This window comes from Telmatherina bonti (genome assembly GCF_933228915.1).
Source record: "Telmatherina bonti genome assembly, chromosome: 8".
Taxonomy (NCBI): domain Eukaryota; kingdom Metazoa; phylum Chordata; class Actinopteri; order Atheriniformes; family Telmatherinidae; genus Telmatherina; species Telmatherina bonti.
In genome coordinates, this window is record NC_136626.1 from 33,771,038 (window position 1) to 33,843,126 (window position 72,089).

Consider the following 72,089-nt stretch of genomic DNA (forward strand, 5'->3'; position numbering starts at 1 on the left):
ACGGGAGATTCTCATCATGATGTGGTGGAACGGGAGATTCTCATCATGATGAGGTGGAACGGGAGATTCTCATCATGATGTGGTGGAACGGGAGATTCTCATCATGATGAGGTGGAACGGGAGATTCTCATCACAATGAGGTGGAACGGGAGATTCTCATCATGATGAGGTGGAACGGGAGATTCTCATCATGATGAGGTGGAACGGGAGATTCTCATCATGATGAGGTGGAACGGGAGATTCTCATCACAATGAGGTGGAACGGGAGATTCTCATCACAATGAGGTGGAACGGGAGATTCTCATCATGATGTGGAGGAACGGGAGATTCTCATCATGATGAGGTGGAACGGGAGATTCTCATCATGATGAGGTGGAACGGGAGATTCTCATCACAATGAGGTGGAACGGGAGATTCTCATCATGATGTGGAGGAACGGGAGATTCTCATCATGATGTGGTGGAACGGGAGATTCTCATCATGATGAGGTGGAACGGGAGATTCTCATCACAATGAGGTGGAACAGGAGATTCTCATCACAATGAGGTGGAACGGGAGATTCTCATCATGATGTGGTGGAACGGGAGATTCTCATGGTGATGAGGTGGAACGGGAGATTCTCATCACGATGAGGTGGAACGGGAGATTCTCATCATGATGTGGTGGAACGGGAGATTCTTATGGTGATGAGGTGGAACGGGAGATTCTCATCATGATGAGGTGGAACGGGAGATTCTCATCATGATGAGGTGGAACGGGAGATTCTCATGGTGATGTGGTGGAACGGGAGATTCTCATCATGATGAGGTGGAACGGGAGATTCTCATCATGATGAGGTGGAACGGGAGATTCTCATCATGATGTGGTGGAACGGGAGATTCTCGTCATGATGAGGTGGAACGGGAGATTCTCATCATGATGAGGTGGAACGGGAGATTCTCATCATGATGTGGAGGAACGGGAGATTCTCATCATGATGAGGTGGAACGGGAGATTCTCATCATGATGTGGTGGAACGGGAGATTCTCATGGTGATGAGGTGGAACGGGAGATTCTCATCACAATGAGGTGGAACGGGAGATTCTCATCATGATGTGGAGGAACGGGAGATTCTCATCATGATGAGGTGGAACGGGAGATTCTTATCAGGATGAGGTGGAACGGGAGATTCTCATGGTGATGAGGTGGAACGGGAGATTCTCATCACACTGAGGTGGAATGGGAAATTCTCATCACGATGAGGTGGAACGGGAGATTCTCATCATGATGAGGTGGAACGGGAGATTCTCATCATGATGAGGTGGAACGGGAGATTCTCATCATGATGTGGTGGAACGGGAGATTCTCATCATGATGAGGTGGAACGGGAGATTCTCATCACAATGAGGTGGAACGGGAGATTCTCATCATGATGAGGTGGAACGGGAGATTCTCATCATGATGAGGTGGAACGGGAGATTCTCATCATGATGAGGTGGAACGGGAGATTCTCATCACAATGAGGTGGAACGGGAGATTCTCATCACAATGAGGTGGAACGGGAGATTCTCATCATGATGTGGAGGAACGGGAGATTCTCATCATGATGAGGTGGAACGGGAGATTCTCATCATGATGAGGTGGAACGGGAGATTCTCATCACAATGAGGTGGAACGGGAGATTCTCATCATGATGTGGAGGAACGGGAGATTCTCATCATGATGTGGTGGAACGGGAGATTCTCATCATGATGAGGTGGAACGGGAGATTCTCATCAGGATGAGGTGGAACGGGAGATTCTCATGGTGATGAGGTGGAACGGGAGATTCTCATCACACTGAGGTGGAATGGGAAATTCTCATCACGATGAGGTGGAACGGGAGATTCTCATCATGATGAGGTGGAACGGGAGATTCTCATCATGATGTGGTGGAACGGGAGATTCTCATCATGATGAGGTGGAACGGGAGATTCTCATCATGATGTGGTGGAACGGGAGATTCTCATCATGATGAGGTGGAACGGGAGATTCTCATCACAATGAGGTGGAACGGGAGATTCTCATCATGATGAGGTGGAACGGGAGATTCTCATCACAATGAGGTGAAACGGGAGATTCTCATCACAATGAGGTGGAACGGGAGATTCTCATCATGATGTGGAGGAACGGGAGATTCTCATCATGATGAGGTGGAACGGGAGATTCTCATCATGATGAGGTGGAACGGGAGATTCTCATCACAATGAGGTGGAACGGGAGATTCTCATCATGATGTGGAGGAACGGGAGATTCTCATCATGATGTGGTGGAACGGGAGATTCTCATCATGATGAGGTGGAACGGGAGATTCTCATCACAATGAGGTGGAACGGGAGATTCTCATCACAATGAGGTGGAACGGGAGATTCTCATCATGATGTGGTGGAACGGGAGATTCTCATGGTGATGAGGTGGAACGGGAGATTCTCATCACGATGAGGTGGAACGGGAGATTCTCATCATGATGTGGTGGAACGGGAGATTCTTATGGTGATGAGGTGGAACGGGAGATTCTCATCATGATGAGGTGGAACGGGAGATTCTCATCATGATGAGGTGGAACGGGAGATTCTCATGGTGATGTGGTGGAACGGGAGATTCTCATCATGATGAGGTGGAACGGGAGATTCTCATCATGATGAGGTGGAACGGGAGATTCTCATCATGATGTGGTGGAACGGGAGATTCTCATCACGATGAGGTGGAACGGGAGATTCTCATGGTGATGTGGTGGAACGGGAGATTCTCATCATGATGAGGTGGAACGGGAGATTCTCATCACGATGAGGTGGAACGGGAGATTCTCATCACGATGAGGTGGAACGGGAGATTCTCATCATGATGAGGTGGAACGGGAGATTCTCATCATGATGTGGTGGAACGGGAGATTGTCATCATGATGAGGTGGAACGGGAGATTCTCATGGTGATGTGGTGGAACGGGAGATTCTCATCATGATGAGGTGGAACGGGAGATTCTCATCATGATGAGGTGGAACGGGAGATTCTCATCATGATGTGGTGGAACGGGAGATTGTCATCACGATGAGGTGGAACGGGAGATTCTCATGGTGATGTGGTGGAACGGGAGATTCTCATCACGATGAGGTGGAACGGGAGATTCTCATCACGATGAGGTGGAACGGGAGGTGGAACGGGAGATTCTCATCATGATGAGGTGGAACGGGAGATTCTCATCATGATGTGGTGGAACGGGAGATTCTCATCACGATGAGGTGGAACGGGAGATTCTCATCACGATGAGGTGGAACGGGAGATTCTCATCACGATGAGGTGGAACGGGAGATTCTCATCACGATGAGGTGGAACGGGAGATTCTCATCATGATGAGGTGGAACGGGAGATTCTCATTGGGGATATGCAACACTTGTGTGATGGTTCATGTCAATACTGAGCAAAAGTGTAGAATATTTCTAACACCTTGGGGAAAACAGCGTTAACAGAGCTAAAATAATTCTGGAGAGAAATGGAGGACCAACCTGGTATTAGGATGTTGGACCTGACAAAGTGGAAAGTATGTGTAATTATTTCATTTTGTTGACTCTTTTATGTGTTCCTAATTATTTTGTGCTGATTCAGCTCACCTTAGTGACCATTTTGAACGTTCTGTGATCTTGTATTTTTCCAGGAATTCTTAACCTCTTTCTGGTTTTTTTGCAACATTTATTTATTGTGCATTTCCATGTACTCCCTCAACGTTTACATTATTTCTACTGTTATTTTAGTCTCCATGGCATCAGAATTAACATGCAAACCTGAAAGAAAATCAGAATAATTGTTTTACCCTGAAGGCTGAGCTTAATGATTGGAAAAAACTAAAAAAAATGCAAAGATCGTTTGAGGACATAAAAGAATCCTTCCCAGCACACCCTTTCACCCCATGCATGCAAATCACCAACGGCTTATATCTGTCTAAAATCTTAGTGTTAAAAAGCGAGTGGAATTTTCCCCGGTTGGGGGACCAGGAACTCAAATGGGAAACTCCTCAGGGAGTCGAGGATCTTTCTGAACGCTTCGTTAATCCTGTTTTCTGAACATCTTTTACAAGTTTAAGAGCAGAAATATGAGTGAGCTGCTTCCCTCCAGGCCAGAGCAGAGCTCGATCGAGGATAAGAGACACGTCCTCATTCTGGGAGGAAACATGTTAACCCCTCCAGACCCTCAGGTCATGATACATGAAACCAAAGGTGCTGAAGTCAGCCATATAATTTACCTCACAGAATTACAGCTGTATGTATTCCTGAGTCACTCGCTACTTAACCTTGTCTCCCTGTGAGAACGCCTCAGAATAAATACAGCTGCGTTCATTTGTCTGCATTCTCTCATTTAATCCCTGCAGAGAAACTAACTCATCATGCATTCAATTCAGTTCAATAAATCTTTATTTGCACAGTAACAACGTTACAACAAGGCATTTTTCATAGTAATGTAATTATACTCTGATTAAAACTAATCAGTTATCCACATCAGTCTAACTTTTAATAACTTTGTTCATATAAATAAGATTTTTTTCTCTTTGATTCAATCCTCCATCTTGAATTGCATGAGGAGACAGTGGGGAGGAAAACCGCCACCAGAACCAGGAAAGACAGCTGTTTGTCTGGACTGGATGGAGGTGGAGAGAACTGGAAAGAGGTGTCAACGGACACAATGAACATAATGAAAAAAAGTGATCTAGGAGATTCTGTAGGAAACTAAACTGCTCAAAAGTACTTTTCATCAGCAGATCAAGGCTCCAAACTCAGCGACTGCTGCATGTTTTGTTGCTGCTCTGGAGAAACTCAGCTGTTTATGTAGACTATGTGAAAGAATCCTTCATTATAACATCTTGAAGCTGAGTAAAATTAGAGAAGAGAGCAACACATCTCGATTCAGCAAACTGATGCAGACTCAACAGTTTATGATGTTGTGGATGTTGAGCAGACGGTGATCTTATGTAGGAACGTGAACACAGCCTTTTTTTTCATGATTTTTTCTATACTGTAAGTTTTATAGAAAAGTCAGATATTTTTGGTGGCTCTGAACACATTTCTTTTTGTGGGACGGCAGTAAAAACGGCTCTTTTATTAGTAAATGTTGCAGACCCTGCATCAAGGAACAAGTCTTTAATTTCACTTCAGCTCGAGGATAAAAGCTGTAATATTATAATTTCACAGTGTGAGCTGCATGAATGGTGGTGTTGCCATCCTGGAACATGTGGGATCAGGGAAGATGGAACAAGCTGCTCATTCAGTCAACAAATCTGAGGCATGTTGCTGAACTTCTCACCCTGAAAAACAGGACGGATGTAGACTCATCAGACCTTTTCCAGCTCCAGAGTCCAGTCCTCATGCTCCCTAACACTCGGGTTGCAGCCTTGCAGGATCTCAATGTTTCCCTGCTCCAATGATGAAGTTATTGTGCAGAACTTTATAGGCTGTTGAATGCAGTAAATTAGAGTCAGGTGTGTTGGAGCAGGGATACAATAAAAACCGGCAGGGCTGCAGCCTTCAACTGATCATCCCTGTCACAGAGAACGCTGCTGAAGTCAAACGATGGTCGAATAACATGTAAGAGTGAGTTTTGTTTTGGACGGGCAGCGTTTTCAAGTTTATAGAAAAAGTCTGAAAACTAAATTGGGGAAAAGAAATAAAGAGATGAGTCTGGACCAGAAGAAACATCATCAGGTCAGCGCTCAGAGAAAGCAACCGCCTGACAGACGGACGCTGAGCAAGCCTTCATGCTCCCAGCAGTAAATAAGTCATCAGCTCGTTGGTTCTGTGGTTGTTTGCTTCTCAGGAATTATCATGAACAGAATATAATCATCATCATTCCTCTCTGCTCTGTAGGCTGAAGATCAGACTGCAGCTGAGGTTCCTTCCTGTATTCATGTCTACATGCTCCATATTCAGTATCACAACGTATGAAGTTACAAGGAAAACTGCGGTTCAGGTGCCTCATCACGCCTTTAACCACACCTCCAATCACACGGTGAGCCGCCTTCCTCAGCTGTGTTAGTCTCGCTCTCCCTGCCCCGCCCTCACCCATCGCTGCTCTCATCCATCATCCATTCAGCCTTAACTTAACTTCATGTATCCATCACATCCCTCCTCCTCATCATCCAACCTCCCCGTCTGCCCGTCTGTCTTTAACCCTCACATTAACCCACCCGTCCCTCCGAGACAGACTCCAGATGTCCTGAGACGGTTAACCTCATCCAACCTTAAAACTTCATGAAATCCCTGAACTTCCGTTGCTGCGGCGTGGTCCTTGCTTGTGAACATCTTCAGCCTTGTTTATGTTATTCTCATCATGATTGTCTGTCCTCGCAGTCTCAGTCCAAGTATATACAAAATAGCTGCTCATGTGATAATCTGGTGGGGGGAGTCACTATTTAATGGATGCATCTCAATGCAACACAAGCCAATTAAATTACAATTAATAAATGTTCAAGACAAAAATAAAAAGCATTTACAACTTGCAAAGTCTGAACGTTCAGTAAATACAAAGTTAGATGAACAATAAAAGTAGAAAATGACACAGAGTTGCCATGGCGACAAACATTTATTTACCAAAAGCAAAGTCAAAATGCAAAACTAAGTGGCTGCTGCAGCCGATCACATGAACTTTATCATCAAGCTTGATGTGAGATCTCACGTCTGACAGTTTGGCTGAAACCTGCTGATGAAACAGTAAAATTATAGTCTAAAGAAAAGTAGTTTAAATTCCTCAACAGGAGTGTGAATCAGTGAAAGTATGAGAGAATCCTCATGTTGTTGCCACTAAATGTTGCTCTGCAAGCTAAAACATAGAAAACCAGCAAAGTTTGGAAAAAACAGGACAGTATAAATACAGAGCAGCGTCATCGAGTCTGTAACACCTTCGCTTTTCTTTTTTACTGGATGAGGCGCACACAGTTTTCACACACTGCGTTTGGGTTCAGTCTTTTTGTTTGACACGGCGTAATGTCACATGTTTGCACTGCAAGAAGTTCCTCAGATATTCCTCTGTTGTATGTTTTCAGCAGATACTTCCTGTCGAGTCAAACTAAACAGACGACGGCTAATTCAGCAGAACTAAACACTCGTCTTTCACGTCGAGGTGGATTGTAAAGGGAAAAAAAAGGAAAAGTCAAAACATAAAATCACGTATCTTTGTGTCTATTACAGGCTCATGAGAGCTCCATGTGGTATGTACATAAATCACGGGGAAATTCCACCACTGTATGCACTGTAAAAATACACTGAATGATAAAACTAAGCTGACAAATGCGCCCCTATGCTCCAGTGAGTTTCTAAGGGGCTGAATGGCATGGGAATGAGCTTTTAACAGAGATACCGGGGGAGGAAGAAAGGAGTCCCGTTGCGAAAGAGTTGAATTACCATATCACTGCAAATACAAAGCTCCATGGGAGCAGCGGGGGATCTGTCATCCAGTGAAGAGCGGTGTTGAAATGTGGATATTTCTGAGCACTCAAACACCGCTCTGGTAACGAGCACTGGGAGCTATCACACAGATGTTTCCACCTCAAACAAGAAGGAACAAAAAAAAAACTGCACAAGAGACACATCTGTGTCCAGCTGTTGTGGAACTTTTATTAAATCTCTGTAAACAAATCTGAACAGAATTAAAGACTTGCAAAACAAGAGTGCAAACAGAAATAACAGGAAGAGTGTTTAAAAGGTTAGAAGCCGATGCTCCCTCGAGCCATGCAGTAGCCCAGTTTGTTCTGGTTTCCGAGGAAAGACATGGCGCCCACGTAGGCCTCGATGTGGATGAATTGCTTAAGGAGCATGACGCCGTTGGCTTTCCCAGGAACCGGCTTGGTGATGTGGGCTTTCTGCGCTGCCTCTCTGAGCTGCTCGCAGAACTTGTCAATCTGTGGAAAAGAAGATGACAAATTCAGCTGTTGAGATCACTGATTAGAGAGGATAAAATAAACTTTATTTATACAGAGCTTTTTATAGACACAAGGTCGCAACGTGCTTTGCAACAATAAAAACATAGAAAACCTGCAACGTCTGGAAAAAACAGTATAAATACACAGATGTGTCTTCGAGTCTGTAAAATCTTTGCTTTATGCATCACGTTTTTTTAATCAAGCTAGAAATACATCAAATACATAAAAAAGTATTTCTCTTTCCCTATCCTTTAGCAGTGTTTAGTCCTATACATACATGGATACAACATGACCACAAAACTGGAGATATGCTTCTTGAAGAGATGTCATTGCAAAGATATAGTCCTTTTCTCATTAATCTTTATGCTGTTCATGAGATCTTTTGCATCACTTCATGGTAAAATCTTTGCTCGAAATCTTGTTTAACACAATCCGATACTTGTCTTCTGCCCCCTAGTGGACACCTTCTTGCACTATAACAAGTCTGACATCTTTCTTTTAAAATCTTCTTTTAACATCTTTCTATCATCTCCAACCAGTCTGTCCATTCTCCTCTGACCTCTTACAGAGATGGTTGTGTGTGAAAATCCCAGTAAACACTCAGACCAACAACCATGCTGCGTTCAAAGTCACGTAAATCTCCTTTCTTCCTCATTCTGATGCTCAGTTTGACCTTCAGCAGGTCGTCTTCATCATGTCTACATGATTGGCTGTTTAGATATTTGTGTTCACAAACAACCAAAGAAGTGTGTCTCATTAAGTTACCAGAGAGTGTTGTTAATGTTCAGCCTAAAGAATCAAGAATATTATTGCCTGTATCCCATTCAAGATCCTGTAACACCATAAAACTTAAAGTGTTTAAACATTTAAATAAATGTATGTAAATGTAAAACATTTTTCCGTCACAGGCAGAGGAGAATATCAACATGAACCCTTTGCACCAAACTGGAGCCAGACTCTCAGCATGAGTGGGGACCTTGTTTGCAAAGGGAACAATTTCAGGTGTGAAGAAAATCTGTTGCAAAGGTTGGGTCTAATTCCTGGTTGTGACTGCTTTGATGACACCTGCCCAGAAGGATGAGTACCGATGTGTGACTAATGCAAATTCCACACCCTGTGGTTTAAAGAAGGACGAGCTTATTCACAGTTTTTTTTTTTCCTAAAACCTTTATTCAAGCCAGAATCTCTCACTGAGATGAAACCAGGAAACAACAACAAGCATCCTAAACAGCCAGATTATAGACGGAGTCAACAGATAACATGTGAAAGTGTAATAACATAAGAAGGGCTTGTGTGAAAACATGTATTCCTGGTTTGTGTACTGACTTTTCCAGATATAATTTTCTGATGTTTTAATGTATATAAATGGCACCTCCCTCGGTTGCCACCTGGTGGAGGGTTCTGTATGTCCCTATGATGTCTGGGGCTTTCTGCTCCTGGTGGGGTCCCCCTTGGCAGGTCTCTAGATCAGGGACCAGACGATGTTTGGCTCAGCAGACCCCCATGATGAAAAACAATGTTAGAGCCAAGTCCCCCCCCCCCAGACCTGGGTCACCAGGGTCTCCTCTGGAGCCAGACCTTTGCGACAGGGCCCGGTCAGGCAAAGCCTCAAAGGTTTGAACACAAGCTGTGTTTTGTTATCGGACCTCTGTGCACGTCACGGATTGTCTGTAACACACACCGTGTCGAGCTTTTAGTGGTTCTGCGGACAGATCCAACAGGCTTACCAGCTCCTCCAGGGTTACCTCTGGTCTCTCTGATTGATGCTCTCCTTCCCTGGTCTGGGACTTTTGGTCCTATCAGGCAGGTTGTACCTTCTGTAGAGCTGGTCTTTATGGAAGATTTTACAGAAAAAGGCACGGCTTCGATGAGGGGTGTGTGTGGCAGAAGGTCCTCTGGTCACATGGAGTTGCCTTTCAGTGGAGCAACTCCTGAATGGGAGAAGGTCCAGCACTTCTGGAGGAGGTTCCAATGCCAAAGCTGTGTGCCACTATTGACCTTTGGTAGATTTTCACACCGAGGTGTCCCCGACCCACGACTAATTCAGCATCCGTCTTCATCCGGTCTCGTTTCTTATTGAGAAGTTTAAATGCATGAAAATACTCATGGATGCATGACTTTCCTTTTTCATTTCCCTTCACCATTTGGATTATTTTTGTACATTTTTTTGCATAAAATATCTAAAAAATATTTAAATAAAAGGTTGGAATAAAAAAAGATGAGGAAGAACGTCGAAAGGGTTGCAAGCCACTATGTCTCATACATGAATCCAGGTGTGTGTATCAGTTCTGAGTGTCGCAATGATCATAGATGCTATCTGATGCTAAATTCCAGTTAATCCTTTCTCTGTGACGACTCGGCTAGCAACAACATGCATCTCAAAACACTTGGTTTTTAATTGAACACTGCTTAGGAAAGCATACACGCCTGGATTAGAGAAAGGAGGTTTAAATAAAGCATTTAAAGCAGAACACACTCAACGTTCCTGTTCTCCAAAGTGAAAAAGCAAACTCTGCATTCACGTGATTAATAATAGAGCTTACATCACAGAGGGCAGCAAAGGTGTCGCTGATGTTCCTCACAGGGTGGTGCGTGAAGGTGATGAAGGGAAAGTTGGTAGTGAAGGGGTTCCACCTGGAGATAAAGGAAGGCTCTCTCAGACGGTCCCAGAAGACACGAATCCCTTCTCCTTCTCTCCTGAAAGGAAACAAGATTTACAAGATTCAGAACGTCATGACTCATCTGCCAAAGTCCCAGATTAATTACATCCCTCACCAGTTTCCACAACCAATAGCCTGTTCTGCTGTCCTTTATCAAAAGTTTTCTCTGACTATCCAGTTGTTTATACAGCAGGTAACGAGGAACTGAAGTTTTGTTTTTTTATCTGCTGGTTTTATTCTGGATCAGGACAGGAATGACTCAGTGTAAAACAAGCAAACAGTGCAGTACGAGGGTTTGACTCAGTAACCTGAAGAACTAAAACAATCATTGCACTTCACAAAGTCAAAGTAAAAACACTGACAAATGAATAATGAACATCAACTCAGGAGGCGTTCACAGCAGAAGTCTTTTGATTTAAATAGTTCATTTGCAGGGAGAGTCTGGTTCTTTTGGGGAGGTGTGAATGCACAACTGAACTCTGATCCAGAGCCAAGACGTAAACGCTAGTGTACTTGTGTAATAAAGTGACTCCCAGAGTGCCATTGCGCATTGAAACCCCCCCAAAGAACCAGATCATCCCAGCAAATGAACTAAGATTAAAATCCAAAGTGTACTGCTGTCAGTGCCTCCTGAATTGATGTGTATTGTTTATTCGACTGGTTTTGCTCCGGCTTTGTGAACAAAGTGTAATGATTGGATTGCACAGTTGCAAACTTGGCAACTTTATCGCTAAATCTGGCGACTTTACAAACTCCTTTGGCAACTTTTTTTTTTGTAAAAAGCAACTAGCGACAAATCTAGCAATTTTTACTACTGGAGACAATTTTGGTGTTTCGGTGAGTGACTAGAAAGCACATTTTGTTCTGCTGTTACTGTCACGGACGAGCAGCGGGAGCCTCTCCCTGTCATAAAGTACTCACAGGCAGCTCCGGCTGCAGGAGCAGTAAGTAAAAAAAAAAAAAAAAACTAAAAGTAAGAAAACTACAAAAAAAAAAAAAAAAAAACAAACAAAAAGAAAAAGAAAAAAACAAAACAACTAAATAACTTTCCCAAAGTGTCTCTTTTGGGTCACTTTGCTGGTCCCAAGCTCAGATAACAAATTTCGCACCACACAACAGTCCTTTGGTTAAATTTCATATTCTAACATTTACCAATGGGGGACAAAATTGATTTATGCAATTTGCTTCTAAATGCAATGTGGGTCTAATTTTCAAAATGATAGCCTATCTCAATGGCAAAATAAAATAAAATAAAACAAAAAAATCTACCTAATTGGGGTGGGAAATTGACAATATATACATATATATATATATATATATATATATATATATATATATATATATATATATATATATATATATATATATATATATATATATATATAATATATATATATATATATATATATATATATATATATATATATATATATATATATATAGATGTATATATATATATATATATATATATATATATATATATATTTTTTTTTTTTTTTTCTTCACAATTTTAAAATAGAATTTTTTCTTTTAATTTCATTTTCAAATTAACACAAATGATCAATTATAAATTTTTGTGTCATTTATTATTGTTTTTATTGATCTTTTTACTTGTCTTCTTTGGCAGTATAGCAGCAGGATGATGGTCTGACTACTGTGTTGTTTTTTCCTAATTGAAATAAAAAAAAAAACGATGAGCAAAAAAAGGCTTTGTACATTTTTGTTTTGTTTTTAATTCCTAAAAGAAATCAGCGATATTGAAAAATGTAATCAAATTTAAATCAAATTGGCACTTAAAGAAACTGAATTGAATCAATTTGGACATAAGCATATCATCACAGCCTTAATAATCAAAAGAAAAGACTTGATTCATAGTACTAAACATATTTAGGGTGGTTTTGACTCACCTTTTGTTTCTCCCACATCTTTATTACCCTGTCCTACAACGTCCATCACATTACACGCAAGCGGCAATTTATGCAAATTAGCTGATTTAGTGACTTCTAGAGACTTCTAGAACAAACAACAGCCACTTTCTTCGCTGACGAGTTGGCAACAGTCTTGGTTTAGATCTTGAGATTCAGAGTCAGGATTACAGAAGGAGGGATGTAACAGTAAACCAAAATTCAGGTTTGATGGTTACCTTGGTTTTAATGTCATGGATGCAAATACAAAACATAAAACTAATTAACTTTGATGTAAAGTTTAAAGTTTAATGACATTAAAAATTAAACAATAACAAACAAACAAACAAAAAACTGCTTGCAATTAATATTCCCATAAAATATTCTTAAATAAATAAAAGAAATGGCATAACTAGTGATATGCCTCCTCTATTTTAATGGACAGTATCTGCACATACATGTTATAAGTACATGTATGTGCAGATACTGAATGTACACACATAAAATCTTTTACAAATAAATCTTTAATTGCATGTAGGCTGAAGACGATAAAATAACATGATAAGCTGAAGACGATGATGTTTGTTTGATAAAGATTTTTTAAATGAGCTCACTTTCAAAGTAAAAACCCTTTAACCATTTAACACGTTTTATTTACATTACAGTATTTATTATAGTTAAAGACAAAAGTTCTCAGAAAATATAAACATAACTTCTTTTTATGGCTTTTTAAAAACTTTTAGAATAATTTAGAAATAATTTAAACACTGTGGGAAGAAGAAAAAAAGCTTTTACGCTTTCTGTAGTAATTTTATGGTTTGAGTACAGTTCATCCAGAACCAGTTTTTAGTTAAAGTACTTTTTGTCGCCACCCCCTATAGCCCCACCCCCATATGAAGGGGGTGGGGCTATAGGGGGTGGGGCTTTGGGGGAACAGACCTTGAATAGAGTTTTTAAACAAAGCTTACTCGTTTTCCCAGTTGTCTTAGTGTATTTATGTGCTTCACTAGGAAGCCAAAGTGTTCCCCAACGGGAGATTTTAACAACGGAGGTTTCCTCTAAATCTGTTGCTAGCAGTAGCGCAAGCGCACCATAAAGCCTGCCAGCAAGAGGCCATACAGTGCAAGACATTTACTCTTTTTTGTGGAAAATTGGTATGTCTCTCTTCCATCCCGAAAGCTCAGTATGGAAAAATCAGAATACAGATACATGTACTGTTACACACTACCAGGAAGTGTTTATACATTTATATGCATATAAAATCTTTTCTACATTTTCATGCATCATTTTATTTCATTTCAGTTTTCATTTAGGAGACAACGAGACCTGTTGGCTCCACAGAGACACTGTTCTAGTAATACATAAAAAAAGACACTAATCTGTCCTCGGGGTAAAAAGTTAATGTAGGGCAATCTCGTGTTTACCAGGCTTAGAGGTAATCTACAGCATGCTGATCATATTCTCTTTCTTCTGCTGTTCTTTCTTTAGTTTTAAAGTAAATACAGTAGGTTTTAATGAAAAATCCCCCAGGCCATATTTTTTTCTCATCCTAATGAAACCTCAGAAGACTGAGTGCAAACATCCCTTAAAACATTCCAAGATCTCATCTTTGAAATGATGCTGGTGATGATCTGCATCTCGTTAAGATCTTCACAAACCTCTATGTAGTGTATGCCTCTCAGATCTATTCCATGACTCTGATGTCTGAAAGTGTGATATCCAACAGTTGTCACTGCTGATAGGGGTCTTAGAGGGGCCCCAACGCCATCCTCTGCATCATGTTCAAAAGAAATGCCACCTTTCTGAGGACCAGTCATGTAAAACCTAACAAGCATGTATAAGTCACTAGAAATACTTCCAACGATGAGAAAAATGCTGTTTCTAGGATTTCTAAGAGCTTTTGTAGTGCATTCATCCAGCATTACCACAGAAAGAAATCCTGAGCTGATTTTGTTTCTTCCATTCTGTTAAATCCAGAATCGACATGAAAATCTGTCCTGCATACAAAGTTCTTACTGACCAAACTCCACTGGGTCTTAAAGATCTCTGTTCCAGTCATTCACTCTCAGAGCGCATTCACACTGCCTGATTCACTTCCACAGACAGTTTGGTTCATTTAGAGCAGTGTGACACTTATCCTCATTATGATGCAGACCACTGAAACAAACTCTGGTCTGCTTGAAAGCCCAGGATCTAGGTTCACCTTCAAGTGAACCCTGGTGCAATTCTCTAAGAGTATGAAAGCAAAAAGACCTTCCAGTGAACCGAGAGGAAGTGACGTAGAACACCATTTTGGAAAACTTGCTGGCTTTCCTGCAACTCATATTTCATGGCAAACACACTTCTAGTTTAGTTAATTTTCCTTCTAAATTAACACGACAACATTAGTGACCAATGTACTTTTTAATTAAACTAAAATCAATCGGATTCCTTCTGATCTTTTGGTTTTGGCTCAAAATAGCAAAAAAATTGAGGAAAGGAGAAATCATCACAACTTAATATAAGACACAATCATTTTCCCAGATATGTTCATCATACGAGCATTTGACCCTCTACACTAAGGATGGTACAATTACAGTTTTTCTTGGTAACATTACTGTCAGAAATAATCACAATTTTACAATTATCACAATTTTTTGTGAGGGATAAAGCCCAGAAAGGTGTCCATTATCAGGACAATACAAAGGCATGAACTGTCCAATGCAGTCCATTAACTTCTAATAATGGACACCTCGAAGGGCATTATCACGCTTACAGCATGGCCACCTACGAAAGAAATATTAAATCTATTATTAATACATTAATACCCCCCACCCCACAGTTGTCTTGAAGGTAAACCCGACCTATTAAACCTAAAATGATTTTTGTACCAGGCTGTAAACATGTTTATTTCTGCTGTAAACATGTTTAGTTCTGCTGTAAACATGTTTATTTCAGCTGTAAACATGCTTAGTTCTGCTGTAAACATGTTTATTTCTGCTGTAAACATGTTTAGTTCTGCTGTAAACATGTTTATTTCTGCTGTAAACATGTTTAGTTCTGCTGTAAACATGTTTATTTCTGCTGTAAACGTTTATTTCTGCTGTGAAGTTGGCCTTTTTAACATGGGAGTCTATGGTGATTTGCTCTGTTTTGGAGCCCCTGGTGGATGAGGGGGGAACTGCAGGTTTTGACTTCAGCATAGGCTTTGCTTTTAACTGCTGGAGGTTGCTGCTTGGTTCAAACAGTCTTTTATTTAAAGTAATGATATTCAGAAATCTTTACACTTAATTTATTGTTGTATTTAATACTGCAATTAATTGTGAAGGTATGTAACTCCGACTTCTACACACAGTTAAAGCACAAAATGTAGACTCACGTTAAACCCACACACCAGTCTTTGCTGCTCATGGGTGTGCCGATGTACAAAAACTTGTGTTTGTTTACTGTTCAACACTGTGAGGAGACGCTGAAGCAAAGCCACTTCCAAAAGACACATTACACCATCTGATGAGCCAAGATTCTGCAAGCAGTGGTGAAAAATTCTGCTTCTGATAAATCTTATGATTCTGTCAACAGCTGTAACTTGTGATGGTGGAGGTTGCGGTTCGGCTGATCAGCAGTGTAAAGTACCAGCAGGTTTTCAGAGCGTAAACGTTGACAAAAGACGACAAACAAATTAGGATGCAGGCGATTTCCCAACCCTGCTCTGATTCTCTTAATGACCTGTCATGGTGATGTGCTCATTTTTCCACACACTTGTGCAACAGAAGACTTCCTGCCAACCAGAATTAAACACCTGAGGCTAAACAATAACAGTGTAGATGTTGATATGTCACGGTCCCAGGGAGGGGCAGCACCATAATGCAATCACCATGCCCTGTTTACAAGTGCTTTCAGAATGACAATGCTGAACATTTTGTGCCCCCACCAGAGCAAACGTAGTGCAGGGAGAATAAGAGGGAAGAAAGAAAAAACCTGTAAAAAAAAATAAAAAGAAAGAAAGAAAAAACTGATAGAAAAGCAAATCCCAGCCTAAAAGACTGATTATATTTCAGCAAAAGCCGGTGAGGATGGTGGAGTTACGTTTGTACACACTGTCTTTTGTGAGAGCACACAGCTATTGGCCTTGAATAAATGAGGATATTAAAAAAGAAAAAAAAAAGAAAAAGCTTTGGTGAATTCCTCAGGTAAGCTATCACTCAGAGAGGACCAGTCCAAACAGGCAGAACAGGGCTGGGCTTTCCAGCCAGAGGCTTCGGTAGTTTTCACTGTGTTTATGTGGCAGAGATGGGGTTTGGACTTTCACTGCGCCTCACTATGATGCACCAAAACCAAGCAGGTTCCAAGGCATGTATCCATGCTTGCATCAAGTGAAAGTCAAGAGTTAAAACTGGTGAAGCACACTCTGCTGACCTATCCACAATTGTTCCCCTTGGAAATGCACACATGCATAAGAAAAACACTGCATTTCAGTCCAAGTTTACAAGCGCTTTTAGATTAATAAGTCAACATATGAGATAAATATCAAGCCAAGGTTTAGTTGTCATGGCAAGCGTCCCACATTGTCTCTGCGCACACAAACAACTGGTTTGATTGCTTCATAGAGCCTGCAGGGATGTCAGCCATCCATATATAACCTTCCGACATGCAACATGCAACATGCCATGGGTTTACAGTCTGAAAGAAGAAAAAAGACTGAGCTTAGAAGGTGCACGCAACTTAATTATGTTATTCTTAATGCTGCTTCTGCAACCTGTGAAGCTTGTGACACCACAGTAAAGAGCTGAGATATTATAGCTGCAGGCAGTTGGCAGACGTGTTCACCTCAGACAGCAGAGTGCACAAGCTGGAAGGCTTCCAAACATGTATGAACTGCTGCTGATGTGAATTGATACTGTATGTTGAACAGGAGCAGCCTGTGTGCAGAATTCACTCCTGGTCAATGCATTTTTTGGTGGACTTGTTTACATTTGTTTCTCATGGATTTACAGACTCGTGCTGCAGGTAAAACAACAATGCCTGGCAAAAAAAAAGGTGTTTTTTCTCATCTCTGCTGCAATTTGTTCCTCTTGAGCAGTTGCTGTCAAGCGTTTTAAACCATGACCTCCAAGACAACATACATTAGGGTGTGCATGGAGTTTGTTTTAAGATGCATAATCAGGTGAAACCCAGCCCCACCTCAGTGTTAGCAAATGAGACATGAGCCAAACTACTAGAATAAATAAATAAATGGAGATAAAATCTAAGTACATTCCAAGTACTGATGAGGATTCTGTCAGTATGTGAGAGAAGGATTAATAGCTGCTTTTCCATTACACCAAGAATTGCGCAAAAACTAAATTTTGCAATAAAAAAACCACTAATGGAAATACCTACATTTTGAAAAAAAACTGAAGTATCGCTAAAAAATTTTTTTTACACACTCATGAGGTGTTGTTTTACACATTTTGATTTGGAAACAGGGCTGCACGGTGGCAGTCTCTGTGTGTTGTCTCTGTGTGTCCCTGCGATGGACTGGCAAGCAGTCCAGTCTTTCGCCCAAAGACTGCTGGATTAAGCGGTTAGGAAAATGAATGATATGGAAATATATTGCAACAGTAATATTTTCTTTGCCTTTACGTGTCCCTGGACATGACATTTGGGTTCCGCATCCGGTTTGTTCCCAGTAAAGATGTCACGGTGTGGAACAAAAAACAGCAAATTTCTCTAGTTTTCTCAAGAGTTTTAGAAAAGAAAATGGAGAAGAAAAGCTTCAGAGAGCCGTAGCAAATAGAAAACCCCCAAATAACTCGAAGTAGCTACCTTGCCCAAACCGTTATTCTCTGTAAATCTCAATAGCTGGACAACATTTGACGAGAACTGAGGCTTATGTGCTAAACACTGTTCAATGGAAACAGCCGCATATGGTGATTGTTGTTTGTTGAAATTTAGATGTATCGCTTTTACTTTAGTGAAATAATAACTGACCCAAAAGGTAAATCTGTCTATTGACTGGTTAATCTATGTTCCCACCCCCCCAATCAGAAGTCAGCATTCTGACTGAAAGCCTAAATAGTGAGAAGAATGTCAGGTCTTCTAAGCTATCAGGTTGATCTGTTCACACAGATAAAACGTGGACAGTTGGAGGACGGATTGTCGACAATGTGAAGCGCATGTGCAAGTGACACAACAACAAGGTGGTGTGCAGTTTGCATGTTCTCAGTGTGCATGCATTGGTTCTCTCTAGGCCCCCCCACTAGCAAACAATCCTGAATGTTGGGTTAACTGGTGGAGTGAGCAAGAGTGGTTGTTTGCCTTTCACTGTGGGTCCTGTGATGGACTTGGTGTCCAGGGTCAACCCCCTCTATCTGATCACAGCTGAGACAGGCTCCAGCCTCCCTCCCCCAGCAAACCTGCATTGGAATAAGTGGGTACACACAATGGATTGATCGGAGGCAGTGTAGTGGTTTCAGCACCTTGCCTTACAACAAGGTTCCCAGAGCCAATGTAAGGAGGTGTTTGTCCATTAAAGTAGCTCAAGAAAGACAGACCCAGCTGAAAGAGTATCTCACAAAACGACAATATTTTTCTCCATTTTGGCCTGTTATCCACACGAAAACACAGATTTATGTAATGATTCTTTAAAAAAACCTGAAAATGCGTCAATACTCCGTTGCACGTCTACATGTGGACATGTGTAACTGTAGGTTTTAAAACGTCACCGTCTGCAAAAAAAACAGTAGCATGACCTCAGATGTCAATCTTTGTTACCAACAACATGGACGTCCTCAGAACTGTGTTGGCGCTCTGTGTGTGTTTTTACTATAGACCGTATATGAAAGATGGACAGAGCCTTCGGCTGTTAAAAGTGAAGCCTATGCAGAAGTGCATAAAATTGCAGTCCCCCCTTCATCCACTAGGGGCTGCAAAACAGAGCGAATCCCCATAGACTCCCATGTTAAAAAGACCAACTTCACAGCAGAAATAAACATGTTCACAGTCTGGTTCAAAAATCTATTTTAGGTTTAATAGGTCAGGTTTATCTTCATGACAACTATGGGGGAAGTGAATGTTTTTCTAACTCGCCCGTTTAAAAGTAATTTAATCTCGAAGTTCGGCATATTTAGGGGCGTGTCCTTTTGATTGACAAGTACCCGATCTCCCGCTTCAAGTAAGAAGAACATAGAACAACCGTGGTTTTTAGCCGGTTAACAACGTGACTTAGCTTTAGCCCGCTTACCTCCGTTAGCTGGTTAGCTCCGATTATCTCCGGGTTAGCTCAGTTAGCTCTTAGCTACAGAAAGCTCGGAGTTCGCTTAATGTCAATCACCCACCATGATGCTCACAGCCCCCCTCTCAGCTCCACCTCTTTGCCCATATTTGTATTTTCCGGTAGAGGCATTACACATGCCCCTGCCAAGATGGTGATGGTAGGAACCGGCCACCGAGCTTCAATTCAGCTCTTCAGAAACCTACGGGTGACGTCATGGAGGCTACGTCCATCTCTTATATACAGTATATGGTTTTCACACTGCTGCCAGTACCACTCCGTATAGATGACCGAAGGTGAAGGACGAGATTAAGGACAGTTTTTTTCCACCACCTACCCATGTCACGTTAGAGGCATGTTTTGTGTTTTGTGTTTGGTGAAAGCGACGCTGTGACATGGACGGTTCTTCTGATTGGAAAGGATTAGAGGTGCTACTGCTACCTAAAGGTTTGATATGCTTATAAATATGCTTATTTAAGCAATTATGCAGATATGTGTGTGGATGGTTTGTTTTTGGAAAATGAGGTCGTGTGGACTTTTCTTTTTTTTTTTTTTTTTTTTTTTACTGGTTCAAAGTTTCCCTGCTGCAACACACCTGACTCATTTAAATTTAGCAGAATAGTGCAGAGTTTGATGGAAAACTCTGTAGAAGTCTGTTATTTAGTTCTGATGGGTGTGTGTGTGTGTGTGTGTGTGTGTGTGTGTGTGTGTGTGTGTGTGTGTGTGTGTGTGTGTGCATATGAACACACAAACTGTTGTAATTTCTGAGATTATGACTCCTGGCATGTATAAATACATCCTTCAGCTGCGAGTCGATCAGATGAATAAGTCGTCAGGTTGCTGCGGGTGTGTTGACAGACAGGATGGGTCAACACTTCCATCTAGAGGATTACACCTGTAATGTCTCGCTGTGTAATTATCATTCAAGTGATTTACTGCTGATCAAGCTATGTGAATACTATGACATCCAGAACAAATACACACCCGACAATACGCAGCATTTCTAGCATAGAGGTCCACATGGCTTATATTTACTTACAGTAAAGTGTGAATTTTTACACATTAGAAAAGGCATGAAAATGTTAATTAATAACAGCATTAATGACCTTAAACATTATTATAGGATTCTGGCTGTTATTGGATTTCAGCTGTGAGAATAAACGGATCTATTGATCTATAACTGCTTTTTGTTGCATTGAGATTTGATTCTTTCCTCCGATCTGCAAGCTGTCATGTTAAAACAGCTCAAATATGATCATTGATCCACGGATTTTATTAGATTTTTTATTACTGGTGCTAAATGGGCACAGTGGTTAAGGATGGAATGACACTGGTCATTTAACTGGAACAAACTGGTTTTAAGGACGTAGAAAAAAAAGCTTTCAGAGCTTAAAGCTGAGTCTGGTTCTGGGGTGGAATCAGTGGAAAGTTCATGTGAACTAATCACATCTTGAACAGGAGTGTGACGCCGTGTCCCTCGGTCACGGCTGACTAAACAAAACGCTGTATGTTGATCTTCTGATGAAGATGAACACCAACGTTAGTACCTGAGAAACCTGTTGATAAACCTGAAACACACTGAACGCAGCCTCCCTGGTGGACGGATAACATAACAGCTGTCTGTTAGCATCTTCATGCAGACTACTGCAGAGTGGATTCTTGTGATTTTTTTTCTCAGAATGAAAGTAATAACTTACTTTCCATTAAACTCTGGGGTGATCTGGAAGGAACTCAGAACGTATTTTTTTAACTAGATTCTTCACAATGTGGGTGGAAATGAGCCGCTTGGTGGAGGTCTGCGCCCTCCAAGAGCTTTTCTAGTTAATAAATGTGGATTTTTTTTTAAAGCTAAATGTCAACAATGAGCCTGTAACGGCTGCTGCTCTGACTCTAGATAAATCAAACTGCTCATTCTGTGGATGAAATGGCTGGTAATCGTACAGCAGCCAGTTTGTTGCTGTTCTCTGCTGTCTGAATGCTGCTTCAGCAGCATGACAACCTGCCTACAATAAACCAACCATGAGAAGCTTTTAAACAGCTGTTAACGAACAGCTGACCAAGCAAGTCCATCTTCCTCTGAGGTTTTACTCTGAGAACAAACCTGAAGAACGCAGAGAAGCACGTGTTGGATCGTTTCCAGTAAATATACAAACATATAAACATTTTTACTGCTGTTGCTGAAAAGACCTTCCACACCCAGCTCAGACTGAAAAAAGGAAAAAAAAAACATGATTTGCTTGGTAATTATATTGTCTAGACAGTTTTGAAAGAAGGCAATTAAAACACATCTTTCCCCACATGCTAAATATGCTGCATTTCTCTTCTTCATGGACACACCTGCAAAATGTGCAGTTCAATAAAATGAAAAAAAAAAAAGCCACAATCAGACATTTTCCAAAGGATTTTAATGGCATTGAAGAAGATTTTTGGAGGAAGAAAGCAGCCGAAGCACAACAACATCGCAAGTGTGCTGATGACAAGTTTAGCAGAGTTTGGTTGGGTTTAATTTGTGCAGAAGAAGACGACGTAAAAAGATTCTCCAACCCAAAAACAGCGGCAAAAATGGAGACTAAATAAATATCCACTGGAAAACGACACATGTCCACCTCTCAAAGCAAATGTTAAATAACAAAACAAAACAAAAAGCTGTGAACATGCAGGATTTCAGCTCTGAAACTTTATGCATTCCTCACGGACGACACGAACAAGAGAAGTGATGAGGTGTTCTCTGGACTTCAGCCTTCTCTGGGAAGGGTGCACACTGACATCAAGTGGTCAAATGACAACTGTCAGCTGCCTTCACTTCTCAGAGACACAAGAACCAAAGGAAAACTCACCTGAGTGGGTGTGTTAGTCAGCTGACTGCTGGGAAAATAAACCAACAGCTCCGTGTCTGCATGACTTTCTCATATCTACATGTAGAAAAGCTTTCAAAATAGGAAAAAGCAAAGTGTGTCATTCACAACACAAGTTTATAAAAGTGTTGCGTGGATGTAATCGAGGTTTGAAAAAGTTAGAAAATGATCATAAATGAGTTTGAACTGCACAAAAGAACGACATGAGACACAAAAGTCAAGGCAGAGGTGTGTAATAAGTGTCCCAGTACATTTCTCAGCTGCTTCTAAGTTGTTTAAAGTTTGGTTCAATATCAAGACCTGGTGCATCATCCTGCTGGAAGTTTCCATCAGAAGATGCTACACTGTGCTCAGAAAGGGATGGACATGGTCAGCAGCAGGACTCAGGTAGGCTGTGGAGGTTAAACCAGGTCATGTTGGTACTAAGGGGACCAAAGTGGGACCAGAAAACCTCCCCCCACCATTCCACCAGCAGCAGCCTGAAGCGTTGATCCTGACGGCAGGATGGATCCATGTTGTCATGATGTTTCCAGCAGATTCTGATCCTACCATGTGGATGTGGAGCTGAACTGGAGACTCATCAGACCAGCAACGTTTCTCCATCTTCTATTGTCCAGTTCTGGTGAGTCTGTGTGAATTGTAGCCTCAGTTTCCTGTTCTTACTGACAGGAGGGAACCCGCTGTGGTCTTCTGCTGCTGGAGACCATCTGCTTCCAGGCTGGACGTGTTGTGTGTTCAGAGATGATGTTCTGCAGATCTTGGTTGGAACCAGTTCTTACTGGACTTCCTGTTGTCTTTCCATCATCTCCAACCAGTCTGTCCATTCTCCTCTGACCTCTGACCCCGAGGCAGGTCCAGACAACTGCTTCAAAGTCACTAAAATCTCCTTTCTTCCTCATTCTGAGGCTCAGTTTGAACTTGACCTGATAAAGTGAGTCCATTATTTCTGAATAATAATTGTAAATCTAAGGCACTGAATTCAGTCTAATGGCTCAATAATGACACTGAAATGAAATAGCAGTTGACATGTGAGCTACTCAGAAATTAAGCTAAAAGATGAAAAATAAAAAAGCCATTTGTAATTTTAATTTCATCAACAAGTAGAAAGTATCAGTTCTGTGCAGCCGGAAACGCAGCGACTCGCCCTCCATCTCTATACTGGCTCCATCAGTGCATCATATATTATATACAGAATTTCTCCCTATAAACGTAGCCAGATTATTTAGGCACACTCAGATTTTTTTTGCCTCATCTCTAACTGTGCCACTGTGCCTGTGATGGGCCCAGGCCAGTGAAGCTGCCATCAGACCGCTGGAGAAAGACTGGCAATGCTTTTCCTTTAAAAAGTATTTTTCATTTCATTTCATGAAAATCGTTGATAAAAAGCCATTCCAGTAACATCTTTGCAAGGTTTTCCAGTAACATACAGACGTCCTGGCGCCTGCATGCTTACTGCTCGTTTCACAGGATCCGCCAGAAAAGCTTCCATCTATAACTTAAAGCGATTTCACCGCGGATTTCACTGACAGATGATATAAGAGCTGCAGATCCATAAGCTGCTTTAAAGCTCAACTCAATCTGTTTTAAAAAACCACCCAAACCTGTAAATACTGACTTATGTATGTCGCTCTCTGTCCCAAAACGCAAAATCGAAACAAAAACCACAGATTTAAACCCACCTGGACTGATAAGTATTTGTTTATTTTGCCGTCACATTCGAGCACCAAACCGATGTGTTTAATACGCAATGTGTGGTGTGATATTTCCATTATTTTATTTTGTGCATTTGCCCTTGTCATGTGGGACTACATGTAAAATAGAAAAATTAATAAACTACTTATTTTTCAAAATGTACATGTGTCTTTTTTATAAAAAAAATATTTATTTATTTTTACTGATTTATTTTCCCTTACTTTATTTACTGGCCCTCATAATTTTTTTCATTTGAAAATCAGGCCCACCTGAATATCTAACTGAGTAGCCATGATCTACATGATCTCTTACAAATAAATAAAGTTAAAAGAGTGGAACGTACATGATTATCAAGTTTCTATATATCACATTAAAAATAAACCAAAAGTCGGCCAAAGTGTGGAAGTGCTACTAAATAAGATGAAACCAAACTACTAACAAGTGAAAAAGTAAGAATAAAACCTGGGAAGGCTAGTGAAGGGATGCCTATACCAGAGTTTCCTGTATGCACCTAGGCTTTTTCATACCGGTTAAAAGAAGAGTTCCAGCATTCGAAACAATCTGTGAACAATACAGACACAACTTATCCAAACCAGTTCACTGTGCTTCACAGAAATACAGTCAAGAGATCATTAAAGCATGAAAAACTTGAGTTACGGCTTCACCTTAACAACCCTGAAACTGTTCTTTACATCTGTATTCATCTGCTCATCCTTCTGAAAGGAACTGTGCTTAATCACACCCGGATTTCTGACAGCAAGGCGACTGTTTTGAAGCCGAAGGCCACTGTCGAGTCCAGATAAAGCCGAACGCAGCGACACCACCACCTGCAGCGCCACCTTACGCTTCATTTATGCTCAAGTTACATGTTTTTATAGGAACATCCAAGTTAAGCACCGTCAAACGTCTCCCGTAAAAATGATGTTAACATAGTTGTTAGGTGGCACATCCACTAGGGGGCAGTGGAGAGTTCACAGTTCACGTCTGACTTCTGACCAAGCGGCAACCTCCGGCGGTTAAAAGTGAAGCCTATGCAGAAGTGCCAAAAACTGCAGTTCCCTCTTAATCCACTAGGGGCTCCAAAACAGAGCAAATCCCCATAGACTCCCATGTTAAAAAGACCAACTTCACAGCAGAAATAAACATGTTTACAGCAGAAATAAACATGTTTACAGGCTGGTTCAAAAATCCATTTTAGGTTTAATAGGTCAGGTTTACCTTCATGAAAACTGTGAGGGGACTCGCCCGTTTAAAGGCAAGGCAAGGCAAGTTTATTTGTATAGCACCTTTCATGTACAAGACAATTCTTTACATGTCAAGTGCTTTACATGAAACAATAAAAGCATTACAGAAAAAAGCATAAAGGAAAATACAAATAACAAAATCATAATAAAATCATAAATTATATTAAAATAATTAAAAGCAGAATTAAAGTGGAACTATTATGTGCATTTTAGGCTAATTTATTTTTATTTCTGAGACCAGAAGTGCTGGGATTGATCGAGTTATTGTCACAAATGGCTTTATTTACTTCAGACCGACCCTCTCCGTAGGCTGTCAGATCAGCCTGTGGGCAAAACGAGTGGATTGAGACTCTTCCGCATTAAGCCCTGCCTCCCGCCACTGCACTACATCGGGAGCGCGCACCGCACCTGCTTTCACCGTCATTGTAACATCTCATAAACAGAAGGATTAGGCTGATATGAACTCAATAAAAAAAAAAAAAAAACAATGTCAACACATAGCATACAGCCCTACATGTTGGAACCTGAATCAGAGCCTGAAAACGAAGTGGAAAACAGCAACCCACAGCAACGAATGCAGCAGGATGTCTCTCTTTGGTAAACTCACCAGCCATCGTTGGAAATAACTTTATCCCACGTTTTCCACCCGCCTGATGTATTTGTACATGCCCTTGTTAACCAGTAGAAGGTAACCAATCACCGAACCTTATCCCCCGGGACGTCACAAGGATTTCCAAGTAGAAAAAACTCTCTAAAATGACGCGTTTTTCGTTGCCATGGAAACAGAACGGAGCGCGTGCTGGAACTCAAACTCAAACTCAAACATGGGTTTAGGTGATAAAAAAACAGTGCCGTTCACATGTCTGATGAGGATTCAACACTGTAACACTGTAGAAAGCTCAGAAAACTTGAAATACTAGAATAGCACCCCTTTAAGTAAAAGTTACTGTGCAGATGTCGTGCATAGGCGCATGAGAAAAGAAATGTTTTTAACCTGGATTTAAAAGTTTCTACATTTGGTGAAGGTTTAATCTCCACTGGCAGATTATTCCACTTGTTTGCAGCGTAACAGCAAAATGCTGCTTCTCCATGTTTAGTCTGGACCCTGGTCTGGACTAGTGGACCAGAGTCTTTGGATCGAAGAGCTCTGCTTGGTTTATATTCTCTGAATATATCACAGATGTATTCTGGTCCTAAACCATTCTGGGATTTGTAAACGATCAGCAGGGTTTTGAAATCTATTCTGTGATTGACTGGAAGCCAGTGTAAAGATTTAAAAGTAAATTAATCTCCAAATCTGGCCTATTTAGGGGCGTGTCCCTTTGATTGACACATACCCGATCTCTCGCTTCAAGTACGTAGAACAACCGCGGTTTTTAGCCGCTTAACAACATGACTTAGCTTTAGCCCGCTTACCTCCGTTAGCTGGTTAGCTCCAGGTTAGCTTGGTTAGCTCTTACCTACATGCAGCTCACAGTTTGCGCAATGCGCCGTAAGGTGAAACTGACTCAGGCAAACGTGTTTGCTAGCAGTACCAACAACAAGAAAACAGGCAAAAGGTTGGTGGAGAAAACCAACACCATCACAACACACACAGTTCTGATAAGCTCTGAGGAGAAAGATGGACTCAGGGCTTGTTGATTAGGACACTGTGGACGTCAACATGTTTTTTTATTTTTATTTTTTTGGTTCTGTCCAACAGACCGTTGCTACTTGGTTTGGTCCTATGAAGGCCGTAATTCTGCAGGTTTTCAGTGTTTCCCTGCTCAGACACATCTGTCTCAAATGGATGAGTCATTGTGCAGAACTTTGTAAGCTACTGGGTCCATTTGATTAAAAAAAACACCATGAGATGTCTGGTCATACCTTCCAGCTCTACAATTTTAGACTTAGATCCGGAACATATAGCCGTTTAGTAGTTCAAGCATTTCCAACATTTTCAGCTTATTCTGTCAAAAATCTGCAGTCAGTCAGTCTCTTTAAATTAACCCCAGCAGATGTCTCTACACAGGACACTACAAAACACCATCTCTTTCTCCACTATCAGTGTTGTTATACTGCAATTTGTGCAGCTTGAACACACACAGACCAAACCAATCACAGAAAACCTGTAAAGCAGAGTGAAATCCAGTGTTGCATCTTTGTGCACCCTAACGTCTCTCTGCGAGACTTAATATGATGCAGATTTGAATAAAAACCTCCACAAGCTCATGCTTTTGTATGATGTTTGCAGCTGTTTGTGCAGATTCTTTCCTAGGAAACAGGAGCGCGACAAAAAAAAAAAAAAGAATAAATGTAGAATTAAAAAAATAATCTCATCTCCTCAGCCAAGCTCTCACAGAGATTCTGTGATGTGGAAGGAAAGTTTTGCAGCGTTCGAACAGTGGGAGAGAACTCGTTTCTGCATAAACGAACGTTGTTGCCAATCAATTTCTGCCAAAAATAAGACAAAACGACCTCCACAAAAAAAGAAGACACTTCCTGAGGGAAAGAGGAGGAGTGTGAGGAAAGTGCGGGATCTGAAGATGAAGACAGAAAGAGGAAACGTTTGACGCTCCAGTCTTTTCTATTTGAAACTGTCTTTTTACTGCTGGACTCCCGGGTGGCTTTCACAAATGTTTCATGTATAATTTAATGCAATGCGCAGAGATAAAACCTCCAATAAAGGCTGCGCTCTCTAAGCTCTTCACAGCGCATTACATTTTATTCATCAAATTAGTTTTAGTTGGTTTGGTATCCCCGGAGCCGTCTTTAAAAGGTTTACATGAAGGGACTACATTAATTTTGCCACTAATCAGTTCAGTGACAGCTCCAAGTGACAGCTTTGCTCTCCTCAAAAGAGACTCTCCCCCTTCATCAGTTTCAGCTCTCCCGGTCCTGTTTGGCCTTCCGTACAACACACATCTTACATTTTTCATTGCATCCTCAAACCTTTCTTTAAATTTGACAACATGTTTCTACTGAGCAACATGAAAACAGGACGTGAAACTAGGATATCCAGGCCAAAACACACCATTAGGCAAGTCAAGCCAGAACTTTTCTCACAGGAAATTTAGCTTTTGTGAAACAAATTAGAGCACGGTGCAGATAATTAGGGTTAATATTTGTAATCCTCCGAGCTGAGTTTTTAGTTTTTTAATTACCAACTAAACCCAAAAACAGAGCAATTAGGATGTGTCAGAGTCTGAGTTTCCTCATTACGAAACAAATTCAGCTACATTTTCTAAGTTTAGAGCTGCAGGTTGGATGGACGGTAACGAGACAGAACTTACTGAAGCAGGGAGTGCTTTGGGAAGCTGAAGGGTCCCTGAGAGATGCGGTCCACGAAGTTCAGCGGGATCCTCTGAATCTGCTCCGTGGACAGCATCATGAAGTCGTACTTGCAGACCAGGAGAGAGTTGTCTGTGATGACAACCAGGCGTTCCTTTTCATTGTTCCAGTGATCAACCCTGAAACAAGCAGATAGTTAGTGAGACTGTGGTCCCTTTACTGGTGGAAAGGTGGGAAACTCGGCAGTGTCTCTGCAGTCTAACGCAGCACATGCCACTGTGAACTTATAGAAAAAGGGATTATAAGATCAATACATCAAGCTTTGATCAGTTATAAAACAGAGATTTAACAACTATTTCACAGATACAGGATTAACTCAATGAAAAACATGAGACTCCTTGCATCAACAGACCAGCTAGAGGAAGGCCACATAAAGCCTAAGAGAGAAAAGATGGATGATGTGGTGACAAAAATGACATCACATCATGTGAAGAATATAACAACACAGACACTTGTCTTTCCAAACACACCCGAACCAGTGTGTCTCATGAAGCACCGAGGCTTCAAAGCTTCAAGGCTTCAGTGATGTCTAGTGGACAAATGAATCACAGCAACTTCTGAAGAGCGCGCATGAAGTGGTAGCATATGTGGTGAAAAATAACCAGAGACAGACCTCAGTTTATGTGCAAGAATAAGCCTTAATCATGGCCAGCATATTTTACATTTGTTTAAAAGGTCGTTGGCGAAGGTACGTTGTCAAGTGGCAATATGTGAGTGACCAGCAGGGGGCAGTGTAAGGAACTGTTTAGCCCGAGGTAAGGTCAAAAGGTTGACTGAAGTAAAAATTCCGGTAATTTTTGAGGACAAGTTTGCTGATCAAGCCTAAAGTTTCCGGCTTTATTTCGATGTATCATAGCTGCTACATAGTGATAAAGATGCTTGTTGCCATAGCAGGAAACCTGATCTGTAATATCCTACCAGCTGTCACAAGCAACTTCTGGTTTTTGATTTGTTTTTCTTTTTGCATGATCTCAAAATCTATAAAATAAACACCAACCTCCTCTATTGTTGCCATACTTTGTTTGCATCCAGTAACATTTGGTCCGAGTGTGACCGGAGTGGAGTCCCCTGGTAACAAGCAGGAACGTGAATATTTACACTCTGACTTTAGTTGGGTGGATTGATCCAAACATCACTGCCAACAATTTAGACTTTTGCAAAGCTTTGAAGAAAATATGGCTGCAATGGGACAGGTTTGTGTTTTTAAGGGGTGCAAAAGTAACACTGGACTTTATTCTTTACCAGCTGATCCTAATGTGGCGACAGACAGCAGATCAGAACACAACAGTCACACGTCTGACAGCTGCATCAACCTGCGACGCGTCACCACAGCCTGCTGAAGCGTTTCGGTTCAGGACCACTGTATTATGCAGCTGATGGAGGGGAAATGAACAATTACACTGTTTGACTGACTGTCAAGTTGAGCTAACTTTACATACAGATGCACATGTAACTGCTAGAATGTTTACACTTTCTGTTTGCACACTATACCAACCACTTTGCACAGTGTTTGTAATTCTGATAGTTTAACATCAAACCAAGATTGCACATATCTGCAAATATGTACATAAAATGTACTTTTTTCTTCAGCGTGTATCTTCTTAAAGATTGTTTATTTCTGTTCTATCTTGCATGGTTCTCTTTACCTTAATATCATTTATCTAATTTATACTTTGACTTTATATCTCTGATTCTAGACACTTTCGGCATCCAGTGCAGGCAACAAAGAAAGAATTTCATCATACAAAGAAACATGTTTCTAACTGAGTGTATGACAATAAAAGTTTTGAATTGTTGCATCTTGAAGCGTCTTCAACCTCGAAGATGCGAACAGTCTGCGGTGTAGCTGCTTCATGAATCTTTATTTATCTTCCACCTTGCCTGAGCAGCTGTCTGCCATTCAAGATCCTCAATCTACCCCCCGATCGCCCCCCAGACCTCGCACCGCCACATCTTTAGTCTGGTATTTTTTTTAAAAAATTGACAACAGGTGGAGTTGAGCAAAACGTAGGGGGTGTAGTTCATCATGTTAGTAAACATGGAGGTAGGAATAGTTGGAGGCAAAACTGGACATTAATGCTGTGAGAAAGTTTTCTACTTTGTGGTGCAGTTTTGGGGGTAAAATTCTGCCAGGGGTTATTGAAAGTTCACACACACACACACACACACACAAAGACACACACAAAAACATGGATTGCAAAGCTGCTCAATTATGTACAGTAAAAGTTTCACAATTTCCAAAAGTGCCCATGGCAAGGATCATACAATATACATGTAAGCTTTCAAAATCACTAAAAATTTCTCTGAAAAAAGTTTAAAAAAAAAAAGAAAAGAAATAATAACAGAAACACCTTTGAATGCAACTTTGCCATATCTGCTTCCTCATCTGATCCTAAAATATGTTAATACATTTCTGCTGTAATAATTAAAATCACTAAAAAGCATAATTTGCCTTTTTCACACACACAGACACACACTCCGCCCGAGACGCTGCTAATTCACGGTGGCCTGGATTCTCTGCAAGTGGCCTTCTTTCTTCCGGCCTGCTGAGCCGGCTGCACGTGGCCGTCTCCCACTGAAACACTCCTGATTGCAGCTGACAGCGATCGGCCAAAAGAGGACAGTTCACTGAACAGCCAAGGCATCGTGGAGGTGTGGGTGAGAAGCTTCGACTGGACTAATGAAATGAGTTAACCTTGGCTGAGCACGATGCTGTAGAGAAAACAGAGGTGTTGCAGGAATCCAGGATCAGAGTGTGGGTGGGCTGACACAACAATGCAGCACTCGCTGGAAAAAAGATAATAACTGAAAGAAAATACCTTTCTGCAAGACACGTTTGAGGATTCCCACCTCATGATGACACAAATAACACGGTCTGGTGAACTCACTCTGCCATCAGCCAGATGCTGTGAATGCTGCCATCCTCTTCCTTATTCACCAGAGCTTTGGTATCTTTGATGGCCTGATCCAGAGTGCCAGGCTGCGGAGACACAAATGCACGGGTGTCACTTTCTAATTTTCCATTGTGACAATCATAACGTGTGCACACAAAGCTTAAAGGGTAATCTCTGGGGCGGACATGTAGCCGTGACAAGGAAAATGTCAAAGTGTCTGTGTTAAAAAAAAAAAAAAAAAAAAAGAAATATCTCACTAAACCACAATATGATGTGTAGACATGCGAAAAAGAAGAAAGCCGACGACGTCAAAGCTGAGTAACACACGGAGGGAAGCTTTGGTGCACAAATCTGTGCACCTCACATGTAGACTGTCAGCTACACGCGTTCATTCTGTCCTTCTGCTTTGTTTCATTACATCAACGGCAAGTTTGAGAACTTGAAAAAGATCATGAGTTCATACTGAGAGCTTGCAGCTGTAAAACTCACGTTCACATCAGCCTTTTTGGTCGAATCCGAGTCCGTTTGCTGGGAAAGGCGGCTTTGTTTGGGGAAATGTGAACGCACCAAATGAATTCTGACTCAGATCGAAGAAGCAGACTCGGCCCGCCTACAAACCTAGATACAGGAAGCGGACTACAAAAATAGTAACGCCTCATTGGGCGCTGGAGAGTGAACCCGCGTCGCCGCCATATGGGATGGGTCTCGCTTTTCGAGTTTTGCTGCAGAATCAACGCAGTTTCCCTACATAGGCTACGTTCAGACTGCAGGGCTCGCTGCTCATATCGGATGTTTTTGTGAAATCCAAATTTTTTCCGATCAAATGTGACTTGTATGTGATCTCCTGTATGAACCTCGTGCGCACCAGAAGCGTCCCGCATGCGTAGAAGACACGGCGACGTGCAGTGAGCTGTGATGTCTTTGTGTTTGCGGAAGTAAATATGGACGGCAGCAGAGCATTTAAACGTTTTGTCCAACCGTAGCCACAACGTTGGGAATGGGTTTGTTTTAAGGAGACGTTGACGGAAGAGGAAAGTAAAAGTTTTGGTCGAGGCCTTTTGTGGAGCTGTGGCAGCAACAACTGTAGAGAGAAACGTTTGGGTACGGAGTCGCAGTCAGGATTGGTGGGAGAGTGATGTGAGCGCATTGAAGAGTTCGTAAACAACAAACGCTGAATAATGACGTTTGTCGTGTGTTAATGACGCGTCGGTCGGATTAATGCAACCTGACCGTTCAGACTGAAGTCACATGGCAAAAGACCGGATACATATCGGATTTAGGACCACATATCCAAGCGGCCTGGGTCGCATTCGAAAGTATCAGATCTTTGTCGTTCAGACTGTTAAGAAAAGATCGGTTACAGGTCGCATAGGGACAAAAACATCTGATTTAAGTCACTTCAGCCTGTAGTGTGAACGTAGCCATAGATGTTTTCTGTGGGACAACAAAACACTTTTTTACATTTATAAATAATGTTTACACAGAGTAATCTACTAAATGCAAATGATAAATTTTACTCCTATTTGGTGTTTATGGAAAAATATGATATTGATGTTTCACAAAGAGTTTTACATGGTAGCATGATTACCTCCGCCAAGGAGGTTATGTTTTTACCGGCTTTATCTGTTTATCTGTTTGTGTTCAAGATAACTTAAAAAGTTTATTAAATTTTCAGGACTTGTTGGAAATGTAAAAAAGGAAGAACTGATTTATTTTTGGTGGTGGTCCAGATCATCGTTTGGATCCAGGAACTTTTTAAAGGCCTTGGCGGAGGTTTACGTTCTTCGAGTGTTTTTCTGGGTAACTTCTGAATTACACAGTTTTTATACAATACTTTATTGTCAGACTTGGTACAACTGTATCTCTGTATTGATAAATGAATAAATGTAAAGAAAAGAGTCAACCGTAGTCAAGAGAAAGCAGCAACTATTCCAGTAAACCTGCTGTTTTCTTTTCATCTTTTAGCCACCCGCGTACATCACTTTTGTGCAAATCATGTTGTCAGTGACGAAAGCTGAGAATAGTTTATGTTTAACTGATGTTCAAACTGTATTGTTTTTTGCACATATTAATTTTAGATTTGGTGCCAGCAGCTCTTTCCTTGGGCTCCTTTCTTAGAGCCCATGACACGGTAGCCTGCACATCTGTGAAGACTACATTCATCCTGAAGGTGCATACAGGTTTTGGAGCAGCATGCTGCCTTTTAGGGACATCCTTGCTTATTTCAGTAAGACAATGCTGATGCAGATGTTACATGAGCACGGCTTCGTAACAAGCGAGTACAGGTACTAGACTGACCCGCCTGAAGTCCAGACCTGTCTCCCATTGAAAATGTGCGTCGGGTTATAAAGTGCAAAATATGACGATGGAGACACAGGACTGTAGAGCAACTTAATCGCTTCAATGATTCAACAATTCAAACACTTGTAGCGTGAGATTGACAGGCAGATCATTGGGGCGTCTCCAGTAATGTGGACTCCGCATCGATCTGTTTTGGTGAAGAAAACTCTCAGTTTACTGGTAAATCTACATTCCTTCACCTGTGGTCATCAGCTGACCGACCGAAAGAATGCGATCGCTAAAACAAGCAGCTGAAATTCCTCCGCAGGGTGGCCGGGCTCTCCCTTAGAGATAAGGTCAGTCGGTCATCTGGTAGGGGCTCAGAGTAGAGCCGCTCCTCCTGCACAGTGAGGTGTTCTGAACACGTCCCTCTAGGACAGGGGTGTCCAAAAACGGTCCTCAAGGGCCGCCGTCCTGCCAGTTTTCCAGGTATCCCTGTTCCAACAAACCTCCAACAGCCAATGAAGTTCTGCACAATGACTGCTTAATTTGAGTCAGGTGTGTTGGAGCAGGTATACATGGAAAACTGCAGGATTGTGGCCCTCAAGGACCGGAGAATGACACCACTGCTCTAAGTAGAGGAGACCCCGGGAAAGACCAAAAACACGCTGGGCAGGCTGGGCCTGAGAACGCCCCAAAGTTCCCCCAGAACAAGCTGGCGAATGAGGCTTATGAGAGAAAAGTCTGGGCTTCCCTGCAGCTGTCCACCCCAACCCAATCTCAGATAAGCCTGTCCCACCTGGTGGAAGCTCCATGGAAGATCTGGAACACGCAGGCTGGACAATGTCGCTCAGCAAATCTGGGAATCCTGGGAATGTTTTGGGAACTGAAAGAACCGACTGCAGTCTGGATTTATCTGCGTAATCTGCTGCCTCCCCATCCTGACCTGGGATGGAGGGATGGATGGATGGATGGATGGATGGACGGACGGATGGAAATAAAGATACCTTTTTAATCACAGAGAAATTCATATTGTAGGCTTTAAAAAGCCTCACACTAACACTCTGATGTTTCTTCACATTGTGTAGAAGATGTGAAGAAACATCATTTATCTTTGACGGCTTGTGCAGCATCTTTCCTGGACAATCAGCTCCTGGAGTTCCACAGTTAATCCCAGCACAGAACAGCTTTCTTGCTGCCCCAATAGATGCTGATGGCGCTTTTCACAAGACCTATAGAAGATATGCAAAACTTTGGAGCAAGCGCTTAACAATGTCAGCTTCCTTAAGAAGTACAGTCCACTCTGTCACTTCTTGTAGATGCCTCCATGTTCCGGTCTAGTCTAGTCTAGTCTGTTTAGCTGAACTCCAAGGTTCTTGTATTTTTCCACTACATCCACCTCTTCTCCCAAGATGTAGACTGTGTTATGTTTATTCCTGTTCCTCTTAAAAGCAGCATTCTCTACTTCTGTTGGTGTTCAAGACACGGTAAGAATTTCCACACCAGCTCATAAAGTGCCGGACCAGTTCTCCAGCTTCTTGTCCATCACTGAAAACCCTACAAAGGCTATCATTTAATGAGTTCCTGTTGCAGCTTACTGTCGCATAGTGCATGTGCAAAGTTTTTGCACTGCAAAGCACTCCACAATCATTCAGTTTCACTAACGTAGGAAGTCAACGACAACGTGACTTTAAACTATTTTGTAGTTGAAGAAGCATGTTTTGCAGTACTTAAACACCTTGTGCATCACATATAATTCAGACATTTTCTAATACATATTTTATCACTTTATAGTGAAATCTTTGTTTAAAACCCTGTTGTATACAATCTAATACTTGTATTTTGCCCCCTAGTGGATAACTTTAGCACAACATCAACTGTGGCACATTACATGGTAATAAATCGCCCCTATATGTGGGAATTATTTTTGTTTCTTTTAAAAAATACATTTAGTTGAAGGGAATTTTACTTATCTATTTATTAGCTTTTTTTTTTTTTTTTTTTTTTACTATAACAGCCTGGCTCTTCTTTAGGATACATGTTATGAACACACAAGTTGTTGACATGCTTTACAGTCTCTCAGAGTATCTTTGTTTACAGCTTTACATATTTACATTTTATAATTGCCTGTCTTTAAGCCAACAGGTGAACTTTGGCCATCTTAAACAAATAATAGTAAAATCGTTCAGATGGCTGCACATTTACTTGAAACAAAGTTTTTAAAAAGAAATCACATTGCTCATAATTTGTTAAAAGTTGGAAAAACAATAACACATTAGTTAATGTGTTTTTTGTTTGGAAGTCCATTTCCACCTCTTGTAAATTAAAAATATTTAAATTTTGTCATTTGTATTTTAAATATCACAACTTTTAATCTCGCGCTGTTATGGACCGGCAACCTGTCCAGGGTGTACCTACCTCTTGCCCAATGACTGCTGGGATATGCTCCAGCTTTCCTTATGGGGACTAAGCGATTCGGAAAATGACGGACTGACTGACTTTCAATCAAATTGTGATTTTTTTTTTTTTTTTTTAATCTCATCCTTAGTTTTTATTTCAAACTTTAACTCAATTTTAATAAATAAAATAAATGAGAATTATGACATTTTTTCATTTTATCTCCTAACAACTTTTCAGCTTAATATTGTAATTTTTCTATCCATAATAATTTAAACATATAATTAGGACTTTGAATTAAAATAATAACTTTGAGTCACATAACTAGGACCTTAAATCTTATAATAAGGAGATATTTGTGAAGAAAAAAAAATCATGTTAGTGAAAAGTGACGGGAATGGGCTTCCATAGGGTTTGGGTCTGGGTACCACATCAACATTTTTCTTGTTGTGGCCCTGCCTCTCTGCAATCCAACCACATGTTAATGAGGTCCAAAATTAAAGTGTTTTCAGTTAATAAGCAAATTAAATCTCAGAGAATGAAGTTGTGTCTCATCTGGGGATCCCTTCTGCTAAACATCAGCTTCATGTGGGCCTCGGGTCGCCACCTTTCAGAAATTAAAATAAGGGACGTCCATGCAGGCAAGTGGGGCGTCCACAGCAGCGGTATGATTTGTACTCCTGTCTTAAGTAGACTAAAGGTGTGATTAAGTAATCAATTAATCAAATTTAAAGACTGAAATGCCTTATACATTTCCTGTTGTGAAACATTGTTGGAGTTTTACTAATTAGGAGACATAAAGCTGTAATTACATGGATCTCTACTTTGTGTGTAGTGTGCAACATTGAACAGTAACACCTGTGTGGTTTCACTTGCAGTTTGACTTATAAGCGTCTCTTCCCTCTCACGTCTGTTTTGTTGCATTTTTTTTATTTTGAGGACGTAGAGAAATAACCAGGTAGGCTACAGGAGACATGGTCTTCTGAGGAGCGTGCGTGAGTCATGTCTGTCTCTAGCCAACCGTGACTGTCCAACATACAGACACAGAGGAGGCTGGACCTGCACGAAAAGACAGTTTTGCTGGATTTTCTGTCTTTTATTTTGTTAATTATTCTTAGATTGAGTGTTGATATGTGTGACCGACATGTGTAGGCTGTTGGAAAGTTATGAGAAACGGAACAAAGTGCGTCCCGTTTCGGTTCAATCCAGGACACAACGTTTGTCTGTCAATTAAAGGACGATTCCGTAATTTGGCAACCTTTCTGTGGGGCACGGGTTGCCAAATCTGGGCCACAAGTCATCAAAACTACAACCTGCATTTAACTGGCGTGTTTTCCTGGTCCAGTCTAAATACAATCCAAATGTTTTGTTTACTGAAGCAGGAAAACCGATCCCATAAATCTAATATTTTCTAATAAAATATTCCCTTTTAACAACAGTAAAAGCTCATATAAAATGCTGCTGGCTGTAAAACCTGCTGTATGTTCAGAGTTTAAATGCTTGTGGGTTTTTTTTTTTTTACCCGTAAAACGAAGAACTTCCTGAGTTTGAACTGCGCCAGACATGAATCCACGACGGGGCCCCCGCGCTGGGAGCCGGGCCCTCCGTGCGCCACCTGCGGGCCCTCCGCGTCCTCCTGGCGGGCAGCAGCTGGCGGAGAGTCCGCTGGTCCGCTGGAGGAGGAGGCTTGGAGCTGATCCTGCCGCTCAGTCTGCGCTCCTTCCTTCATGTCCGCCATGGAGCCAGCGGGACAACACGGCTGAACTTTCTGCTTCTGAAAAGTAAAAGTTTCCCTCTCGCGACTTTCTGACTTCCTCCGTATCGAAACTTAACTGCAGCTGCAGAAAACAATAAAAGCAGATTAGTCCCAGAACATGAGGCAGGTATGAAGCTGGAGAATGAGACGGCAGCAGGTGCACTTCCTTCTTCCGTGTCCTGCATGTGTTTAGGAAGACAAACCTGCAGCTTTAACCCTGATCCTGCATCCTCTGCAGTCCTGAACTAAACAGCTGGTCTGGAGGAAATCAGGACAAGCTCAAGTTGGCATTTAAGATCCTTGTAAGACAGATGGAACCACAGAGCAATGACTGCAGGTTATACTTGTAGTAATCAGTTAATTTCCCCCTAAAAGCAACTTTATTTTAATTTTTATTCTATTTTAAAGACATTGTACATGTCCCACCTGTCTGCCTCCCCATCCTCCCCACCCTGACCTAAACCCACCCACTCCTGCCTTCAAATAAATTCTCCCAGGTTTGTTGTGGTTGTGGACCCAGTTGGACCAAGGTCCAGCTGCAGGCTGCTGAGGCAGAACGCAGACTGGTGCAGGACTTTGGTTTTGATGCCAAAAATAAACGGAGAACGTCACAGAAACATGACAAAATGTGAAATGAAAATAAACTGACACAAGAAAAATTAAAATAAAAAAGGGGGGTATACACTCACACACACACACACACACACACACACACACACACACACACACACACACACACACACAGGTATAACTAAATGGAGCAGGTGAACCGAGCAACTCTAACAACCTGTAATGATGAACAAGAAGCAGAAAGAAAAATATACATAAAGTAAAAAACTACAACATAAAACAGGAAACCTTTAAGATTTTTAATGACAAAACTAATAAACCCAGACCAGCAGGTTTTCTATGTTTCCCTGCTCCAACACAGCTGACTCAAATGAAGGAGTTGTTGAGCAGAACCTGCTAGTCTGTTAGATCCACGTAATTTGATTCAAATATGTTGGAGCAGGGGTACATGGAAAACCTGTTGGATTGCATCCCGAGGACTGAATTTAGTCCTGGCCTAAACCAAAACCCAGATGAGTTTAATAGAGGTGGGAAAATTGAATAGAAAAATATGGACTTTTTTTTTGCTTCACAATTTTAAAACCGATTTTTTTTGTTAAAAAATTGATTTTTTTCCCAACTAAATAAAAATAATCCATTATAAAATATTTGTCATTTTTATTGTTTTTATTGTTCTTTTTGCTTGTCTTCTTCAGCATTGTAGTGGGAGAATGATGGTCTGGCTACTGGGTTTTTTTTTTTCCTCATTGAAATCAAGAAAAATGATGAGAAAAAAAGTTTTAATCATTTATTTTGTTTTTAATCTACAAAAATCAGCAATATTGAAAAATTGTGAGATTCGCAATTTAAATCGAATCGTCACCCAAAAAATCGGAATCGAATCGGGACAAAAGCCTGTCGTCAGCCCTAGAGTTTAATCATCTCTGAATCAGGTGCGCCAGTCCAGTCCTTGAGATCTACAATCCTGTAACTTTTGCATCCAACACATGAATCAAACGGCTGAAGTCTCTTCTGCACGTCTTTCAGCGCTGCAGACAAATACAGGTGTGTTTGAGAAACGCTGCACCTTTCATTACTGAGGCTTTCCAAGCACAGAAAACAGATTACCACATATGTGATTGTCATAAAGTCTTGTGATGTTTGTTTTAAAGCAGGAACTGATATGATGACGATGAAAGTCTGAAAATACGTCAGCCGTTTTTGTCTTTTTATTATTTTATTGTCTTCTTTAGTAGCTCAGCTTAAATTTGTTCTACAGGTGACTGATAAACAGACCGACTGTTGCTCTGACATCCTGCCGTGTTTACATAGAAACCAGCTTTGCCTGTTTTGCTGGTTAGTAGTTCCCTCCTGGTTATTTGCAACTTCATTTGCACAGAGGTGGGTGGAGCCGTCCAACAGGTGGTGCCTGTTGTAGTTAGTTAGTTGTCCACATTTTCTGAAGATGAATAAAGACAAATAAATGGAAATCCAGACTTTCTGTCCACCCTTTACCATGACATGTTTAGCTGTCTTTATGCTTACACACACACACACACACACACTGTTAAACTCCTTCTTAACACAAATATTGAGTCAGCCAATCACATGGCAGCATGTTGGCACACCAAGTCATGCAGACATGATGAAGACAATCTGCTGATGTTCAAACTGATCATCAGAATGAGGTAGAAAGGAGATTTTAGCAGTTGTCTGGACCAGAATGTCTGGTTGATGTCAGAGGTCAGAGGAGAATGGACAGACTGGTTGGAGATGATGGAAAGACAACAGGAAGTCCAGTAAGCACTGGTTCCAACCAAGATCTGCAGAACATCATCTCTGAACACACAACACGTCCAGCCTGGAAGCAGATGGTCTCCAGCAGCAGAAGACCACAGCGGGTTTCCTCCTGTCAGTAAGAACAGGAAACTGAGGCTACAATTCACACAGACTCACCAGAACTGGACAATAGAAGATGGAGAAACGTTGCTGGTCTGATGAGTCTCCAGTTCAGCTCCACATTCACATGGTAGGATCAGAATCTGCTGGAAACATCATGACAACATGGATCCATCCTGCCGTCAGGATCAACGCTTCAGGCTGCTGCTGGTTGAATGGTGGTGGGAGGTTTTCTGGTCCCACTTTGGTCCCCTTAGTACCAACATGACCTGGTTTAACCTCCACAGCCTACCTGAGTCCTGCTGCTGACCATGTCCATCCCTTTCTGAGCACAGTGTAGCATCTTCTGATGGAAACTTCCAGCAGGATGATGCACCATGTCACAAAGCTCACATCATCTCCACCATGACGATGAGTTCACTGTCCTCCAACGGCTCCACAGTCACCAGATCTACATCCAGCAGAGCAGCTTTGGGACGTGGTGGAACGGGAGATTCTCATCATGATGAGGTGGAACGGGAGATTCTCATCATGATGAGGTGGAACGGGAGATTCTCATGGTGATGTGGTGGAACGGGAGATTCTCATCATGATGAGGTGGAACGGGAGATTCTCATCATGATGAGGTGGAACGGGAGATTCTCATGGTGATGAGGTGGAACGGGAGATTCTCATCATGATGAGGTGGAACGGGAGATTCTCATCATGATGTGGTGGAACGGGAGATTCTCATCATGATGAGGTGGAACGGGAGATTCTCATCATGATGTGGTGGAACGGGAGATTCTCATGGTGATGAGGTGGAACGGGAGATTCTCATGGTGATGTGGTGGAACGGGAGATTCTCATCATGATGAGGTGGAACGGGAGATTCTCATCATGATGTGGTGGAACGGGACATTCTCATCATGATGTGGTGGAACGGGAGATTCTCATGGTGATGAGGTGGAACGGGAGATTCTCATCATGATGTGGTGGAACGCGAGATTCTCATCATGATGTGGTGGAACGGGAGATTCTCATCGTGATGAGGTGGAACGGGAGATTCTCGTCATGATGAGGTGGAACGGGAGATTCTCGTCATGATGAGGTGGAACGGGAGATTCTCGTCATGATGAGGTGGAACGGGAGATTCTCATCATGATGTGGTGGAACGGGAGATTGTCGTCATGATGAGGTGGAACGGGAGATTGTCGTCATGATGAGGTGGAACGGGAGATTCTCATCATGATGAGGTGGAACGGGAGATTCTCGTCATGATGAGGTGGAACGGGAGATTCTCGTCATGATGAGGTGGAATGGGAGATTCTCATCATGATGAGGTGGAACGGGAGATTCTCATCATGATGTGGTGGAACGGGAGATTCTCGTCATGATGAGGTGGAACGGGAGATTCTCATGGTGATGAGGTGGAACGGGAGATTCTCGTCATGATGAGGTGGAACGGGAGATTCTCATGGTGATGAGGTGGAACGGGAGATTCTCATGGTGATGAGGTGGTGTGGTGGAAAATACTCTGGTCTTGAGAAGTTGTAATACATCTAAGAGTCAACTGTCTTCTTACAATGAACATTTTATTATAAACTAATACAAGCACACGCTGGAGCTTGGAGAGAGAACCCTCTCTGCAGATGCTGAAGTAACACCCGATTATAAACCATGCTTAACTCCTCCTAGTTGCTGGGCACACCACAGAAAACAATCATTCTCTTCCTGACCTTTAACCTTAAGCAACTGGTCAACCAAGCAGTTGACAAAAACAGATGCCCTGCAGGAAACTCTTCCTGTCTCAGACTTTGTCTGCACATTCCAGACAAGGATCATATAACTTAAAGAAAGCTTTGTGCATAGACACAAAACATAGCAGGATCACAGCAAATCAATGCATATATGTCTAATACTTAATACAAACCAAACTCATAACAATTTTCCCCAACACTCTCCCTCCTCTTGGTCCTACAGGACCAACAATAAGAAGAGAAATTGTTATCAGAACGCAAAAATACATACAGAAGACAACATTCTCAAAACATCAGGAGCCTCATGCCTATCAGGTTTTAAAAGAATCTTTCAGAAATTACAATAGTGAGGAGCCATTTACTTCAGCTTCAAAATCTCAGTCTAAGGATAAATGTAAGAAAAGTGGAAACAAATCATTCGTCTTAGGGGGTGACAGAGGTGTAGTGAAGACACTGTCGGCGTTCTGGTGGGACTTGGCATGTCACAGTCGCAGTGGAGCGCTTCTTTCACCTCTCACTGATCTTGCTTGAGAGCGAAGGCTGGTCTTCAGGCGTGAGAGTAGACTATCTCACTTACCCACGCAACCACAGGGATTTATTGGGTGGTGCGTTATTCTTCTGTAATTTCAGACTGAAGAGCTTCAGGAGGTTCAAGCAATCTGTAGTGCCAAGCAGCTCACTCTGCGACTTTTACCGCTGTCTGGGTCGTCAGGAAAACCTGAAATGGCCTAAACCATCAATGTTGGTTCCAGCGCTGATGTTTAAAGCTTCTTATCAGGACAAAATCTCCAGGCTGAAGTGAATAGAGCTGCGTAGATGCTGATTCATGAAGGCTAGCTTTCACCTGTGTGCAAATGCCTGAAAAGGGTTCTTATGAGGTTAGGACAATATGTTAAAACATTACTTTCACACAGAGCTGTGTCTGAACAGGCAGTCTTGGAAGGAACCATGCCCACTTGGGTGAGGGTCCTGCAAAAAGAATCACAAAAAAGCCCATGTTTCCATGTTACGCATGCGCATGTACATCAGAACCAGAGAAAGTACTTTTGGTCCAAGGAAGACCTGAAAAGAGAGCCAGAAGGAAATTTCCCCGTCTGCAACTTGTGGGAGGAAAACATTCAGGAAAATGGCATCCAGAAAGTCATTCATAAGAGAGCGCCAAAACATGGACTTGTTTTCAGCTAAAGAGTAAGCTCAAGTAACGAGAACTGAGACGGGAGAGCTGCAGCCTCCACCGTCACAGCAGTGTCACAGTCAGAGCAAACAGCATCAAAAGGAAAATCAAGTCAGGGTCAACTAGAGGTCGGTCAGGGGCCAGGCCTGGGGGGTGCAGAAGATAGTCAGTTTCAGCTAAACAGTCAAAGAGTAAAACATGAACAATACAAAGCAACAGTTAGGGCCACTCGTTTATCTGGTAGGTAATCATTCAAAGTAACCAAATTCATTTAATTAATTATTGCAAAGTTCCTATCAGGTAGTCTCATCTTAACCAACAACCAGAAAAATCCTCGAGCACTGCATAGCAGGACATGTGTCAAACTGGACTCCCAGCAGTCTGACCAACACTTATCCATGCTGGAATTTCCTTTCTGATTTACTGCTCGTGTTGTTTATGTCATGTCTGCTAAATGATAGAAGCAGAACCAAACTGAAGAATCTCTGCATATATTAAATAAAGCTCATTCAGAACTGTTGATTTAATCAGTAATGTAGTCCAGTTTAGTCTCATGGTTTACTCTGATTTGTCTCTCTCAGACTCCAACAGACCCATTCAGGAGCAACACACACATGCAACAGCCAGCATCCTCATTAATGCATAACACAGACAAAACTGAGATCATGATAAGACTGGCTTTCTATTCCAAATATATTGTAAACATAAGCATAAGCATAAAGCAACAAGATGTAAACCCATCTTTAACAGCTGGACTTCAGGTACTGAACAGCCAGAGACCTTCAGGTCATAATAAAGCTGTTTGTTTTCTATCTATTTGAACTAAAGCAGCATTTAGAAACAAACTTCTAATACTGATGGCAAAACTGTTTTCATCTACAACAACACGACGCACACATGTACGTGCACACACTCACAGCAGCACTTCTTCCTTAATGATTTTAATGCAAACGTGTGTAACAGAAAAGGCCAAGGCTAACGGTTTAGCATAGTTAGCTTAACTTTGGAAGTATCAATACTGTTACAAATAATCTGCCTCATATTCATGTTATTTTGAGGACATACAGGGCTTAAATGACTTGTTTGTTTACTTATTAAGCGTGTTAACTAAGAGACTGGTCTGTTTACTGGCAGCCATCGCAAGAGTTGGTTCTACTCTTTAAACAAAAATCATCTGATGTGTATTTTAACCACTGAGCATGTCTGCTTTAATTCAAAATAATGAATTCAGATTAGGGATAAAACACCAGCTGTCAGCAAATAAAACACAGATTGTTGTACTTGTGTTGCATTCACTGAAGTCGGGAAATTACAAAGCTACCTTCTTATTTAATGTCATATAGCGGCTTATTTTTTTCTCGTGTTTTTGTTTTCTCTTGACATCTATTCTGTCTCAAACATTAAAAACTTAGTATTCATCACTTTTTTTTTTTTTTGAAAAGGCGGCAGAATTTGACACCTTTTTTTTTGCTTTTTTATAAGGCACAGCGTGCCAGAAGTTGACTAGTCTGTATAAACTGTTCAGCTTCCCTGCAGCAGAGCAGAGATGTCTGTGACATTGTTCAGTTGCAGAAGTCTGCAGGAGTGCAAAATTTTATACATGCTCATAAATGTAGTTAAAGCTAAGCAGAAACAGTGAGTAAATGTTTGGTTGTAGGGCCTCATTCCTTGGCCTGGTCTTGTGGATAATCATTCAGCTTGTATCACTCGATCTGCTCAGGAGTCAGACGCGCCACAGCCACCATGCTCCCCACCAATCAGCATACAATCAGAAATTCATGCCAGGAAGTGCCCGACATATGTTCATCAAAGCTTCCTGGTAGATAAATCAGATTCACATGTGTAAATAACAAAGCGTGACATGTAAAGGATCAGAGAGTGGGCAAAAGTTCCAGGAAGCAGATCCAGGTTTTCCACAGAGAACTGAGTGAACACAACAGTCTTTCTGACAGAATCAGGGTGCAGCTTATTCCAGAAAACATCATCTGACTCTGTAGTCGGGGTGGGACTTGTGCTGCCTGCCGGCCACATCCGTTAGTCTTTTACTTCCAGAAAATCCCACAACTGAAACACAGTCTGAGGACAAGGAGGATCCATCACCTCCAGAGGTCAAAGGTGAAAATCCAGCTCACATGTCCACCATAGAAGCCATATCCACACTGTTCACAGTCACAACCAACAGGGCTCTGCCAGACCCTCTGGTTCTGGGATCCCCAGGCCATCAGCAGCGGCCGGGTCCATGCAGCCACATCTGCATATCAGGTTCTGCTCCAGGACTCAGAGCTGACACAGAGGGGAGGTGGAATGATGCTGTAGGTTGTAGGGACCGTTTCTGCTCCAGTCTCCTGACTGACCACGCGTGACACCCAGAACTCTGCAGTGACCCGGGTCAAGAACTCACTCTCCCCCAGCCCCTCCTCTGAATCCCCTTCAGGCAGGATAGACAATTTTAGGACCCTGTGGACCAAGCTGCATGCTGACAAGGGTTTAGAAGGGAACGCTGCAATGTGTCCAACACCATACAGCAGACGAGCTTTTGAGACTGAACCATTTGGTCATGTGGTGTATTTTCTTCTCCAGTAAGGGGAAAATAAAGATCATAGCCTCATAATTATAATAGTTTTCTTCTGAATCCTGTGGCAAACATATTTTGTGAACCATGTTCTGTGCTGTGAACATCATGTAACTTGAATATTACATTGTAATTGTGTGTGTGAGACTATATTATCAGTGGATTCATAACTCAGTTCTCTCCTGGGAAAGCTGAACATGATCTTGCTAAGAAGATACACTTGTTCTGAGAACTTCTCTTCTCGCCGTTAGCTCACATTTAACTAAAGTGAACTTATTGCAAGGGAAATTTACTCTAGCAAAGTTACGTTGGTTCACCATTCCTGTTTTAAGGTCAAGAATTTTCTTTTTTTCCTAACATTATGCTTAGTTTCAGCATCCTTCAGCTGCATTATTTATTTCCAGTCTATCTAAATTTATTTAGACATGCTAGGCATAAATTTATAATAGCAGTAGTAGAGGAATAAAAATCACCTTATGAATGTCTGAAAGGGAACAGACAGAAACCTAAGTTTATTGCCTACACAATGTACAGTAATTTAACATAGTAAGTTCCTAATACTATGAATCAAATCTCTCACATTTCTGATTTTTCATTCTTAATATGTTGTTGCTCTTTAAAATGTTCTCAGGTGATAATAAAGAATGCTTTTCCTCAGGAAAAGGTTCCACATTCATACAGGGAGTGGCTTTTATGCTCTTATAAAAGCTTTAGGAAGAAAAGCACAAGCAGCTATTTTACACAGGATTTATATGTTTGTTTCTGCCTAACATGCTATGACATCATCTCCTTCAGTGAGCAGAAGGCCTTTAATGAACACACTCTTTTCCTCACTTCCCTCTCTGGACTCCTTCATATCTGAAACTCTCTCATACATTTTTTGTTGTTTTTTTTTTTTCTTACTGCAGTAAATTAGATTTTACACAAACAATTCACTTCAACAGTTGGATGAATGCATGTGAATGGGTCGTGCCCCCACGTTTGTCTACCCCCACACAAGCTTCTAGGCTCTCCTGCGAGAGTCCGGTGTGGCTTCACAAGACGTGGTTTTAATTCTCCACACAATCAATCCAATCAAGTTTAACACAGGAAATTTTACACAACCACCCCAGTTTCCCCTCACATGAAGACAGAGATTTCAACTTCTTAATGGTGCTGTACATCAACCTCCTACTGCAAAGGAACTAGTTCTGTTTGCAGCGGATGTACACAGAGGGTCAATCCCACACCTTTGTAGAATTATCAGGCAAAATTCTCAATGTCTCCAGAAACCAGCCCACACAGTTTCTTCTCTGTTCCTCCTCACTCAAGATGGCTTTCCTCTCAGTTTTCTAACTCAAGGTTGGCCTGGTCTTGCTTCTCGAGCTCACAGGACTTACTGACTAATTTACTGGTCTCGGACTTGTAACTCACAAGATTTACTGGTCTGGTCTTGCTACGTCTAGCTCACAGCACTTACGACTTGGTCTTGTTACTCACAATTTTTAACTTAAACTTTAACCTAAACTTAACTTAAACTCACAGAATTTTATTTATGACGTCAACCTGATCTCGTCTTAAGTTATTCTCTTATCCCTTGAGTTATTTCGATGAGGAGGTGAGGAGGAGAATCCCTGTCACAATGAGAATAATGAAGACAATTGACCACAAAACAGAAAAATATTGTGATTATTAATTAAGATATTGATTATTAATTTGTGATAAATTTCTAGTAATGTTTGACTCCAGTTTGAGTCTGAAAATTAATGTAAATTTAGAATAACACTTCTCACCATTGTCTTTTCACACTGGTTCAGAAGGAGTCCTGGCGTAGTCGACCACGGGTGGGAGAAAGACGTCCTGTCCTCTGAAATTCTCTAATTGAGGTTCTTAGGATGAATCTGTGGATTCAGGCGGCCAACCCGTCTATCCCCAACCTGGGCGGACTGACGCAGGATCCCGAGACGAGCCCCCAAAAACTGTGGTGGAAAATACTCTGGTCTTGAGAAGTTGTAATACATCTAAGAGTCAACTGTCTTCTTACAATGAACATTTTATTATAAACTAATACAAGCACACGCTGGAGCTTGGAGAGAGAACCCTCTCTGCAGATGCTGAAGTAACACCCGATTATAAACCATGCTTAACTCCTCCTAGTTGCTGGGCACACCACAGAAAACAATCATTCTCTTCCTGACCTTTAACCTTAAGCAACTGGTCAACCAAGCAGTTGACAAAAACAGATGCCCTGCAGGAAACTCTTCCTGTCTCAGACTTTGTCTGCACATTCCAGACAAGGATCATATAACTTAAAGAAAGCTTTGTGCATAGACACAAAACACAGCAGGATCACAGCAAATCAATGCATATATGTCTAATACTTAATACAAACCAAACTCATAACAATTTTCCCCAACAGTGGAACAGGAGATTCTCATCATGATGAGGTGGAACGGGAGATTCTCATCATGATGAGGTGGAACAGGAGATTCTCATCATGATGAGGTGGAACAGGAGATTCTCATCATGATGAGGTGGAACGGGAGATTCTCATCACGAGGGGGTGGAACGGGAGATTCTCATCACGATGAGGTGGAACGGGAGATTCTCATCATGATGAGGTGGAACGGGAGATTCTCATCATGATGAGGTGGAACAGGAGATTCTCATCATGATGTGGTGGAACGGGAGATTCTCATCATGATGAGGTGGAACGGGAGATTGTCATCATGATGAGGTGGAACGGGAGATTCTCATGGTGATGTGGTGGAACGGGAGATTCTCATCACGATGAGGTGGAACGGGAGATTCTCATCACGATGAGGTGGAACGGGAGATTCTCATCACGATGAGGTGGAACGGGAGATTCTCATCACGATGTGGTGGAACCGGAGATTCTCATCATGATGAGGTGGAACGGGAGATTCTCATCACGATGAGGTGGAACGGGAGATTCTCATCACGATGAGGTGGAACGGGAGATTCTCATCACGATGTGGTGGAACCGGAGATTCTCATCATGATGAGGTGGAACGGGAGATTCTCATCATGATGTGGTGGAACGGGAGATTCTCATCACGATGTGGTGGAACGGGAGATTCTCATCACGATGTGGTGGAACGGGAGATTCTCATCACGATGAGGTGGAACGGGAGATTCTCATCACGATGAGGTGGAACGGGAGATTCTCATCACGATGAGGTGGAACGGGAGATTCTCATCACGATGAGGTGGAACGGGAGATTCTCATCACGATGAGGTGGAACGGGAGATTCTCATCACGATGAGGTGGAACGGGAGATTCTCATCACGATGAGGTGAAACGGGAGATTCTCATCACGATGAGGTGGAACGGGAGATTCTCATCACGATGAGGTGGAACGGGAGATTCTCATCACGATGTGGTGGAACCGGAGATTCTCATCACGATGAGGTGGAACGGGAGATTCTCATCACGATGTGGTGGAACCGGAGATTCTCATCACGATGAGGTGGAACGGGAGATTCTCATCACGATGAGGTGGAACGGGAGATTCTCATCACGATGAGGTGAAACGGGAGATTCTCATCACGATGAGGTGGAACGGGAGATTCTCATCACGATGAGGTGGAACGGGAGATTCTCATCACGATGAGGTGGAACGGGAGATTCTCATCACGATGTGGTGGAACCGGAGATTTTCATCACGATGAGGTGGAACGGGAGATTCTCATCACGATGAGGTGGAACGGGAGATTCTCATCACGATGTGGTGGAACGGGAGATTCTCATCACGATGTGGTGGAACGGGAGATTCTCATCACGATGAGGTGGAACGGGAGATTCTCATCACGATGTGGTGGAACGGGAGATTCTCATCACGATGAGGTGGAACGGGAGATTCTCATCACGATGTGGTGGAACGGGAGATTCTCATCACGATGTGGTGGAACGGGAGATTCTCATCACGATGAGGTGGAACGGGAGATTCTCATCACGATGAGGTGGAACGGGAGATTCCCATCACGATGAGGTGGAACGGGAGATTCTCATCACGATGTGGTGGAACGGGAGATTCTCATCACGATGTGGTGGAACTGGAGATTCTCATCACGATGAGGTGGAACGGGAGATTCTCATCACGATGAGGTGGAACGGGAGATTCTCATCACGATGAGGTGGAACGGGAGATTCTCATCACGATGAGGTGGAACGGGAGATTGTCATCATGATGGGGTGGAATGGGAGATTCTCATTAAGTGGAACAAAATAAGTGGTGGTACTCCCTTAATGACTTGTCAGGTTGTTGTGCAAATATGGGACAAAAACATGGCTGATACTTACATGTAGATCTATAAATTGATCTGTAGATTAATAGTTTTATTGCACAGAAATTACAAAAATAAACACAACAAGTTCTAACACAAATCTACATTTGCCAAATTCAAAGTGCCATGGAGACACTTTTATGGACTTCAGGCCTCATTGCTGGACATTAATAATAACACTGAAATGTAAAAACATAAACTTGAAGTTCATTAACCCTTTCATGCATGAATTAATAATAAAACAATGCAATTACAAAAATACCCTCCTCATTCATGAATATGCAAGAAAAAGCTTGTAAATAGGTGCACACTGCAGGGCCACTATGCATCAAAGGGTTTAAAAACATATAAAGTTTTACATTTAGACTTATTTAGCTTCTTACCAGACTAATTTAACAGGGTAGTACTACTATTACTATTATTATTATTGTAGTACTATTACACTTTTCCTCTGTGAAATATGTTTTTCCCAGCACCAGGCCTTGTCCATAACACTTAGTAATATTATCTTTAATCTAGAAATAATCTTTAAAAACTAAAAATACTGACCAGACATACACTTAGTCTGCAGCATCTGACCTTCATGTCTGGTGTAGTAAATGACTGTTAGCAGTACTACTGTAGTAAATCACTGTTAGTAGTACTACTGTAGTAAATGACTGTTAGTAGTTCTACTGTAGTAAATCACTGTTAGTAGTACTACTGTAGTAAATGACTGTTAGTAGTACTACTGTAGTAACTGACTGTTAGTAGTACGACTGTAGTAAATGACTGTTAGTAGTACTACTGTAGTAAATGACTGTTAATAGTACTACTGTAGTAAATGACTGTTAAGTAGTACTACTGTAGTAAATGACTGTTAGTAGTACTACTGTAGTAAATGACTGTTAGTAGTACTACTGTAGTAACTGACTGTTAGTAGTACTACTGTAGTAAATGACTGTTAGTAGTACTACTGTAGTGAATGACTGTTAATAGTACTACTGTAGTAAATGACTGTTAAGTAGTACTACTGTAGTAAATGACTTTTAGTACTACCGTAGTAAATGACTGTTAGTAGTACTACTGTAGTAAATGACTGTTAGTAGTACTACTGTAGTAACTGACTGTTAGTAGTACGACTGTAGTAAATGACTGTTAGTAGTACTACTGTAGTGAATGACTGTTAATAGTACTACTGTAGTAAATGACTGTTAAGTAGTACTACTGTAGTAAATGACTGTTAGTAGTACTACTGTAGTAAATGACTGTTAGTAGTACTACTGTAGTAACTGACTGTTAGTAGTACGACTGTAGTAAATGACTGTTAGTAGTACTACTGTAGTAAATGACTGTTAATAGTACTACTGTAGTAAATGACTGTTAAGTAGTACTACTGTAGTAAATGACTGTTAGTAGTACTACTGTAGTAACTGACTGTTAGTAGTACGACTGTAGTAAATGACTGTTAGTAGTACTACTGTAGTGAATGACTGTTAATAGTACTACTGTAGTAAATGACTGTTAAGTAGTACTACTGTAGTAAATGACTTTTAGTACTACCGTAGTAAATGACTGTTAGTAGTATTACTGTAGTAAATGACTGTTAGTAGTACTACTGTAGTAAATGACTGTTAGTAGTACTACTGTAGTAACTGACTGTTAGTAGTACGACTGTAGTAAATGACTGTTAGTAGTACTACTGTAGTGAATGACTGTTAATAGTACTACTGTAGTAAATGACTGTTAAGTAGTACTACTGTAGTAAATGACTGTTAGTAGTACTACTGTAGTAACTGACTGTTAATAGTACTACTGTAGTAAATGACTGTTAAGCAGTACTACTGTAGTAAATGACTGTTTAGTAGTACTACTGTATTAAATGACTGTTTAGTAGTACTACTGTAGTAAATGACTGTTAAGCAGTACTACTCTAGTAAAGGACTGTTAGTAGTACTACTGTAGTAAATGACTGTTAAGCAGTACTACTGTCATCACTCAGCTCTGCTCCAGTTTGTAACATTACAGCCACCATAGTTTATTTTCTCCAGCTTTCCTCTCATCCGAAGCACGTCCACCTCAATGTAAACACAGAAGCGAGAACAACGTGACGTGAGGCGTGACGTCGTTACAGGAAGCGTTGTGCGTCTAAACCGGTCTTTTTTTTTCTTTTCTTTTTTTTTTTTTTGAAATAAAAATCAACAAATATAAGCTTTATAATGTGGTGAAGTTGTAGGAGGGTATACTGATTGCTAAAGAAAGCCGGTAAAAGTCCCGGTATGCACCATACGCTGTAAAAAAAAGTCACGGTAGCAACAGCGGTTAAAAGTGAAGCAGATGCAGCAGTGCATAAAACTGCATTTCCCCCCCTCATCCACGAAGGGGTTCAAGACACAGTGAATCCCCATAGACTCCCATGTTAAAAAGACCAACTTCACAGCAGAAAAAAACATGTTTACAGCAGAAAAAAACATGTTTACAGCCTGGTTCAAAAATCCATTTTAGATTTAATAGGTCAGGTTTACCTTCATGACAACTGTGGGGGGAGTGAATTTTTTTCCAACGCGCCTGTTTGAAGAACTTAAATCTTGAAATTTGTTATATTTAGGGGTGTGTCCTTCAAGTAAGAAGAACGTAGAACAACCGCAGTTTTTAGCCCGTTAACAACGTGACTTAGCTTTAGCCCGCTTACCTCCGCTAGCTGGTTAACTCCTATTATCTCCAGGTTAGCTCGGTTAGCTCTTAGCTACAGGCAGCTTGGAGTTCGCTTGATGTCAATCATTCACCATGATGCTCACAGCCCCCCTCTCAGCTCCACCTCTTTGCCCATATTTGTATTTTCCGGGTGAGACGACACGCATGCCCCTGCCAAGATGGCGATGGTAGGAACCGCCCACCGAGCTTCAATTCAGCTCTTCAGAAACATATGGGTGACGTCACGGAGGTCCATGGTCCATGGTCTCTGCACCAGTCTGCTATTTAACCTGTGGGTCATGTGTGTTGCAGGAGGGAAATACTTCCAGGCCTGCAGGCCTCGAAAGGACCAGAGTTGCCCACCTCTGTCTCAGCTGCCATTGCAGCTGCTTTGCTCTAAAACAGTTTCTCATCCCAGTCGTCCCGTACCACTGCCCTGCATGTTGTAGAGGCAACCCCACTTTCACACAGCTTGTTAGTGGGCTTGCAAAGAACTTGATGAGTGTTACGACCCGGCTCGCTGGGGGAATAAAGGACGCAACATAAAGTAAAGTTTTTGGGGAATTTATTGTCCTATAAACAAACAACCAGAAGGAAAAAGCAGATGGTGCAGCTCAGAACATTGATTTGTCACCGTGTGGAGTTTTGTGGGGTCTTTAGTTCTGGTTTCCTGTTTTATTTTGTAGTTTTCTTTTTGCTTTCTGTCTCGGTTTGTTTCCTGTTTGTTAGTTCACCTGGTTTCGTTTAGCTCATCCGTTCCACCTGCTCCACCTTGTTGTGTCTGAGTGTAGAAACCACTTGTTTTCAGTTTGACTCGCCACTTCGTTGTTCTTCTAGCCATTTGTCCTTGTGTTTTTACTTCTCCTGTTGTCTTTGTGCCAAGCCAAGTTCAGTTAAGTTGTTAAACCTCTTGTTCCTTGCATCCTGCCTGTCTACTGGTCTGCATTTTAGCCCTCACCTCCACCGCCATGTGGCATTATTAATGCGAATCAGGTGTGTTGGAGCAGGAACACATCTAATACATGCAGGGCAGCAAGCATGCAAAGAGAAACACATGTCTGAAAAACGAGTTGTTTGCATCTGTTTGTGTATTTGTGCAGTGTTCACAGATCACCCGCAGAGATGTGCAATTAGTTTTGCACATTTTCCGGATGCATGATGATTCTGACCATTTTTTTTTTCTGTATTTAACCAACAAGAAGACGCAACAAAGTTTAACAGAATTATAAAATACAGAATGTTCCTTCATTTTCTGCTCTCTCCAGGCAGGACATGCAGCCTGAACACGATGTATTTATACCAGCTGATGCTTTCAGTCACTTTCAATCAAAAGATCAACACCGACATCGCTTAGGGTTGTATCTGAAGCGTTACTGACAAAAATCTGAAATGAAAACGCCTAAATGAAGCAAAAAGATTTGTAGACTCCTTGAATTACCTCAGTTAAATACTTGTTCTCTTGAGATTTTCCTAAAATACCAGTAAATAGCATTGATGATTCAGCTGGACAATAACACAATCAAGCAACTGTGGGATGAACCAGACCACTGAAAGAGAAAAAGACTTCTCCCACCCACAAATCCTTGAATAGCATCGCCATTTAAACGTCAGGCTGTGTGTGTGCTAATGCTTTCTGACACGGCATACTGTTAAGGCCACTCATTCCCAAACACAACTCTTCCTGTGTGCTGTTGGGAGTTTTAAACTGATCCAGTCATAATCTGCAGTCGTCAAAGGAATCTAGACGGATTTCTTAAGGCGTCCTTTCTGCACGGTTGCTTAGCTACTCCCACGGACTGCAGCCTGAGATCATTGTGCTCTTATGTGTTGTGTGAACGCCGAGTAGCTTTCAGTCCAGATCTCCTTTGTTGTTTGTTTAAATGAACACATTTTCGGTGTGCTGTCAAGTAATTATTTATAATAAGTCCAGGGGTCCTTCACCTCTCTGGTGAATGCTCAAGAGAAGCACAGCAAGGATTTCTTAAAAAGCTCCTTTAAATGTTGAAACTTAATTGCTAAATTTTGTCATAACAAACATGAAGACCTGATCATAAATTAATCACAGGTCTGGTGCTTCATTTCAAGAAAAAACCATCATGGGATTTCAGCTACAGTGCGCTTTATTTAAAAGAGTCAACTTTGCCCTGTAATGCATCATCTGGAGCGGTGAAGATAACAGTAATCTGTATTGTTGTATCTAGGCCAAGTAATCAACGCTGCATATCTAGCAGTGTTTACTCTTGTTTTCATTTCTCTTTCAGCTGCGCCATCCATCTCCTCAAGTTTCAGACTCGGCCGCTCCTCGCAGTTTTGCAGGACTCTCCAAAGACATCCATGTTTATCAGAGCTGAAACTGACCATGAATTAATAATAGGTTAAATAATGCAAGGCGTAATGCCGGTGAATGTTTTAGGTGAAACGGCACCGTATTTAGTGCATTATGCTGGCAGCATGTGCTCTCTTAAGCTAAGTGCAGTTAATGTTAACCAGTAGCTTCATATGATGGTTTCATGTGTGTTTCCTGCAAACACAACATGCATCAAAACACAATAAAAAGAATCTGTAAATATATAAGTTCAGATGAACCAGCAGTGGGTGACATCTTCATCATTTACTGAGCAATACATACAACAAAACCCAGAACTGTGTGGAAAAACTCATGAATGATCTGGATTGTACGTTTGATTTACAGGAACAAATATTTCCTGTAAATAAAATGTTTTTTTTTCTTTTGGTGCAAAGAGCTGAAGGCCTTTCAGTCTGGTGCAGGCTCAGTGGGCCCTGCCTTAAAGGGGGAACTGAATGTACTTTATATCCAATCTGAAACAGTTCTCTGATATATCAATGAAACTTTGGAGCCCTGCTTTGGTAAACAGGGTCCATAGTCTGAGTGCAGCTGCTTCTCTCCTCCCTCACCCCCCCAGACAGTTGCTGAGGCAACGCGTCGTTCCAGGCAGCTCCTTTTTCCTCTGATTCTAGGAGTTTATGTAGAGACGCCTCTTCCATCCGGCTGGCTGCAGATACTACTGCTTCCTGACGGGTTGAAGACGGGCTGAAGAGGGGGTAAAGACGGGGTGAAGACGGGTGGGGCGAGCAAACCCCACACAGACATGGGCGATATGAAGACCAGCAGAGGGAGGAACTTAATAGTTTGTGACAACATAAAAAGGGAGATTTCAAAACGTTTAGACGCTGAATTTTATTCATTCATTCATCATCCTAACCGCTTAGTCTGATGAAGGGTCACGGGGAAGCTGGAGCCTATCCCAGCAGTCTTTGGGTGAAAGGCAGGGGACACCATGGACACCCAGCGCTAAATTTCAAAGTCTGCTAAAAACTAATGAGTCCTGGGGTCGATTTTTATAGGAGTTTTTTTTTGTCTGTTTGCGACTTAAAACGTCACATGAGACGATTCTAAGCCCTTTGAAAAGTGATTTTTGCATGAAATAGCCCCTTTAGGATGTTCTTTGGATCAGGCCAAACCAGCGTGTGAGGACACATTTGCACCAGGACAGTCCAGGAGACTCAGAACAAATGTTGCACCTTCCTGGTTTGCTTTCACACTGCAGTCTACTTAATAAAATCCAAGCGCCTGTTCAGTGTCAGACATGTCACAGCAACCGCTTGCTAGAGGTGGAAGGAATTCCCTTAGACCAACACTGAAGAAAAGGAAGAAAGCTCAGCCAACTGATTGGCCAGGACCAAAAACGGCTTGTTTACAACAAGTAAACGATGAAGCAACAAAAAACCGATTCCGTCTTGTGGTTCCTGGTTTTACTTTGGTGCCGTTTGCAGCAGGAGGCAGAGAGCATGATGCTCTGACTCGTCCCATGTTACTTCCTCTCTTTGGTTCACCAGGTTGTTGCCATGGATCTGAGACCCCTGTGTTCAGGCGGACTGGTTTGCTTTATTTAATCAGAATTAGAGTGTGACTAACTGGTACATTCAAACTGGTCGTACTATCCATGGAAACACACCAGGGATTTTTCAGGGGTGCCCATGTTCAATTATCAACTCAAGATCTTGCATCTTTAAGAGCAGGGGTGGGAAACGTTAGTCCTGCAACTGTTGGGGGTTCCCTGCTACAACACACCTCGGACTTAATTAGACTTGTGCAGAGCTTGACATCAGAAACTGCACAAGTCATTCAGCCATTTGATTCAGGCGTGTTGGAGAAGAGATGCATCTAAAAGCTGCAGATTAGCAGATCTCGAGGACCGGACCTCAGCACCCCGGTTTATTTATAGTGGATCAAACTGTCCCAGTTACCCTCATGTGCCATCAAACCAGTTTCTTCAGCTCGGATTGGCTGTTCATTCGTTAAACTCATCTTTAAGAGCTGGTATATCAGTGTCACATAGGTTCTTGTGATTCCAGATAATTTCCCACTGCTGAAGGAACAGAGCGCCAGACGAGTGTCAGAGGGAGAAAGTTCTTTATTAGAAGTCCTTGCATAAAAAAAAAAAAAAAAAAAAAAAAAAAGTCTTCTCCCTTTAAAACAATTCTTTAAAAATGGTCCCACACAGAGTCCAGGAGTCTGCTGCAGAGGAGATGGGGGCATGTCCTTCCCAAAGCAGCCTGGTATTCGCCACTGCCTGCCTTGGTCCCAGCCACATGGTAGCTGGAGAACAAACACAGAAAAGGAGGCGAAGATGCACTTCTGTCGGGGGAGCCAGCCCACTCAAACAGCTCCGCTAGATGTGTCGACATCCCATTGCTTAGCTGTTTAGCAGCATTGTATCCTCTCTTTGATTCAGGCTGGTCATCCTTGCGGCGTCGCTCCGGTTTGTCAAAGTAGTCTCCATCGGTCTCTGTGGTCTCCCTCTGTCGCCGGTACCGGTCCTCTCAGGGCTCCTCCAGGACTGCACAGCCCAAACTGGCTGCATTTCATAGCAGTGCTATTCTCCTGCCGACCCCCTTTTCTCTGCCAGTGGCGACTCAAAATACCTGCCTCACACCTGTGCCCAGTTGACCAATTAACCCCCCTACCCACCTAGTGGCAGGGAGGAGGAATGCCAGCTGTGGCTTATTGTCGATGAGTAACCTTGCCCATAAGGTAAAAACAAAGACAAACAGTCATGCATAAAAATATAAAAACTAAATCCAAAACACAGGACAAGGCTAGCTGACCACAGTTCTGTCACTTTGACATCAGCTTGACCTGCTCTATCGGCCGCTTTGTTCTTCTCTTTGGATTTTCAGTTCATCTGGAAGATATTCTCCATTCCAGTCCTCAGGCCCCTGCCTGCATGCTTTATGGACAGTCCTACCTTAACACACCTGAATGACATGAAGGCTCATTAACAGGCTGCAAAGAACTTGATGAGTAAGATCAACTGTCTGATTGAGGTGCTTAGAAGGAGGAACATGTCTAAAACAAACAGGGCAGGAAGTGAGGAACACTCATCCAGAGTTTTGGGGTAAATAAAAAACTAGTTGCTGAAAGAATTTTCTGTCTTTTTCACCAAACTCACCCGAGTGGCTTCCTATCTGCTGATCTGCAGCATTCAGCTGCGTGTTTATACGGCGCCAAGGAGGAAAGACATCCGAAATGGTCTTAGAGAAGAAACGGTCGCTTATTAAAGGGTTATAAAGCGATTTCTAAATTATTTAGCTCTATCATTTTTACTGCCAGAAATATTATTAGCAATAATCTCCAGGAAATTCCAGGAACGTCAGACTGTGGGATTCTTAAGCTACAGGCTTCATCTTGCAAGTCAAATGTTAAAGTTCATGACGGCACCATTAGAAACAGACTGAAGGTTTGGATTGTTTGGAAGGCTTGCAGGAGGAAGTCTTCTCTTTAAAGAAAAAAGCATGGCTGCACAGCTTAGCTCTGTAAATTTGTATATAAACAAACGACTGGACTTCTGGAACAACGTCCTCTAGAGAGACCAGACCAAAGTGGACATGTTTGTTCATAACACACAACTCTTTGAGGGAAAGAAATGCAGCATATCAGTACAAATACCAGATGTCACGCATCACTATAAACTGTCCTTTGTGGAAATTTCGATAGACGTATAGAAGCAATTCTCACTTTGACGATGCAACGACGTGTCGTTTATTGCAGCAAAGAAAAAAACAACATGAAATGGCGCAGCACCTTTTTATAAACAAAACCCCTAGAAACCCCGTAGTTAAAGGTGTCCTTTGTGGGCCAAAGGCCATGCTGAGGGTTCCTGAGTTACTGTAAACATACTTTTAATAACTACATGGTGAATCATGTTTAAAGTTTATGTAAGGGTCCACGACACCTTCCAAATGGAAGACTGGAGGAACCGATCCAGACCACCTGCTAGATCAGACTGTAGATCATTCACATAACAAAACCAGTAGAGTCTGTAACCAGTTTAGCTTCCATGTCTGGGTTGGAATCAGACTCTTTATCTGTAGAAGATAAAACATCTGAAACAGAACAGCAGGTTTGAATCTCCAGTGCTGCTCCAGCATTTTATCCAGAACAAACTGGAATCCTGATCAACCAGCATGTTGATGTGTTGGCTCTGCCCCCCACCCCAACGCTGACCCCAGTGCTGAGTCACTGGCTCTGACTGGAGCAGAGGATCCACAGACCTGGCTGTCCTACACGTCCACAGGAAGACCCACTTCGGACACCAGAGCATCAGCGTTCTCTCTGACTCTGCTGCAGGCAAAGACTGCCGTCCACGTTTCCCCAGTCAGGGACTTTTTTTTATCAATTTTAAGGTAAACGTTGGTATCCGTCATATTTCTGTTTTCCAAGTCGTCTTTGAAAGCTCCAGTCCAGCTCTGATTCCTGATCCCTTTCATCTTCACTCTCTCAGCGGCACTGGGTCCAGTCCCGGCACTGGGTCCAGTACAGTGATGTGGAACTATGAACAAATCTGAAGCTGCTCTGAGGCTAAGAAACCAAACTCACAACAGCTAACTATTTCACACAACATAACAGTCATTCATTCATCATCCTAACCACTTAGTCCAATGAAGCCGGAGCCTATCCCAGCTGTATTTGGGTGACAGGCAGGGTACACCCTGGACAGCTCACCAGTCCATTGCGGGGCCACACAGAGAAAAACAACAACTTACACTCACAGGGGTAATTTAGAGTAACCAATTAACCTAACATGCAGGTCTTTTTTCATAAAAAAATTTTTAGGATGAACACAAATATCTCTCAGGAGCGATGCTGCAGTAAAACTTTTATCAGATCATAGAACAATGTGTGAACAATGTGTCTGCAAAGGCCGACGATGAAGTGAAGCAGAACAAATCAGAGGATTTTAGTTCAGGCAGTTCAGATGAGGGCTCGGAAAGGGCCACTATGGCCCAGATTGGTTCCGTGTGTTCTCAGCGTCGCCTGTCTGGTGGATTTATCTGCTTTTAAAAGGTTTCAGAACTTTTAAGATTAACTTTAAGATTCACAGAAAACCTTAAAAGCCTAAAAAAAGAGCAAATACAACATGAGACATCCTATTCAAGCTTTTACACATTTACTTTACATTATCTCTGCATTTTAAAGCCTTTTTAAAACCAACAAACATTTAATTTTCATTTCAATTAATAATTTAAGTCTAAAAACTAAAACATGTTTGTGTTTCATTATTTTATATTTACCAAACTCAAATGAACTTTTTAACCCTTTCAGGCCCAACCCATTAAAATATGGTGAGAAAAATCTAAGTATTTAAAAATAAGGGCTTTATTCTTCATTCTTTAACAAAACATAACAAAAATGAACCATTTTCTAGGGGGATATTTACCATTTATTACCATGTTATATGTCCAAATTATTATAGTGTAATTATCTGCTTTCTGATATTGATTAGGAAGAAGAAGACACGTATCAGATTGTGTTCAACAGGATTTACAGCAAAGTTTTTACCATAGAGTGATGCCAAATGTCTCAGAAATGTACCAAATGTATATACATTATATCTATATATCTATATCTATATGTATATATATATATATATATATATATATATATATATATATATATATATATATATATATATATATATATATATGTATATATATATATATATATATATATATATATATATATATATATATATATATATATATATATATATATATATATATATATAAATAATATACCAACTGTACACATTTGGCTTTATGAGGTTAAATAGTTATTTTAATTTCTAATTTTACATTTTTATGTTTGTAAAAGAAAAGGTTATTGTTTACAACACATACACACACAAAAAACAAAGGCTTGGTGATTTAACTGAAGCGGTTTTGTGTCCTCTGCAGCCTTAGAGGTCTTCTAGTGGTGAATCATACATCTTTTAATGATCTTCTCATTAATAACATTAATTCTTCCAGAACCAGACAGGAACTAACAGATTCAAGTCACCAGACTTTCATTGTCAGCTGTTAGGAGCGTTTCGGCCTCTTTATGATTAAATATTGAACTTTTCTGGAAGAGTTTCAGGTCAACTCATAAAAACACACCTTTGTTTGGTGGTTTGGTCCAATAAACCTTTATTTATAATAACTTACAAAGCGTTACGACAACACAGAAAAGCTTGTCCTGATGAAGGTTGCTGCTTTTAGCAAACTGGTCGGCAGTTCCAGTGGCTTTGTCAATAATGCACACAGGATTTGTGTCGATCTTTGCTTCATTTTAAGACTACTTAAATGAAAAGCTCATGAATGTCCATTTTCATCTCATGCACATAAAAATGGTGTTGATCACTTCAGGTGCCGTCATGCAGCAGCAGAACAGGATGCAGAGATGATGTCATTAAGAACACATTCACATCAGCCTTTTTGATTCAAATCCGATGCCGTTTGCTCGGAAAGTTTGCTTCATTTGGGGAAATGTGAACGCGCCAAACGAGTTCTGATTCAGACCAAGGAAGCGGACTCGACCCGCCTACAAACACAGGTCTCGGCCCGTTTCAAGTGGACCAAATACAGGAAGTGGACTACAGACAAAAGTCATTTTCTGCATTTGACCTAGCATCTGACATGCTCAAACTGTGTCCATTGTTGCAGTGTGTTTCTGCAGTAGCGTTAGTTTCATCTCCATCCATAGACTGTATATAAAAGATGTCCGTGACGTCACCTGTAGGTTTCTGAAGAGCTGAATTGAAGTTTGGTGGGCGGTTCCTACCATCGCCATCTTGGCAGCGTCATGCACATCGTCTCACCCGGAAAATACAAATATGGGCAAAGAGGTGGAGCTGAGAGGGGGGCTGTGAGCGTCATGGTGGATGATTGACATCGAGCGAACTCAAAAGCTTTCTGTAGCTAAAAGCTAACCGAGCTAACCCCAAGATAACGGGAGCTAACCAGCTAACGGAGGTAAGTGGGCTAAAGCTAAGTCACGTTGTTAAAAACTTGTTCTAAGTTCTTCTTACTTGAAGCAGGAAACCTGTACCTGGTACCTGTACCTGGTACCTGTCAATCAAAAGGACACGCCCCTAAATATTCCGAACTTTGAGATTAAATTACTTTTGAACGGGTGAGTTTGAAAAAAATTCACTCCCCCCTCAGTTGTCATGAAGGTAAACCTGACCTATTCAACCGAAAATGGATTTTTGAACCAGGCTGTAAAAATGTTTATTTCTGCCGTGAAGTTGGTCTTTTTAACATTGGAGTCTATGGGGATTTGCTCTGTTTTGCAGCCCATAGTGGCTGAAGAGGGAACTGCAGTTTATGCACTTCAGAATAGGCTTCACTTTTAACTTGTCTCCATCGCAACAGTTTTCTTCTTCACTCAGGTCTTGTCCTCTCTTTAGCTAAATACTAGTGCAGCACCACCTCTGGTGGGGATGGGGAGATATCATTGAAAGGGTATGTTTGGATATTATTGTAATCTCAGTCTGAATGGATAAAGCCCCTACAACTGAGCCGAGTCACCAATCGGACCGAGTCTAGCGGACTATCCTGATGTGAATGCAGATTAAAAGAGCTGTAAGCAGGCTGTGCTCTGTCGCACTGTGCACGTATGAAACATTCCCTGTTAAACAGCAATCAGGCAGCTTTCCATGCATACAAAATATGTGCATACAAACAGTTGGTTAGAAACATGGCTCCTGTTGTAACGTGTGGCTAAGTGAGCTTTAAAGATGCTGGCAAGCCAATGATTTTCCCTGTGGACAGACCAGATGTCTCTCTTCCTGTTTGCACGCATCAAACTGCTCTTTAAGGATCCGGTGGATGAGCCGAATCAAGCTGAGTATGTCTGCTTAGATGTCTTATTGTAGTAAATGTTGACTGAAACTGAACTGAAATAGCATTTCTTCACAGATGACAGGTTTCTGTGAATCATTTAGTCTTCTGCCAGGATATCCGTTGACTTTACATATTAAATACAAACAAACACATGGAAGGTATCAGTCTTTTTCTTCAATGCTCTTTGAGAATGGAAATAATTTATTTATGTTACATCTTGTTTGTTTGTGAGTGTATGTGTGTGTGTGTGTGTGCTCCCTACCTCAGGAAAGCTTTCCTATGATATCACATGGGGTTAGCAGATGTTACATAAACCCCTGTGACCCTACAAGTCCCACAGTCATGGTCCGTATGCGTGTGCGGTGGCATGCTGAGGCGCAGCAGCAACGTCAGCTTCCTTTCACCCTGTTTAGCCTGTGAGTAATGCTCGGTTCAGCGCGTGGAGGACGGGCCACCAGGGTTCATTAACTCAGCAGAAGCCTGATGAGCTGGAAAACATCAAACCTTCAGTGTTTTAGGCAGATGAAAACTACAATCTCACCTCATTTGGGAAATGTGTGTGAACGTAAGGCCTCATTTAGACAGCAGTAAGTCTATATTCACATTATCTAACCCTATAATCATATAATTCTTTTAAAAACTTGTCTTAAAACCAAATTTGATTCTTTGACTTTCAACCCGTGAGAACTTTTTTGTGTTTAAATGGGTTTTTATTGTGTTGCTTTTACCTGTTTTTATGTTCTTATTTGTATTTATGTTTTTAATCATTTGTTGAGTTTATTTGTTTCCATTGTGGTTGTTTGAAATTGCTTTATAAACAAAGTTAGTATAATATAATAAAAACCCTGTAATATAACTTCTAGGACCTTTAGCATCACTTTCTAGTAAAAACTCCGTTGTAGACAATCGGATACGTGTCTTCCACACCCTGATGGACACATTTAGTACTACAACAAGGTTGACATGTCACGATAATACACTAACTATAACTAAAACTAAATAACTAAATAACTAAAAATAACTATATAACTATAGTATAGAAATAACTATAGAAATATATACTATAGAAATATACTATAGAAATAACTAAAACTTAATTTTCTTAATGTTTTACAGTTTGTTTAAGGGCTGAAAAACACTTTAGATTTTTTTTTTTAAATTGACATTCATCACAATTTTTTGGGGGGGGGGGGGGGGCGTTAGGCTTTAAAGACATACTCTAAAGTGGTGCTAAGTTCTGTATTCCAGCTAAGCTTTGTGTAACTCTGTCAGACAGTAAAGTGTGTGTGAAGACCACTGCATGCTGTCGTGAGATAACATTGTCGTGGTTTGGGAGATCTGCACATATTGACTACAAGCTAACCACAATGTTTACTGCCCAGAGGCTCCATTTCCAGATGACTGCAGACTTCACTTGACCTTAACTGGTAAGACCTGACCTGTCACATAAGGTTTACAAGGACTTTTTCTGTCAGTCATGGAGAGTTTCAGGGGTCTTTTCGGTGCCTCGTGAGCCTAAAAGTGATATTGTGCATATAAATCAGGATGTTAGATGCCTAGCTGACTGGCGCAAAGACAAAGTTTCACTTGGTTCAAAGTCTGACATTTGGGATCAACATATGGCCTGTAAAACTGCAGCTCAAAACAACTTGGAATGTATTAATGACTGAAATGAAAAAAAAAAGAAAAATACTATATTAATCCCCAAAAGAAAATTTAATATTGTGGGAGATAATAACTAACTAGAGGAGGTCTTGTTCCGGAGGCTGATGGCTGCTGGCAGGAATGATCTTCTGTATCTTTCAGTCTTGCATCGGACCTGAAGAAGCCTCTCACTGAACACACTTTGTTGATTCATCACTGTGTTGTGGAGAGGGTGTAAAGAATCCTCCATCATCTTCATCAGCTTGTGCAGCATTCTTCTTTGGACAATCAGCTCCAGCGGCTCCAGAGTTACTCCAAGCACAGAAGCAGCTTTCTGGATCAGTTTGTTGATTCTCTTCAAGTCTCTGGTTCTGATGCTACTACCCCAAAGCTGACTGCACTCTCCACAACAACGCTACAACAATGTTAATGCTCATCGTCAGGGTTTTAAATGAACTTATTTGCCTTCAAGTGAAATAAAATGCATTTAATCCTTAAGGTTTTTCATAGAAATGCAGAGCAACAACAATATTCTCTTTTCCAACAAAGAACAAAGTAGCTTTTGCTTTGAACACGTTTAAAAGGATCGACTTTAATCTTTAATAAATTCCATGAACACCATTATTTAAATAACAGAATATCTTTTCCTGTAAAAGAGTTTGGAATATTTGAACAAAGTAAAAATGAATAAATACAATAATCTTAATAGTCAATCCTTTTTTTCCTTTTTCTGTAAGCAGCCTCATTCTGACCATTTTTTTTTTTTTTTTTTTTTTTACCATATTTTTGCTCCTCCTTGAGCTGCACTTTGTTCGGGTAGCTTCTAAATGGGACTGTGGAAACTGAAGTGATCACAGTCAAATTGATATTGATATTAGTGTCACTCCTTCTTGCTCCTGAAAGGAAAATCACAGTTGTACAGTGGACGTTGACATCTTTATTAAAAGGGAATAATGGGATATAAATAAAATTTAAGAACAGTACATGAGAGAAATGCTTTTAAAACTATAACAAATTACACTGATGAATAAATAAGATCAAACACATCATTTTAAAATTAATGTTCTGTTCATTGTCTGACAAACTAGCAAGTATATTTTCATTTATATCCAAATTTATTCTGACCTGCTTTTGGTGAGTCGGCAAATATTAATTTACAGCAATTTAGAACAAGAGTACAGAAACAAACAATAATACTTAAATTCTACGGCTAACCTAATTAGCTGTGTAGGGACATAGCCTGTTAGCATCTCCAGTAAGCTAGTTGTCGTAGCACAACGTGGCACCAGCACAGTGTTACAAGTTCATTCCATGGAACGGTTGTCTATCAGCTAAAATAAATAGATAAATAAATAAAATGTTAAAAAGAGAGAGAAAAGACTAAAATAGGGGGAAAGTCTTCAAATGTTCATATTTACATGTTAAAAATGTATGTAAACCAGCTAGCGGTAGCTTTTTTAGCATTATGAGTGAATTCCTCTGCATCAGATGTCTTTCCTCCTCTGAATAAAACCAGTTTAGGTTGTTTTTAGTACTGAGTTCATTTTTCTTTTTACTTTTACAAATATGTTACAGCAGCAGTGCCTTCTAACAACAGGCATATAGCGCTTAGCTTAGATGTGCTAGCTTATTTGTCAAGGATAATCCGTGATACCCAACATGACCAAATAAAGAAACAAACACATAAATAAATAGAGTTGATCACAATGCATTATGGAGGTTTTAAATTGAACTTAATTTTTTGCTACAGCTGATGAATTGGTTGAGGGAGCATGTTTAGCCCTTTGTAGCTGATTAATGAAATCAGACTGGGCGTTTTAATAATGCAGCATTCGAACACGATGAATAAATGACCGTACTGAGTCGATTAAGAAACCAATATGTATTATTAGTGCGGGGCAACATAAACCACAAACAGTGCATGGCTGTGTTAAAATACAGATGCAGTGACATTTCTTTTACTCATTTATTAGCAAAAAATGGCTCCTATTACAGAAAATAATAACCAGAAATGGTATTTCTTTTTTCAAGAAAGGGTGAAAACGCAGTAGTATTCGGTAGTGATGTGCAGACAAAAGCAATCAAAAGCACCTCAAACACGAAATAAAATATCTTAATGAAACTTACAGAAATACATTAAAAAGTGGTAAGTAGATATTTAATCTCATCTCTTTTTTTCTTGAATTATATTACATCTTCTAAAAAGTGATTTTTCCTTCATTTTTCATTAATCTTTGTGTATCCTCACCTCTAAAATGGTCTGTGTTTGTATTCTACATGGAAACAACAATACCTCTAAAAACACAGTTTCTGCATGATGAAGATCTTTTTCCAATGTTTGCATACAGAATAATGAAGAACAAAGATAAATCTGAGTGGAGCCTGATTCAGCGAGAGAAAGAAGTGACAAACATGTCAAAACTTTATTTAAAATGTTTGGACAGACCCTGAGGCTGAAACCAAACTGCAGCTAAGCTGGAAAAAGTGGAGTTAGAGAGTAGCATGAAGCTCTGCAGACATTACTGGTGTAGGGTGGCGGAAATATCACTTGGTTAACAACAAATAGCGTGATGTTAAATCATTAACCCCTTTGCTCAGTTCTCAGATTTGAGCATGCAAAGCCTTTTCCTCATGCTGCTACACCTCTGCTGACACTGACAGGGCGCTTATGGTGCAAATATCACAGAAGGCTGAGAGCTGCATGAGTGTGTATAAGCCCGTTTTGCATTCAGTGTCATCTGGAGGGAGAAGCGCTTCAACCACTAAGTGGCAGTGTTGATCCAGTGATGATCTGACAGCGGCAGAACAACCGCACGGAGCACATTCATGTCCTACATCTGTGATTACAACATGTTTACCATCTATTAAAACTCCAGACAACTTATCAACATCCGCAGTGATTGATGTGAAGCTTCATCATTGTTTCAGTTTCTGTCTCCTCCGTCAGCCGCCTCTACCCTGGCCTCTCCTCACAGCCTGTTTGTGTCTCATCTCTCACATCACCTCTGATTGTAAAACAGACAAGGCCTCCTGGCACGTGTCATTACTGATCCAAGATGTTTCTCTGTGACATACAGCATCACCCTGGACACGCTGGCTGCTCCCAGTTGGCCCCGTCGAGCTGCAGGAAGCAACGATCCAGTTTTGTATAATTCATCAGGAAACTGTGACGTGGCACATTAGCCTTGAGCCCCGGGTGAGACTAAAGCCTGAAAAGTAGCCAGATTTTACGTGTTGAGGATGACAGCACAGATTGGAGTTGATAAATTAAAGGTGGCAAGTAAGACATTTGCTCCTTGCTCCTTTGAGCAAAGCAGCATCATTTTCGCTTTACCGAAACCACGTGACACGGTTTCTGAAACTACTTCTCGGCTTTCGTTTCTACCCAACAAACAAGAGCGCTGGAGCAGAAATAAGAAACTTCCACACTTTTACTCAGTATTGCATCATGGGAGTTTCGCTCTGTGTGAAAGGTAGAAGTGGGGTTTCCTGGAAGCAGGACCTCTGTCGTTATGACTGTAAGGATGAAAGTTTCAGGTCTGAGATTTCCCTTTTGGTAACAGATAGCTTAGCTGTTAGCTTTCCCCTTTGGCACCGAGGTGTCACCTGCCTCTACGTGGTTCCCTCTGGGAAAATGTATCTGGAAAAGCCTGCTGCTTGAAACGCCTCCATTTTCTTGTTGAAATCAGCATCATTTCACATTAACTGGATGTGAACAGAAAGCTTTAGTTGAAGGCTGGAATGAGCCGCAGCTTTCAGTGCTTCTGTTTCCTTTGTCACAGTTTTACCCAGGGTGAAACAGCCATTCAGGAATCCTCATAAACAATGCTCCACCTCGATTTAGTTGAAGTTCACAGATTTGTCATGCAATGCCTGTAGGAACACAATGCATTTTCTGCTCTGCTGCAAAATCACTTTCTGCTCCACTGACATACTCATGCCCGTTTGTTGGGGCAGTGCACAGTCTCTTGTGATTTATTGAGTCTGATTTCAAGACATGCATTAATTTGCTTCTCCGCCTTCATTAACAGTGTATGATCCGGGAAAAGGCCTGCCCTAATATATATTGTTCCATGGATTCCTGCCGAGTAGACGAGTTCTAAGCAGATCTCAAATTCTAGTTTCAACATATGAAGCTTCACGCTGTTAGCTGACAAACTTTTGTGCACAATTGCAGCCCATTAAAGCGGGTAGATGCATGTGAGGATGCTGTCTCTGGTGCGCCTCCATCACATCATCGCCCACTGTGTCACTTCTAACGGAGGAGAAGGTGGAAAACGTTCCTTTTTCAAATGATCTCTTTGGGAGCAAAAAAAAAAAAAGGCAATATGAGAGAGAAACTGAGAAAATGAGGAGGGATTACAACAAGGTAGCCACGCACGGCACTGGGACTTGGAGATGATGAAATAGAAGCCCACTTTAGAACAGAGAGCCCCAAAAGTCTCACAAGTCCCCCAGTTTATCAAAGCCAATCCAGGAGGCAAAGCCGCCCCCTTCTCAGTCATTTCATGCCCTCACGCATCCTCTCATCTCTGCAGGGAGGTGAAGTTTGAAACGAGATAAATAGCTTACCCCATTTACCAGCAAGCTGAACACCTCTCCACACGAATATTTGCTCAGAGTCGCTGCGTGCTGTTTCTTCCAGAATTTTTGCATTTGCTTGTTTGCAAAAAGGGGTGTGAGATGGCTACTAAAAATAGCTCCATTGACCCACTTTTTCAATAGGACTCACTGGCATTGTGGAGAAGGATATATCACATCACACAAAAACCTTTAAAGAAACATGTAGTCATCATCTTTTCAGTATAATGTTGAGGTTATGATGACATCACCGCACCATGCTTTTCTTTTATTTAAATGCTCAGCGGGGCCAGTCTCTGGTTCCACAGCGATTGCTGCGAAGGCCATGAATCACTGTGGTTTGTGTTTTTTCCAGCAGCAATTATCTGTTTCAACTGCCTTGGAAAGTATTCTCTGTTAAAAGTAGTCATAATTTATCACAAAATATGCAGTTACATGTGAAAAAACATGAAAACATGTGGCGTCTGACACTTACGACAGAGATTTAACTGGCGTAGGATGAACCTCTGCATGAGCCACAGTTAGAAAACCTAGTTTCACACCTAGTTTCAGAACACTCATCAAAACAAAGGTGTTGCAGATGTTAAGCAGAATTTTGCCAATATGACCAGTATTTCATGAGTCACCCATATGAAAAGCTTTTTGGAGGAAACATCAAGAAAACATGGATCCATTCTGTCATCTGTCAGTGGTTGAGGCTGCAGGTGTGATAGCATGCACGTTATGTTGCTGTACATCTTCTGATGGATACAGTGAACTGTATTACCTCTGATTGTTCTGCCACTTATCATTGGTGATAACCACCACACCACCATCCTTGCCTCATAACAAGAAGGTTCCTGGTTTGAGTCTTAGCCTCCTGGGAGGAACTTGTGTGTTTCCTTGTGTATTTGTGGGTTCTCTTTGGGTAATCAGCTATTTCTATCATCCAAAGTCATGCATGTTAGGTTAATTGGGGTCTCTACAATGACCTGGTGACCTGTCCAGAGTGTAGTATGGAGTCTTTTTTTTTTTTACTCAATTTATTGCAAACAACTGAAAAGCAGACACCTTTTCCTGAAAATCAGGAGTTTGTTCAGATTCTTGCAGTCCAAGATGAGATTGTGGAAAATTAAGGAAGAAATTTTTCTTGAATTATAGTATTTTCTCAGATCTCAAATAGACTTGTTTCATTTTGGAAATGAATTGCCCTTAATATTAAAGATAGACTGGTGACCTGTCCAAATTGTACCCTGCCTCTCACCCAGTAGCTGCTGGGATAGACCCCAGTCTACCTCGGCCCTGAACTAAAATATGCAGGCTCTAGAAAATGGATGGATGATGGATGGAGGGATGGATGGATGGATGAATGTGTGGATAGATGGAAGGATTGATGGATGGATGGATGAATGGATGGATGATTGGATGGATGAATGGATGGATGAATGGATGGATGAATGGATGGATCATCATAAATTAACACTCAAGTTAATTTAAATAAATCAAAATCAAAATGGGCGGTTCTAAATGTGTCTCACATATAAACTGAAGGGATTGGCAAACCAGGCCAGATCCAGTAAAGGTCCAGTGAAGAGGAGGGCAGCGAATGGCCTGTTTCCAAAATAGTCTGCTGACTTTTCCTTTTTCCACTTGATTTACTCAGAAGTCTTTTAACTCCTCCTGGGTGGAGCGATAAATCAAACGCTACCAAAGGGAGACTACGAAACTCACAGAAGAAATCAGAGCAAAGAAAACAAAAGCGAACAAATAAAACATTTCTACTTTATTTTTATTATCATTATTGTTGAACGTGTCTTTCTTCTTTCCCTGCATGCAGTTCATGCAGTTACAAAAAAAAATCTTCCAAAACCACATAAGTGCATACTCATGTCTGGCTCGGAAATAATACAGAACTGAACATTTTCTCCAAAGTGAGCTGCGAGTCATGTAATGGGAGCGATGATAAGTGTTAAATCCTGGACAACTCCCCTGACACCTTCTTGTTGATCTGAATCCAGACTGTGTGCTCTGAGGTGCTGCACTTTCATGGGGGGGGGGGGGAACGCCTGCTCCTATGGCAACAAAAAAATCAGTTAAATGAAGACAAACAGGAGGCCTCTGAACCTCCACCTACGCACGCAGCGAAGAACACAACCTCCTTTCACAATACCATCAACGTGGTAACTTTGTAGACTCGCTGAATGCTAATGGCTCGTAGCATGCTCCGCTTAAATAGGTCACGACTGGGAATAATTGTATTAACTGCTGTAAATAGAAATAAACAGGGGGGAGAACAGTAATGGCTTGTCAGGATCTATTCAGAGGCTTTCTCAGAAAAAAGGTGGAGAAGTCTTGAGGGAGGCACTCAAGTGTCACAATTTTACTTTTTTTTCCTGTAAAATCTGCCTAAAAAAGCCAATTATGAAGAGAAAGATGGGAAAGCTGAAAGTCTTTCAGACAGGAACTTTAAGCCTGATAATATTCCACAGAAAATGAGCTTCAATGATGTTCATTCAAATCTGAAAAAACACAGATAATGGGGCTTCAGAGGTCTCGCTCTACTATTTTTTAACCTTACATCTGAGTTATTGTAGAAAACGCATTAAGCTGTGAATAAGAGCGCCGTTCTCCAGTTTGAGATA

General features: G+C 41.3%; 1 protein-coding gene across 1 annotated transcript; it reads right to left on the bottom strand.

The window, feature by feature from the left end:
• Nucleotides 1–7,703: 7,703 nt before the first annotated feature.
• On the bottom strand, nucleotides 7,704–38,144 carry tprg1 (tumor protein p63 regulated 1; the record flags this gene model as incomplete). Its single annotated transcript, XM_079245721.1, has 5 exons — nucleotides 7,704–7,898; nucleotides 10,463–10,616; nucleotides 28,778–28,954; nucleotides 31,724–31,815; nucleotides 37,929–38,144. The coding sequence occupies 5 exons, from the start codon at nucleotides 38,142–38,144 to the stop codon at nucleotides 7,704–7,706; spliced, it is 834 nt and encodes a 277-aa protein (XP_079101847.1).
• Nucleotides 38,145–72,089: the final 33,945 nt, after the last annotated feature.